The 72,089-nt window shown below is 29.7% G+C and overlaps 4 protein-coding genes and 1 long non-coding RNA gene across 5 annotated transcripts; 1 reads left to right on the plus strand and 4 right to left on the minus strand.

The window, feature by feature from the left end:
- Positions 1 to 23,951: 23,951 nt before the first annotated feature.
- On the minus strand, positions 23,952 to 27,062 carry LOC124839831 (wall-associated receptor kinase 3-like). Its single transcript, XM_047315760.2, has 3 exons — positions 25,837 to 27,062; positions 25,377 to 25,559; positions 23,952 to 25,141 (listed from the first exon to the last, which is right to left on the minus strand). The coding sequence occupies exons 1-3, from the start codon at positions 26,708 to 26,710 to the stop codon at positions 23,952 to 23,954; spliced, it is 2,247 nt and encodes a 748-aa protein (XP_047171716.2). The 5' UTR covers positions 26,711 to 27,062.
- Positions 26,931 to 30,450, plus strand: LOC148203966 (uncharacterized). The gene is made up of 3 exons (XR_015784314.1): positions 26,931 to 27,067; positions 27,490 to 27,584; positions 30,310 to 30,450. It is a non-coding gene; the product is annotated as an uncharacterized LOC148203966 (long non-coding RNA).
- On the minus strand, positions 27,345 to 30,395 carry LOC124839833 (putative wall-associated receptor kinase-like 16). Its single transcript, XM_088106758.1, has 3 exons — positions 29,534 to 30,395; positions 29,262 to 29,435; positions 27,345 to 28,803 (listed from the first exon to the last, which is right to left on the minus strand). Exons 1-3 carry the CDS (start codon positions 30,393 to 30,395, stop codon positions 27,596 to 27,598), a joined length of 2,244 nt encoding a protein of 747 aa, XP_087962884.1. The 3' UTR covers positions 27,345 to 27,595.
- Positions 30,451 to 48,041: 17,591 nt separating the features above from the next.
- LOC124839832 (gibberellin 20 oxidase 2-like) lies at positions 48,042 to 49,757 on the minus strand. Its single transcript, XM_047315761.2, has 3 exons — positions 49,282 to 49,757; positions 48,872 to 49,193; positions 48,042 to 48,311 (listed from the first exon to the last, which is right to left on the minus strand). The coding sequence occupies exons 1-3, from the start codon at positions 49,755 to 49,757 to the stop codon at positions 48,042 to 48,044; spliced, it is 1,068 nt and encodes a 355-aa protein (XP_047171717.1).
- Positions 49,758 to 60,579: 10,822 nt separating this feature from the next.
- LOC124842233 (uncharacterized) lies at positions 60,580 to 61,899 on the minus strand. Its single transcript, XM_047318676.2, has one exon. It carries the CDS (start codon positions 61,877 to 61,879, stop codon positions 60,929 to 60,931), a length of 951 nt encoding a protein of 316 aa, XP_047174632.2. The 5' UTR covers positions 61,880 to 61,899; the 3' UTR covers positions 60,580 to 60,928.
- Positions 61,900 to 72,089: the final 10,190 nt, after the last annotated feature.

Genomic DNA, 72,089 nt, shown 5'->3' on the forward strand with positions numbered 1-72,089 from the left:
TGTGCAGAAACTTTTCCTGAACTCTCCATTTATTTGGCCATTGCTCCCAGTGTTGCTTCTGCACAATGAGTTTTACAAAGAATGTTTCCTTGGCCATGGAGTTGGATAGAAATGTGATATTTAATGCCTGAAGATCACTTGTATGTCCAATAAGAATGGTCTATCATGAACAAAACATATACCCTAAGTCACAAAATGATGTTGAAAAACAAGAAGTATAACTTCAATACACATAAGGGAGCATAATTCAAATAAGTGGGGAGTTACGTTATGGGTTCTGCACACCAGGGTAGATTGTCCTATACATAAAACTTTCGAACTTCAAACATTGAGTATCATGTCCTAACACCTTTAATTTGAACGCCGATGTTCTATCATGAACAAAACATACACCCTAAGTCACAAAATGATGTTGAAAAACAAGAACTATAACTTCAATACACGTAAGGGAGCATAGTTCAAAAGTGGGGAGTTACGTTATGGGTTTTGCACACCAGGGTAGACTGCCCTGTTCATAAAGCTTTCCAACTTCACTTTGTGACTTAGGGTGTATGTTTTATTGATCATATATCATCCTTGTTAAAATTAAAGTTGTCTGGACATGAAACTTAAGTTTTTAAGTTTGCACTCTGAATTTAATAAATTTTATATTTAAAATAAAAAATGTATATTTTAATAAATTGAAAATATTGTTTAATTATTAAGTAAAATAATGGTATAAATACTTTTTTTAGTTGAATTAAATTTCTATTATGATTTACATAAAAAAAAGGACAAACTTGTGAATTTTTAACAACTTATTTATGAGAGTTTTAATTAAACACTTTTTATTTATCTTTTAAGAATCAATTTAAATATTTATTCATATTTATGTTAAAATATTTAAGATCCACGTTATTATGTAATCAATAAAAGTTTTAAGAATTAAAGGTATGAATTAATAAATATAATTTCGAATTTAAAATTGTAAGAGGAATTCAATGTTTTGTTTTAGTCAAAATTAAAGCACTTGAAGGACATCGCCCTGAAAGGAAAGGAACACCACTAGAGCATACAAGAAGTAAAAAGTTAATTAAAGATACATTACATAAACTTTTGTAGTGCTATCTCCACGTGGTACTAGCCAACCAAAGAGGATAATTCAAAATGTAGCAGCTAAGTATAATGTGCCAAATCTCCCAAACCAGATTCATACTCTCTCACTCAACTTTTCTACAACTTCACATTCATTTTTTCTTTTACTTAAAGAAAAGACTATGTCACTTAACCTTTGTTATTAATCTTCTGATAATAATAGTGTGACATATTTTTCCATGATAATAAATACCGATAATAACTAAATTTCAGAGAGAAATATGTGAAAGAATGAATGAACAAATAAAGTTTCTCTTGTATTAATATGAAAAAAAAAAATACTGAACTTAACTAACCCAATTCAACTATACTAAAAATAAATAAACCGAATCAAGAACCACTTATGCTTTCAGAAAATACAAGTCTTAGGATGGAGGGAAGAAACGGTTGAGATTGAAAGGGAGGGTGTAAAACTCTTCATTTCGATTGTCTCCTTTAAACGTTTTGAACTTAGTTCACCATGGCATTCCCCTATCTTTGACATTATCCTTATAATAGTCAAAAGTGTTGTCCAAAAACACAACAACAATCAATGCAACCGTTGGAGAAGAAAAGAATATAGTATTAAGGAAATCATTGAACTGCAAAACCATGAAAAAAATGACCTGTTAGTTTTATACTTAACTAATATAATGAGGGAGATAAAACAATAACTCACCCATCCGACATTGGTATGACTAGGGACAAGAAGGGACAAACCTAAGAACAAGAAAACACCATAGATAAAAAGTTTAAGTTTATGTTTGAATATTATGTTAACTATTAATAAAAAGTTAAATAATAAACATTTCTTTTAAATGTAAGAAATATATTATTTTATCAGTTTAATAATATAATATTTTTACAACAGGTTTTTTCTTTTACTTACTGATGATGGTGAATATAATATGTATACATGTCTACACAAATTATATGAAAACAAAAGGACAGTTTTTGGTAGAGCTATATGACATAAGTTAAATTTATCAACGAGATTTAATACAATTTTTTATTTAAAACTTTAAAAAAACGAATTTGTATGTTTTTTTCTTATATATTATTTTTTTTATTCAATGTGAAATTGAAACCTAAATTTTAAATTTTTAAACATTTTGCTTCATTAATTCTCATATCTATGCATAAACTGGAATGAGATGATAAATATAGATTATTGATTTGAAATAACTTAAACATATGAATAGAAAATATATGTGGGAAAAAGATGCGACTCTTGTGGTTTGGTTGGGAAATCACATTTTGAATTGAATTAGCTGACATTGAGGAGACTATTACTTTATTAGAAGTCAATGTAGATTACGCGAGTTGACTTTTATCTCAAATTCAACGGGAGTTAATCAATAAATGTCAAAAATATTATTCCTAAATTTTGGACCTCAAATAATATAAGGTCAATCCTTTTCAGATCCATAAATTATATATATATATATATATATATATATATATATATATATATATATATATATATATATATATTTGTTTCTTTGTAGTGTTATTTTTATGGAAAATATTTAAACATTTTGGAAACCATATAAACTTTGTACAGTTAAATAAAGTAATACTTGAGAAGGCGCAATAGGGTGCTAAAATATCTTTTTTATGCATAACAAATTTCCGAACTCAAATCTAGTTTGCGTAAATCATGTCTTATTTTATGGTTTTTCATAGTTTTTTTGAAATAAATTATGTTAGTGACTCTAAAGCTCTTATTTAAACATGTCTTTTTTTCGATTTGTCATTCTGTCACGATCTTGATTGTGACAAAAATAAGGAAAGAACATGCGAATGTACGTATAAAAAGAAATTTATGCTGGACTTTTGACTGGACTTAAACAAGATAATTCACATTGTACGTTAAATAGCTCGATGTAAATCATGTACCTAAGTCTATAAGGGGTCCAACATAAGACCATAGGTGCAGCATGGATATGCCTTGCCTGCGTGTAGTGATGAGGTACATGTCATGTTATTATTTGGTTTGACAGTAGTGATTTAAGAACCTGATGGGTGTTGCATAGATGGTTTGAAGGCTGGAAAGAATGCTATACCAGAAAAGTTTAGACAATTCTTGGGTTGCACTGTTTTTCTTTTCTAGTGATTAAATTAGTTGAGAGAACGTGGACGTAACTGATTAATATATATGAAAGAACATACAATCATGGGTCTGTAAGTAAATCTTGGAAGCTATAATATTTATCAATTTTTAGAACATAAAGTGAGGCTATAACGAAATTCTTGGAAGACAGTGCATAATAGATTTTGGGTGCAGTAGCATTCTTTTTTAAGTGAGTTATTTGGGAGCCAACATTGAATTAATGCATTTGAAAGTGAGTCTTTGAAATGATGTTACATTGATGGATTTATAGATAATGTTTCATTAAGTTAATCTATGAATGATGACTTATTATATTAGTTTATGATTTGACGTTATGTGATTGACGTTATATAATATTAGGTTAATTTATAACATCACACGTTACGTAGGTTAGTTTTATAATTTACGTGTTATATAGGTTATATGAATAATATTATATTAGCTCTGGGTAGGAATAATATTAGATATTATATTATAAGGATATATAAATGGTATTTTGTTAAGTGGTGCAGGGTATGTTAACGTAATAGTCTCCTCTTCACCCATTATTTTAATTCTTTGATACTAATGGTCAAATAAAGTGTGGGTTAGGTGCCTTAAAATTTGAAAGGTTGTACGCAGAGAGAATAAAAATGTGGCCAATTCGGGAACATCTGATGGTTGGCGTGTGTATACATTGAAATATTATGTCTACTATCGATTCCTTGAGTATCGGTTTTTAGTTTAAACGGTAACGCGAATACTGTTTATTTTTTTTTATATGATTTTGGCTATGATAAAATATTATGGGTTTGACACAAATGTATGTTAGGGTGATTAAAAATGTGTGATAATAATATTAGAGTTGTATTACTAGCAGTGATATATTTGAAATATGTACTCTCACCGTATTAGTGTAAAAAAAACTGAGATAGTATTTTTCCTCTTGCAAGAGGATAAAAAGATAGGTATCTTTGTTTATTAAAGGCAGTCGAAAAGACAATGTTCGAGTGTCACTCTTTCGAGGGATAAAAAGGATAAGATGTTTCGTACATAGGTTTTCAATCGAGTTAAGTATAGTGCTATTGTGAAAGAAGCGAATTTCTTTTTACTCATAAGTCTTAAGAAACAGGGAAGATAGATCTGAAACTGTAGTATTTCCCATTTTGGTGAATAATGTCCTGTTTTGGTGAACATGTTTCATATGGTAGAGTACAAAGGGATGTGTTGATGTTTTATTAGACGTTGAATGTGATAGCTTATTCTTATTGTTTATGTGTGTGAATCCGAAGATTGTATAACTCGTATTGTTATACAGGAGCATACGTTAATATAGATATTCTAGTTGATTATTAGAGCGACAAGAAATTGGGAAGAAACTGGAAAAGAGTTTTTTTGTTTTACTTTCAACATTTTCAATTAATTCAGTTTATTTGTTTTTAGAAGTTGAATTAAAAGTTACAAGTTTGTAATAAAAGTTTTTTATTTGGATTTTAATGGATTATTATTTAATTCTCAATCTAAGATTTATATAAATGTTCTTTTAAATTATCTGCTTAAAAAAAATTTATTCACACGTGAAATTCTAAAATGGGATGTTACCATAAGTTTTTTTACTTTTTTATTTTTAATTTTTGTTTCATTGAAAAACTATTGTGTTTTACTAAAATAATTTTCATTATTTCTATATTTTCATTATCTCTAACTGTTCGCCTAATTTGATATTGTTTCAAATTGTTTTTAAAACAAAATATATAACACTTAATTAGATAGAACATATTTAATAAATATGGATAACTCTTAGATAAAGTATGGATAAACTATTGATTCTAAGTCAGCAAATGAATCATTAATTCAAAATATTTTTATTGCTTCTTCTAGATGAACCAATATTTATATATAGATATAACAAGATTTGTTTGGAAAGGAAGAAAGTTACCTTTGCATTTCTTCGTTTGTAAAGAATTGTTAATATGAAAACATAGAGATAAAAGGTTGATATTTTTATTTTTTTAAATATTTTTATTTATTTTTATTTTTATCATGTAAAATAGTATTTTAATATTTTTATATAATTAGTTTTATTTTCTAATTCATTATTATTATAAAGTAACTTTATCACAGTAATTCTATAAAGAAAATTAATTTATTATAATGTAATAATTGAATGTGATTTCAATCTTGTTGATCAATCTTATTTATCATATTAATTAATGTATAAAAAAAGAGATTTCCTTATAATTTAAAGAATAAAAATAGAAAAACATTTAAAATATCTCATTTTGTTGATAATATTAAGTTCATTTTCTTGATAATTTAACTAAGGAAAAACAAAACAACATATATAATAGTCATAATTATTGGAAATATTAATATTTTACCCTTTTTTGAATAGTAGAACGGGTTAAAAACACGTAATTTTTGAAGTAAACATGTGTCTTTTAGCGTGGGTTCAAATTTTGATTAGTGGTGCTACGGAATTTCAACCTCTAAAGCGAGTTCTATTGATAAATATGTGATAGAATCATGTAACATAAATAGAATTATAATTTATTTTCATCAGAAATATTTTATCATATTGAATAGTCATAAAAATCATATAAGAAATTGAAACATATTTATGCTTCCACAGGTAAGTTGTATTATTGATCACTTATGCAGCAACATGCGTTTATGCTTACATTTAAACAGCCACCACCATACTCTTTAAACCCTAAATCTACACAATGATTGTAACAAGCTTTTTCATCCGGACAATGCCCTTCCTCATTGCAACTTAGTTTCGCCGATCCTCCTGAAATCAATGAAATTTCATTACAAAATGCATGCAAAATCACAACTTTACTTTTAACAAACTCAAATATCACAACTTAATGCTTTCGGTTCATCATATCTTTACCTGAAGTCAAAAGCAAAGCAATACACAGAATTCCAAAGATACAGCTCACACTCATTCTTCTCGACATCATTTTGCTGATATGAGATTCTCTTCTCTTGCTTTTTATGCTTATATATATAGAATAAGAGCAGGGAAGAATTCCTAATTATTATTTTATTTAATGAAATTTGCGTAAAATATTTCAGTCTATCAGAAAAGAAGCTTACTGTAAATAGTATCATGATAATCAATGCAATATATATTCCTTCTGTATCAAATTTAACTTCCATTGGAGTTACTGTCATTTTTGGTATATAGAAGTTTTATAGAGAAGAAAAAACTAAGAAATAGACAGAAAATATTATAAAACATAATAAATAAATGAATAAGTATCTCTTACTTCTAAAAATAATTACATTATTTATTATTATGATGGAAGGAAAATTATCATTTTCAAAAATAATAAATTAATAAATAAGTGAATAAGTATCTCTTACTTCTAGAAATAATTACATTATTTATTATTATGATGGAAGGAAAATTATCCTTTTCAAAAATAATAAATTAATAAATAAATGAATAAGTATCTCTTACTTCTAGAAATAAAATTACATTATTTATTATTATGATGGAAGGAAAATTATCATTTTCAAAAGTAATTAATTAATAAATATATATATTTCTTGAGGAAAGAGATTAGAGTGAGGTAGTTTTAAAAAAAAATTAATTTTATTTAAGTTTTTGTAAAATATAAAAAATGTGTAAGTCCATGTTAGTAAAAAATAAAAAATTAATTTTATCATGACAGACGGCATGCAAAAGGGAATCTTAATATTGATACTTATTTAATAAGAGGTAAGAAAACGTTTTTCTTATATAATAATAATGACAACTTTCATTTCCCAATCAGTCCACATGTTAGTAATTTGCATAGTTATTAAAAGGAATTATTTGACTTGGTTTAGCCCAACCACCACTGTATCAATTTTGTTCGGGTAATTTATAATGTTAAAAAATGAAAAAATTTAAAAAACTTAAATATTTCTTTCCTTTTTTATCATGTTTATTTTATTTTATTTCATTCGGTTTTATTTTGTTTTTAGTCGATGATTATGTTTGAGTTGATTTTACTTGATGTGATTTTATTTCATTTGATTTTATTTTGTTTTGTTTGATCTTTTATGATTTTACTTTATTTAATTTGATTTTATGTGATTTTTATTTCATTTAGATTTAATTTGATTTGATTTTACTTTATGTGATGTTGTTTAATTCGGTCTAATTTTATTTGATTTTATTTGTTTTCATTTTATGTGATCTTATTTTATTAGATTTCATTTTATTGAGTTGATGGTAATATTTAAGTGGATTTTATTTTATTTTATTTTATTTTTTGTGATTTTGTTGTATGTAAATTTATCTATTGTGATTTTATTATTTGTTTCTATTTTATTTGATTTGCTTAAGTTGGTTGATTTGATTTTATATTATTCTATTTTATTTTGTTTGATCTTATTTTTATATGATTTTGTTTAATTTGATTTGATTTTATGTTATTTGATTTTATTTTTATGGAATTTTATTTCGTTAGTTTTTTTTCAAATTAATTTTAATTTGATTTGGTTTTATTTTATTTTATTTAGTTTTATTTTAGTTTATTTCATTTCATCTCCTGTAACTTTTTGTTTTGCCGACACTTACTCCATTCACTAGAAATTAAATAAAAATTTGCTCCATTGTCATCAACCCACTTGCTCAATTATGTTAGCAATTTTTAGACTGGTTCTCATAGTGGCGCTGTTTGGGGAAGACCAAAAGATCCATGGCGAAGATGGAGACCTAAGGAAGCTGTGATAGGTCGCGGTGGCTGCATAAGGAGGTTGAGAAATAGATTTTGTTTTTTTATGATATGCGTTTTTGGTTTGGTTGTTTTCGCAGGTGAAGTTCAAAGGGCATGTGGCTCTGAAGATGGTGGTGGCCATGGCAGCGGCCTGGTGCTGGTCGAGGGAAGAAATTTTGAAGGAGCAGATATGAAAGAAACCCTTGCGGGTTCTGATTGAAGTAGAAAAGAAAACGAGCTCTAAATTCAATGAAGAATGGGCTCACCATTACACTTTGCTCCTTACACCACCCGTTTTTATCTCTTACAACTCTATTCTCATTTTTATTATTTTAGGACCCGTTAAATATTTGATGTGTGCAACCCATGATTGCTATTTTATTATTTCTTATTTTTACTTGCGACGCTATAACATCAAATTTACTTTCTTAATAAAAAATTTCAATAAAAATTGTAAAACAAAAAGATAAAAATAAAAATTATAAAATAAAAAAAACAATAAAAAGATTAAAATATACATTATAAACCGGTTTGTAATGTTTCTTGTATTTAAAATTTTCTTTAGTTAATAACTAAATAAGATTTATATATTTTCTATTTTTCATTTATGTAAATATTTTTGTTTTTTCCATTTTAATAGAAAAATTATAAAACAAAAAACAAAAATCAAATTTATGAAATAAAAATAAAAAAAATGATAATTAAATAAACTGCGGTATGAGTACTTGTGCGACGCATCAGCCTAGTGTTCATTATGCAAAATTTAAGTATTATATCAAAATACCAAAAAATTACAAAACACAAAACAAATTTTAAAAATTTAATTCTCGTACATACAATCTGAGTCAGAACTACATGATCCTTGATTCTCCATAAAAAAATGGGGATACATAGGAGCAAGGCAATGCCTTGTCAGGTTGATCTCTCCAAAAATTCAAAATTATCCTTAATCATTTTCCAAACAATTTCTCAATTTTCCAAAAATACTTTTCTTCCATTTTTAGGTAGACGCCTAACACATTCCTTATGCATAACCGACTCCCAAACTCAAAACTCTGATTTTGTAGACCATGTCTTTATTCTATGATTTTTTTTTCAGTAGTTGTCGCGATTTCAAACGCACTACAATAGTAGGGGGTTATTTTCTGGGTTTTCAAAAATCTCAAATTTTTTGGTGATTTATACAAAAAATCGTAGTTATATTTTTTTTTTATTTTTTAAAACTTTTGGACGGTTTATATAGGAACCGTCCATAATATTTAATTTATTTTTTTTATGAATATTTTCTCTCCTTTTATAAATAATCGTGTTCTTTTTTTATTTTTATTCTTGTGATTTGGGGATTAAGGTTTCGAAAGCGGTTTTAAAAATTCATGTTTTCTATAATTTATGAAAACTGGTGAACCTTATCATTCTTCAAACCTAACTTGTGGAGTGGTAAATCTTGACAGTAGGCACTCTATCAGTGGCAAGCTTAGCTTGTTGTACAGTTGGCTGTTGATTTTGATGAATGTTCTTCTATTCGTATTGCAGTTAAGAGGATGAATGTTCTTCGACTGTGTGCTTTACATAACTTTCTGCTCTCTTACAATTTTAGGTAGACAGTACAAGAAGACAAGGCTTTGATTTACGAGGATTGGAAAGAGAATATTCTCCCCTTATTGGATTTAGCACCTTTAAAGCTAAACCTGAAATTCTTTGACATAGAAAAATACTTTGCTCCGAAAAGTCTTATATCTTCACGATCCTTTGAGATTAATGATTACCATGGTTTTGGCATGGTTCCCTTGGTAGATCTGTAAGTAAAGCCTATGGCCATTAACATGGTTTTCTTTTCTAGTCTTAATGTACGCCTTTATTTTGTATTTGTTAGATTTTAACTCCGCTGCAACTCGAATTTGTAACTGGTTTTAAGAGCGATAATTTCTAGGTCTATCTTTAAGGCTTTCCAACTCCAAGTTCAGCAAATGTTGTTCTGTCAAGAAAATATTGAGTTCTTGTATTTGTATACTATTTCAAGAACTGCAGTAGTGCTTGAGAATATGGTGATGATTTACTTTTTAATATGTAAATGGTTGTAGTAAATTTTCCAAAGAGATTGACAATATGTGTAATATGTACAAATTGTCTTTTGAGCTAGAAAACACAAATACAACATATGATATGAAGCAAGAAAATAGCTGAATAGACAAGACTATGATACAATACAGGCTTTTAGCACAGAGTAAAAATTTAATTCAAAATATGGAATTGTTGTATTTGTAAACGAAGCATTGTATGCACACAAGACTTTTATTATTGTTATTGTTCCCATCCAATTATTATGATATTCCCATCGGCACTGCTTTTAAAGTTTAAAAATAAAAGTAAAATATAAAAATATAACTCTGAAATATTCAAAACCTACGTGACACAACTGTAATTCTGAAGAGTCTGTGCATTCCTGTTTATCTATAAGATCTAGATATGAAGATTTTCCCATTCTAATAATGTGTATACTGTCTTCTGCACTAGATTCAATCATAAAACAGGTGTAGAGGATGCTTTTGTTGCATCTGATATAAGTAGCACTACTTCCCAAGGTGGTCCAGCACTTCTAGGTTATATAGTTTAGAAATATAGGTTACCTTATTAAGCAATAATGAAGATGCTAATCCAGCTAAAAGATTAATGTGAACATCTACTTTGAGTTCAGTTGTGTACTGCGTAAGCTTCTTTTTAACACACCGTTGTATATGGTAAACCAACTTGTCAATTTGTTTGTTCATCTACAAAGATGAAGGGTGCATATACTATCTCCAAGGATTATAGAAGTTTTGAATGAGTGTTAGCAAGAACTCATCTATGATGAGCTTACTGCCGAAGCAGAATCGCTGAAGAAAGAGAACTAGGAGCAGAAGGCGACTATTGTGTCGTTAAAAATTGACAAGAACAACCTGATGAAATTCAATAAAAACCTTGGTACAGCTGAACGAGAAGCAAGAGAAGAAAGAAACGCTCTCCGTAAGAAGGTTGAAGAGGACAAAGTGTTAATGAAAGAGATGGGAAAGGAGATTGTTGATGAACACACCCTGGGCTTTGAAAAAGCGTTGAGGCAAGTTCCCTACCTTCTGAATGTATCTATTGACAGGGTTGGTTTTGAGATGATGAAAGATCTTTATCAAGGGAAGCTCGTGCCCCTGAAAGATATTCCAGAGGAGTTTGTGGAAACGGGGCCATCAACAACAACTGAAGAAAAAGCTGAAGAAGAGTCACACGTAGCGACACCTGTTAATGAGGGTAATGAGAAGGAAGATCCAATGGAAATGCCAAAGGGTGATGCTGCCCATGTAATTATAAACTGATTTAGTTTTTTCCTTTATGGATAATTGTAAGATTTTAAGCGTACCCCAAACACTTTGACTATTGTGTTACTAGGTTTTCATGCTTTTCTGCTTTTGCCAAAATAGATGCTTTTATTGATTGCAATTAAACACTCCTTTGTTTTGTATTATTTAATTTAATTGGTAGCGTTGCTTGCTTTGTTTCTTTGAGCTGGGTGATCGAGGCACTATTTGTATGGGCTTATTTGATAAACACGAACCGGACGGTGTTTATTGTATTGCAAGCACGTGCTTGAAACTTATGCGTGTAATACTTCTCTCTATGGAGTTGACATTTAAGAGTTCCTTACTACCTGAAAGTGGTGATCTATTTTATTGATTTTCACTACAAGAAAATTGTGTTTTATATATCGATTATTATATACGGATTTGAATCCATATATAATAAAAATGTTACATACGAATATTTTATACGGATTCGTTATATACGAATTTTATATACGGATTTATAATTAATTAATAAATAAATAAAATTAAGTTATTTTAGAATGCATATAGAAAAAGTCGCCAACCCTTTCCTTTTTTCCTCACTCGCGGGAATTTCCTGATGGCCGAGGGTGATGGGGCTTACTCACTCGCACTTAAACATAGGAGTTCGCGGGGAACTTCCTCATGGCCGAGGGTGATGGGGCTCACTCACTCGGACTTAAGCATAGGAGTTCGCGGGAGAACTTCGTGATGGTCGAGGGTGATGGGGCTCACTCACTCAGACTTAAACATAGGATTTTGCGGGGGAACTTCCCAGTGAAATCATGTCCTTCGACTGAAAAAAATTGCTTGACTTTATTTGTTAAAAAAGATGTGCTTCATTTCTCACACCAAGAGGGGGTGAATTGGTGATGAATAAAAATGATTGCTTTTACAATCTTTTTAGCAAAACTAAAAGTCTTTAAACTTTTCTTGAATCGCAAGTAAAAATGTGTGAAATGAAACAATATGCATATTCGAATACAGATAATATGCAATCGATTAAATGCAGAGAGATAGGGAGAAGAAGATTCAAACTCTGAGTTTTTATACTGGTTCGGCAAAGCCTACATCTAGTGTCCTCTCGGTCAACCTTAGATCAAAAGCCAATTGCACTATAAGATCTGAGTTTTTACAACAAGGTTTTTACAACGACCTCACTTGTCAAAATGTAAACAACCTCTCTAACTCACTAATCTAAAATAGCCAATATACAATAAACTAGTAGCAAGAACAATCCTCTACTACAGTCAACCCTTTGAGATCCCCCTCAAAGTCAAGAACCACGTTCTTCTTCCTGTATACACCACAGGGAAACAACAACACTAAGTGTTTGCAAGAGCTCCTAATCCAACAGTATGCACCTCTATTGTGCAGAATGATCAACCTTTACAAATCAATCAATCTTGCTCCTCAAGAAATCTTCAAGACTTGAACACCACGGTAATTCTTGTTATATATATATATATATGTATGTATATATATATATATATGTATGTATATATATATATATATGTATGTATATATATATATATATGTATGTATATATATATATATGTATGTATATATATATATATATGTATGTATATATATTTTTATAATTTTTAGAAAAGTTTTATAAAGACTTTTATTTTCTAGGTATTTCTAGTAAAGCATCTAAATGACCTTTCTACTCAACAATTCAATGGTGTGCACTAAACACCACTCATGACCATTAAACTCACTCATCCATTTAAGATAAGAAACATGAAACAATAACTTGAAAGTAAACTCATTTGGAAGCTTACAAAAATGTTTTTTTGGAAAATTAACTCCATCTTGTACAGTGGTCTAAAAGTTGTGGGTTGGTAGTCATTTGAAAGTTCTTTAAGTCTAGATTCCAATAAAATAAGAATCAACTCATTTGGAGTGTGGAGAAAGTTAAGAGCAAAACAACCAACAAAGGTCAGAGTTGGCAGGAATATATACAATGTTAAATTTAACGAATAAACTGTACCTACTCAGATGTCCAAAAATTACAAATTAGTAGTCATTGGAAAGCTTTTTGAGTCTAGTTTCTAATAAAAAAGAATCACATCATTTGGAGGTGTGTGGAAAAAGTTATCATTAAAATAGCCAGCAAAGGTTAAAGTTGATAACATTATCTCACTCAAATTGTCTTTGACTACTTATGTGCCCACAGCTGGTTCCTGCAATACAAATTTTTGTACAAAACCAAATTTTTGTTCGTGTAATCAATTACAACTTAAACAAGTGTAGGCCATTTTGTCTCTTGTAATCGATTACAAGGACCTTGTAAACGATTACACGAACAAAAATCTAGTTTTGCACAAAAACTTGTGCTGTAGGATCCAGTTGTGGACACACAAGTAGTCAAAGATAATTTGAGTGAGATAACATGTTGTCAACTTTGACTTTTGCTGGCTATTTTAATGATAACTTTTTCCACACACCTCCAAATTATGTGATTCTTTTTTATTAGAAACTAGACTCAAAAATCTTTCCAATGTATTAATTTGTAATTTTTGGACGTCTGAGTAGGTGCAGTTTATTAGTTAAAGTTAATGTTTTATATATTCCTGCCAACTCTGACCCTTGCTGGTTGTTTTGCTCTTAACTTTCTTCACCGAACTCCAAATGAAATGATTTTTGTTTTGTTGGAATGTAGACTTAAAGAGCTTTCAAATGATTATCAACACATAATTTTTAGACCACTATACAATATGAAGTTAATTTCCAAAAATAAATGTTTTTCTAAGCTTCCTAGATGAGTTTACTTTCAAGTTATTGTTTCATATTTCTTATTTTAGATGGATGAGTGAGTTTAATGGTCATGGGTGGTGTTTAGTGACCAATGAACACATTAGGCCATTGAATTATTGAGTAAAAAAATGCTTTACTATAAATGCTTAAAAAATAAAAGTCTTTATAAAAAAAAATTTAAAATATAAAATTCTAACCTAAGATTAAAATATATATACATATATGTATATATAACTTAGAATTCGGTTTCTCAAACCGAATTCTGACCTTAAAAAAAAATGTGTGATACTTATGTAAATATAAGACAGTGTTATATCTGCGTAATATTAAATGCGTTCTGTGTTATGTCAGAAAAAAATCGTATTTTTTTTGTAGTGATTATTTCAAGCAGATTTTGTTTTTAAAAGAACTACATTCAGCAAAAGAAATTGCAAGCTAGCAGAAAAAAAGCCGTTTGTGGGACACTAGACACTACCAACTAACCCTTTTACCAGTAAAAAAAGAAAAGAAAAAAAACTAGAAAGTAACGTGCCAAACATAACTTCAAATAATCTAATTGTTTACTCGGTCAAAGTCTTCATCATGATAACATTCTATGTGTCATTACATTTTGGTTATTCCCTGTAAAAATTTCGTTTTATTATGAGTGCTGTGGTTGAGGCAGTGGAAGCAAAAAGAAAGAGCCTAATTAAGAGCTATGAAGCTAGCTAGTAGCCACTAATTAAACTTGAACAAACCTAATATATTACCTTCATTCTTTTATGCATATGCAGAAGATTTTAAATGTATGACCCTTCAATAAGTAGATGTGACCTAGAAGGCTATAACTATTAACTAATCAAAGGGAAGCAATAACGCTGACATAATGATCTTAAAAGGTATGCACGTTTCACTCATTCCACCAATGCCATTATCTTTCTATATTAGTATTTCATACACCATGCTGTCGGGAAATCAGCATAAAAAGTGCTAGCCACTTTTCTTTCTGTGGACACTTATTCATAGATACCAACTTTTCCTTAGTTAAAACAGTTTATCTTTTAATCTATTCAGAATTACTAAAGTGTTTGTCCCTAAAAGAGAGGAACAAAAAGAAAAAAAATCAAATTACTATAATGGAGCACTCCTGATGCTGCATGACAAAAGTTTAAGGATAACAAAACTAAAAGTAGCTAGGTTATAGGTCTTATCTTAGTTAAGCTAGTATCTAAGGACTTCAAAATGTGAAAAAGAAATATCATGTTTTCATTCTAATATAATGTTGGCTCTTGATCAATGCTTCATTTGAATCCGCACTAAGAACAAAGGTCTGTCAGCAAATACATTATTATAAAAACATAGAATTTAGGTGTAAAAGAGATTTGGTTACTTTGAAGTTAATTTTCTGTGTTTTGAAAGATAATCATAGGTTTCTTATATGTACCCAGTACAGAATGTTTAAATTAGAGAAAGAGAGAAATAATAACAAAGACGGTGAGTTAACTATTATAGCATCCAACTAATGTGAGGGTCAAAAAGTGATTATTTATTATTTATTCATAAAATTTCTGACACATGCACACTCAGATTCAACTAGTTTATTACATAATTAGAGGAACGACATGGATTGCTTAACAGCATAGAATTATCAATAATGTCTGCCATTTACGCATCCTTCCCCAACCAAACAAGTTGGCAGCTTCCGTACATTACTGAACATGTCTGCTGCCAGAAGCCCTCTAAAGCTTCTCTCTATTTAAAGCCAAATGAAGGTTCTGTGCAGTTCCTGAGTAGTTATATCAGTAGCACTCATCGTCGTCATGCCAGGTTTCTGGAGGCACCAGTTATTGTTCTTGACCCTTCTTGCTTTTGTTGTTCTAGAATCACAAGGGTCAAGATTTCCCAATTATTTTTGGGAACAGATGCTTCCGAAGAAGCTAAATTCTCCTTCTTCTTCTCCCTCCGGAGGCACAAACTCTGTGTTTGCCACTTCTTCCACAGCCTCCCAATCTGATATTCATTCCTCCATAGATGGAAAGGTCTAATGTTAGTTATGGTCATTTAGATCCGTCGAACTGTGAAAGAGTGCAGTCTTGAGAGAATCAGAGTTTATCTGGGTCTGAAGATAATCTCCTGTAAAGACATTTAATTATAGTTCGCAGGATAAGTTTATCAATGACAATAATTATTTACATGTAAAATCTTTGAAGAAGCATTTCAATTCTCAATTCAAGGTTGCTGGGTTTTCGTTTCATGTAACATCGTCGTTATTGGTTATATTTTCCATAATATATAATATCTTTTCGATCTGGTTGGTAAGTAGGTATTTTCTAAGTGATTCGTTTCCAGCAGCGGGCTTCCTATATATTGAGGAATGGAACAACTTTTTTGTTTTACTGACTTCTCATACGTTAATTCTTAGTACCAATCATATCGAAACTAAAATTTCTGTTCATTTCTAATGAGACATATTAAGCATGCCAATGATTTGAACATAAATGTAGGCAGCGGGATTCATTATCCTCTTCATTTCCAACTTTCTATATTTTTATTTAAGGTGTGACATTCAATTTATAATTTAATTTTCAACAGTATTTATTTTCAAATGTAAGTCTCTCTCATATTATGTCTTTCTTTTTTAGCAGAAACGTATTTTAACCATAGATATCTTTTAGTTAAACCTTACTTGTATATAATTCTTTTACTACAACAAACTATATCTATTATTATCTGTTGCGACAACCACAAGATTATACCATTTTTTAGAATTCATTACATGATAAAAAAACAATATATTATTATTTAGTAAATTTATGAGAAAAAAAACAAATAAGCAAATTTAACTCAAATATACTGTACATATCAAGAAATTAAATTGCAAATATATTTCCAGAAAAATGACCACGAATCAAATTGAAAGACTACAATTGTTAAAATTTGTATTAAAATAGTGCTAAATTATTCCATAAATTTCATTAATAATTTTTCTTTTCATATGATAACAAATATAATAAAATTTAAAATATCAACATAATTCAAATGTCAAAATTTATTATAATGTTTGTGCTAAAATTATTTCTCCAAGTCATCTCCCTCTTATGTCTCCTAAACGATAAATTATATTGCATAATTCCCTATCTTAAGATTAGTTTCTACATTACGATCGATCTCATAGTGTCATGTGCACTGCACTACCAATTGCCAATCTACTAGTTGCGTTGTTTGTGCTTGTACAAAAGGTTGAATATATTAATATTATAACACTTTGAGGGTATTTTAATGACTTTGTTATTTTCTATACTTACAGAAGATTTTATGTCTGAATCTGAAGGGGCAACACCAACTAATGTGGCAAAATATTCTTGGAAACTTGAGTGTTCCAGCTTACAAAGTTTTGGCTAAAAGTGATACAAGACAAAGAGTCTTCGACAAATGTACAACAAGGAATACCCTGTAAACGCACTTTCTATATGCCGACTGTTTCTAGTGTACCTGATAAAGCTTCTTCTCTTTCGTTGTTGGTTCATTAATTACCCGTGAATTGATATGTATAACAAATATTGATAAGTTTAGGTACATTTTACTTTTAGTTCATTTTTAGATCCAGTTTACTCTTTCTTTTTCATTTAAAATTGTAAAGTTCCTTTTATTTTTAAAATAAATAAAAAGATTCTTTCACATTTTTATTTGGCATTAAAATTAAATATACAAACACTATTAAGCTCACTAAGTAGAAGTGTATTAATTTACTATAAATATTTAATAAGTTACCAAGTAACTGATATGGTAGTATTTGGAGGTTGTAAAAAGAATAGTTGAGGAAGTAGTTTAAATAGTAGAATTGATAGAAGTGTGGTGAAATGTGTTACATCTTGGATGTTGTCTTCTCTAAAATGGTAGTATACAAAATTTCACCCATATAATTATTCTAGAAAATTCTAATTACAACCATTTATGTAGAATGTTTTAGATTTTATCTCCTATCTTAGGATTTTTTATATTTTTTTAGAATTTTTATTACACTTTAGTATTTCTCCTTGATGCAAATTTAATAACTCGAAGCATAACGTGTAGTAGTTCAAACCTTGACTTGGTAACATCTTTGTGAAAATATTTGCAATTTGATCTTCTATTGGGCAGTACTCAAGTCAAATGTTCATATTTGTCTTTACTTCTCTTATGAAATGATATTTAATTGCTATATATGTTTCGCTCTACTATGATGCATTGGAATTTTCGTCATTACAATAGTTGATTTATTGTTTTAGTTGATTGTAGTAGGTTCACTTGTTTTTCTCCTATATCTTTGAGTATCTTTTGAAGCCATATAGCTTGACTTGTTGCTTCAACAACAACCACGTATTCTACTTTAGGTGTTGATTGGCAACTATGACTTGCTTCTTTGACACCCAAAAGAATATTTCCTAATCCAAGTGAGAAAGCATAACCTGAGGTGCTCTTCATGTCATCTATCGACCATGTCCAATCATTATCTGTATAATAAAAAAACATTGGATTGTATGTGGACTTATACCATATGTCATACTCTTTTGTTCCTTGTAGATATCTTAAAATTCTTTTATCTGTGCCAAGATATATTTGACTTGGTTTTGTATGAATCTTGATGAAAGACTTGTAGCGACCATGATGTCTAGTGTGTAACTTTAAAATAAAGTAGACTTCCAACTAGGCTTTTGTATCAAGATGCATCAACTTCTAGTGTTCCATCCATCTTTGTAGTTTCACATTTTTCACTAGCGACACATGCTTACACATTTGCACTCATTCATCCTGAATTTCTTCAATAAATATTTTGTATATTTCTTTTATGAGATGAATGTTCCATCACTTCTCTTACTTTCCCTTATATCGAGGAAATAAATCATGAAGCCCAGATTAGTCATCTCAAAGGTTTTCATCATATCTTCTTTAAATTCCATAAACATTGGTTCTAGTGTAAATAAGATCATCCAGATATAGAGAGAGTAAGAGAGTATATTGACCTTAGGTCTTGATGTGTAGTGTAGACTCACCCTTACTCCTCTTAAATCCTTGATTAGTGAAATATTGGTCGATTCTACTATACCATGCACAGGGAGCTTGTTTCATAAAGCTTTCTTTAAACTCAAATTTGCCTTTTTGGCCTTTAATCATAAATTCTGGTGGTTGTGTTATATAAATCACTTATTAAAGGACACTTTTGAGGAATGTAAACTTGACGCCTAATTGGTACATGTTCCATCATTTTTGTATTGCAAGTGTTATTAGAGAGCTTTTATTATGTCTAGTCATGTGATAATTACTGATTTTATGTGTTTTATGTGCATACTTTCACAAATAAATCAACTCCTTCGTAACTTTCACCTTATTTTGTTTCCAAGTTTAATGTGTTTTTATGTTTTATTGTGTTTTAGTTAGTATATATTTGTTTTACCTCTAATCTCTCTTTGAGTGTGTGAAATAAGGAAAAAGAAAGCAATTATGCTTGAGGAAAACAAGTTGGAACTTAAGGAAGCATGATTGGACAAAAGAATTATTTTTAGACAAATACCCACTTCAAGGACTCTAGAATCGCACCCAGGGTTGCAAACATGACGAAAAGACTCACTTGTAGGGTATATTGCCATGGACCGACCCTAGACGACCAGAAAATCACCAGTGATCGCCAGGCTAGCTCACTCGGTGAGTTGGCTACTCGTTGGGCGAAAACGACAACCAAACTTGTAATATTCGAGTCGGTGGATGAAAATTTAGCATGTCCAACAAGTTATAAGCCAAGAAGCATCGATTTTTAGGCCTTGTTGGGTGAGAATGAAGTCATTGAACGAGTTTGTCAGCCCTGATACACAAAGTGGTATTTTTATCATGTTTTCACGAGGGTTTAGAGATTCCTCATTTTTACGGTAATAGAATCACCTAGGGTGCTTGGAAGAGACTCTTGGAGGCTGTTTGGAGTGTTGGGAAGCTCTCTCTCTCCTCCTTGGGTTTCCTCCTTTATCCATGGTGGTTTTCCCCTTTTTGGGGTTGAAGGTATTGATGTGAATGAGAGGCGCAATTGAAACATGGAGCAATTGTCAAGAACCATGGAAGAAGGCTTGCATCTTCTCTTTGGTTTTCATTTCTTCCCTATCTCTTCAATTTGTAGAATCCTAAGTTTTACACCATGGAGGGCTATTCTTATTTGTTGAGATTAGATGTAATAAACTAAATCTTGTGTATTTTGTGATATTAATATATATATATATATATATATATATATATATATATATATATATATATATATATATATATATATATATATATATATATATAGGTTAAACCCCTCCGGAGGTCCCTAATTATGTAGGGTTTTTCCAGTTTGATTTTCGTCTTTTAAGTTTTGCCAATTTGGTCATTTATATTGAAAATTTGACTCAATTAGACCCCTGTCGTTAAATCAACTTAACGGGATTAATTTTTTGATGAGATGTGAGGGTGACGTGGACAGCTTTTGGGACGTGGCACTCACAAACCCTTATACGTGTTTTTTTTTTTAATGAAACATTTGCACGTGACATTTTCTTAAACAAACATTTTTAAAATTAGGGTTCATTGAATTCAATTGGGATTAAAATTGGATGATATAAACGTTCAGGATGCTTCATCTAAAACGGCTCGTGCATCATCGTTCAAATTCACGCCGATGGCCCATGTCCTACTGTATCGTCGGAGCACAACTCTGATTTTTCCATCGACCTCGACGTTAACTTGCCTTCATCGCCATCGTCGGAGCGGCACTCAGACTTCCCTCCATCGCCACAACCTCTGTTTCCTTTGTTTTGTGCACTTGCCCAATTATTCTAATAATTCAATTGCACTGAAAATTCCTTCTCTCACTGTATTTTTCCCAATTCCTTTCTTCACTTAACCTTGCTCCTATTTTATTTCCCACTTTAAAAAAGTCATTGTTGTTCTTCAACTAATCTATGAAGAAAGCCACGCAGGTTGGGGTGGGTCTGTTTGAAACATATCAGAGTTGAATTTGTTTGTGGAATTTAATGTTTGGAGGTAAAACCCATCGTTTTGCGGCTATTTTGGGGGCTGTGTTTTCTTGGAGAGTGAGGTCATCCATCTCAGAGGTGACACCCCCAGTTTCCTCTATTTTAAATTGATTATTTCTTAAAATATCTGCTAGAATCAAGAAGTGGGTCATTGGAAGATATGCATTTTCCACCATCCATTTGATCACATTGTTCATCCTCTGTAATTAATAAAGGGACCGTTTTTAGGTGGGGTTCGTACCGTGGCATTGTTCGGGAGTGAACTAACTGTCGATGGATCAAAACAAAAGCGAAGAAAGAGGTGGGATACTGGGTCCGGTTCATGAAGTGGTAGATGGGAATTTGAGTCATTTGGTTGAAGGGGTAGTTATTGATGCAGTAGATGGGAACAACTTGGGTGGCAAAGTTGGTATTAAACCCCTCACACCTGACGCCGGTGCCTTCGTCGTCACCTTCATCGTTACCTTCGTCATCAAACCACATAGACCTGCCGTCAGTACCATCGCAATCACCTTCGCCGTCATCCTCAACCCGTATAGAATCAGACCAAAAGGACACAGTTAAAATGTTTCAGAAAATGTCACGTTTTCATTAAAGAAAAAACCACGTATAAGGGTTTGTGAGTGCCACGTCCCAAAAACTATCCACGTCACCCTCATAGCTCATCAAAAAGTTAACCCCGTTAAGTTGATTTAATAGTAGAGGTCTAATTTAGTCAATTTTTCAATATAAAGGACCAAATTGGCAAAACTTAAAAGACGAGGATCAAACTGAGAAAACCCCACATAAATAGGGACCTCCGAAGGGGTTTAACTATATATATATATACACACATACATACATACTTTTCCATTTCAAAGTTAGTATTTGATTTATGCTTAATACTTGTTGTAGCTTGATTACTCATGGCTTGATTTGTTGTTCTTGATGCATTGGAAAATATGACTTGAAACTATACTTGAAATTGAATGCCTCATGTATACTTGTATCTAGGAATAGAACTTGATTCATTAGTAATCTTAGATCTTGAACTTAATGCATGATTGTTTGTTGAGGATTCAAGAGATTGAAACTTGATAAGATATCATAGGCTCAAAGTCACTCGAGATAGGATTTGAGTATGTTTGTGAGTTGATGTCGACATGAATATTGAATTGAGATGTTGGTCAATACATGAGAATGAAGTGGTTTAACTCTAGTCTCAACAAATTGTAAATACTATATCAATGTACATTTCCTTGCACATCAATTGTTTGATAAAAATACAAAAAGAGTTTCTTGTATTTTTGTCATCTGTGTGTGTAAGTTGTGAATTGTGAAAGTTGTCAAGTGTTGCATAAGTTTCTTGGAAGAGAATGATACTTATCACTTGTTACGTTGTGACCGATGCACTTGTCGTTGGTTTTGCAACCAACATCATGCCACTTGAGCAAATGTCTCATTATAGTTTATTCTTGGTTGTTATGAATAACCCTTAGTTACTAACTCTTCCTTGTGTTTTTGTATGGTACCAACAGGGTTTAACTTTGTCTTGAAGAGCCATTTAACTCCAATGATAACCCTTATTTACTCTATTGTCTTTATCTCTTCTTTCATTGCCTTGACCCATTTTTCTATTTTTGCGGCCTCTTCAAATATTACAAGCTCTAGTATGCAAATTCTAGTCCCTTACCAAAATATAAACATAAAACTCACCAAATTCATAAATTGAAAGTACTAAAGAATAAAACCGAACAAAATAAATACATTTTTAATCCTAATAAAAATTCAAGAAATAGAATAAAAAAAACACAAATACAAAGAAAAATATTATCCATAAATGAAGATAAAAAAAATTGATACACACAATTAACATAAGATTCAAGAAATGAAATTAGTCAAAACCCTGTAAAGAAGAATTCTAGAATAGAAGAAAGCAAGAAAGACAAGGAATGAAATCACTATATGAGAAGCCACAAAAAGAAAAAGAAAAAGAAAAATAAATAGAAATCAAAATTAATTATAAGATAATAAATATAACTAATTATTCTCTTTTTCTTAAACAAAATTATAATTTATTGAAAACAAAGTTTTATTAAATATCATTTTTAATACCAATAACAATTAACTGACACTAGTAATATTTTAATTAAATTTTACTCTCAAACATAAATTTATAATTAATTTATGGGTTAAATTTTTTTAATTCTTGAATTTTGACACAAAATTGGAATTTGTCTATTTCTAAAACTTTGTACATTTTAGTCTCCAAACTTTCAAAATGAATTGATATAGTCTTTTTAACTTAATTATATTAAACTTTTTTACATGTCAAATTCTCCATGCTAGTGTGAGTTGTTTACCCAATTTGATACATTCCCGTTTCAGTGTCAACTAGAAAAACGTTTCACAAGTCAAAAAAAGTTAACTTAATTGAACTAAAAGGACTATAATCATTCATTTTTAATTTTTGGAGGTCAAAATGTATAAAAGTTTAAAGCATAGACAAACTTAAATTTTACGTCAAAGGTCATACACTAAAAACATAAATAACATTAATTTAATAGAGATATATTAGTATTAAAAAAATATTTGTTTTAAACTTTTTTTTAAATATAATTTTAAAATTAATTTAATAAAAAAAAATACGTGGTTTACCATAGGTCATACATCCATAGTTTTGAATTTTCTGTTGATTCAACTCTTGATTAGTTTGGTGTGATATTATAAATGGTTTAACCTATTGGAATCCCAATATTCTTTTGATCAGGAAAAATCGTCTGAATTGATTAAAGTGGTGAACCTTACATGATCTTATGGCCTAGGACTTAAACCATTTATTATGTCTCAATTTAGAAATATATTATTACCCAATCCTAAGCTCAGAATAACTTTATCCTTTAATGCCATTCAATAATCATCTTCCACTCCCCAAAGACGTGGAAATCTGGTTTAAGCAATCAAAAGCTAAATTGATGCCACTTTCAACACAAAGAACGGATGGTGCTGAGTTTATGAAGTTTTCAGTCTCTTCTGAAGACGAACTAACACTTTCCCATCCGTGTTTTCCCACAATTTGAAGTCCCTCAAGTTCTATTGCCACTTCTTTCATGGTGGGTCTTTCCTCTCCTTTCACCTTTAAACATCGATTTGCAATATTGGCAACTTCTTTCAGTTGCTCAACATCTGCCTCATGCAATATTTGGTTGTCCACAATGTTAAGTAATTGACCTGTTTTCATTGAAGAAACAAAGTACAGTGCAAGGTTTCTACTAGCCTCTGGCCTATCAAATGAAAGTGCCTTCATTCCTGTTACTAGCTCTGCCAGGACAACCCCAAAACTATACACATCACTCTTCTCTGTCAATTGGCTTGTGTGAAAGTATTCTGGATCAAGATACCCTAATGTTCCCTGCACCAGAGTGGTTAGTTGAGACTGATCAAGGGGGAAAATCCTTGATGCTCCAAAATCAGAAACCTTTGCAATGAGATTATGATCAAGAAGAATATTTGTAGTTTTCACATCTCTGTGTATGATAGGTGTACAAGTAGCTGAGTGCAAATAAGCCAAGGCCCCAGCTGTTTCTGTTGCTATTCTCAACCTTGTTTTCCATAAAAGTTTTAGAAAACAATTATGATCATGAAGGTGCTCATAAATAGTACCATTGGGAATGAATTCATAAACCAGCATGGGAACTTCTGTCTCTAAACAACAACCCAAGAGTTTTACCACATTTTTATGATTGATTTGAGAAAGCACAATTACCTCGTTAATGAATTGTTCAATCTGATTCGGATCACTAATTTTAGACTTCTTAATTGCCACTGTTCTATTGTCTAGCAATACTCCTTTGTAAACTGTTCCTTGGCCACCTTGGCCAAGAATCTTGCCTTCATCAAAGTTGTCGGTGGCCTCTTCTAGCTCCTCTATAGTGAAGACTTTAGCCGTTTCAATAGACCCTTTATGCTTGATTATGTGTTGTTGTAAGAAAAGACCACCATTTTGGTGAAAAAATTGTTCTTTAAGTTTGATTATCTTTCTTTTCTTTGATGCCCAATACACATAAAAGCTTCCCACAAGCAGTGCTACTAGGCCTACACTCACACCTATGCATAAACAAAGAGAAACGTAATTAGCGTTTTCGTTATGTTGGCTCATCTTCGAAGTTACCAATGACATACTGTAATGATAATTAACTTGAATTTATTATTGTTGATTAGGATGAGAAATCTCTCAACAATATTGCTTGTATAAGTACAGCAGATGCAATATTATATACGTTGTTACATAATTAAGGATGAAATTTGTTGTGATTTACCGGACAAGAGTGTATATACTCACTCAGAGCAATTATGAGTATGATTTCTTTCCTTGAATTGATGGTAGATTTGTAAGTGCATCTTGTTCCATAATTTTTTCCATCTCCTTCAAATCCTTTTGGGCATAAACAGTTATAACCACCAGGAGAGTTACTGCATTTGGCCCCATCAACGCAATCGTTGGATCCCATGCATTCGTTAACATCTACATTATAGTAACGAGTCAATCATGCATTCATTCATTATTCTTTCACTATCACCTTGCATTTTTTTTTGTCTAGTTTTAAGAAAAAACTTATTTCTATTTATTGTACATTTAAAAGTTTAAGTGGTTATAAGTAAAACAGAAAAAGTAATGAACAACATATTAATTATATATATATATATATATATATATATATATATATATATATATATATATATATATATATATATATATATATATATATATATATATAGAAAATGCATTCAGCTACTAATACCTTCGCAACCATGAAGAAGATAGGGATTTCCCACGAAACCGTTTGAGCAGCTGCAAAGGTAACCAGATGCCTCTACTGAATGAAAACATTCACTGTTCTCTGCCTTACACGCGTAACTGAAAGCCTCTTTCTTACCATCTTCGCACGTTTGGTTCTTAACCACCCAATCCACCGCAACGGGAAACGTGGTTTTGTCGAACTTGACGAGGTCCGTGGAGGAGAAATTGTAGGCCCCATCTTCCACAAGAAACACATACCCGCACGGGTTGAAGTCTATTACATGCGTGTGCTTGAACAAACTCCCTGAACCGTAGGAGAAACTCGACAACCCGCGTGGAATCGAAGTCTCGCAACAACCGGTGCCGGAACAAGTGCCGTTTGTTTCGATGTCTTGGAGCCTGTTGCACAAGGAAATGCATCCCGTGGTGTAGTTCTTTCCCTCCAAATCGCTTCCCACCATTAATCCAAGCGTGTCACACCCAACTACAGTCAACCTGTTTCTGTTGGAAGAGACTTGAAAAGTTGTGAGGTTTAGGTCTTGAAATGATTGTCTCACGAGTTTTCCTCCGTCGGCGTAGCAGTCGCTGGCTACAGGCCATGAAATTTGCATTTGGCCGTTGAGTGAGATGTTAAGCACGGTTATATTGGTTTGTGGCAGGAAGAGGGTGTGTGATGAGGGAGAGGTTTGGTTGCAAGTAAGAACAAATGAGGGGTCTAAGGAACAAGTGTCAGAGATGCCGAAGGGGAAGGGAATGGTAACATCGCCACAGTTTGAAGAACAGTTTGGCTTTGATATGGCTTGAGTTTTAGATTTTGCAATAAGGAGGGCAACAAGAAGCAGCTGCACCAGCAGCTGCTTATAGTGCACAGACATGACTTTGTTTTTCAAGTTCTTCTAATGGACATTATCTCTTCTGCTATTGTAATGATGGTGGTTAGAGAGAATCTAAAGGGATCAAGAGGATTAACTCTGTTACTGCACTGGATATTGGATTCAAACAAGGCTGCATGCTCTACAATTTTAATATATCAATAATGATATTTATGTACTTATAGAATATTTTTATTTTTCATTTTGTGTTCTTTCTCATTTCAACTGTTTTACTTTGTTTTTTTCATCATATTTTTCTTTCTTTGCTGTATTTTCAACCTTCCTAAGACCTTGATTGTGTCGATTTGCTAGCTAGGAGCAGGACAGCCGGCTGTGGAAGGCAAAAACTGATTAATGAAGGTATCTGTTAAAAAATAATTAATAAAATTATCCATTAATTTGTATATACTTTTAGTTCTTAATTTACTATATTTTTTACCTTTCACACATTTGTTCTGTATGATTAAATTTATCGAGTAAATTCTATTAATAACTATAAAAATTCTTGCAAAAGTGAGTTCATTTGTAAGCAACATTGACAGATTTTAAATCAACAATTTTTTAAACCGAGTTCATGAATTAATTTAATTCTATGAAGTTACTGATAATGATATATCCATTCGTTCATTTGTGTAAATACAAAAAGGGAAAGCATTTTCATTAGTAATAATCTGAACAATGGTGACAGAACATTCAATTGTACATCATAGCATTTATCGAACCACTTGCTAACGTTTCTGAAAATAATACTCATCAACAATACCTTATTACTTTTGATGCAGAACTGAGGGACGATGAAATTAAAAAGCTTTATCGTGGCCATCATAATATGTATATATCGAATCTTCGAATTGGTCCATAGACAAAGCACCTCCAAGTAAGCACACTTCATCTACCATCCCATAACGGTGACATCACATCGTTGCAAATGGTATCATCCTCAGGTCCAGCACGTATAGCATAAGTATAATGACAATTATCAGTGTCTCTTTCTGCTGAACCTGATCTTTCACCGATAACGTATTCTGCTGCATTCGATGTGGCATTAATCAGTGAAGTTGTGACTGTCATGGTTTTGAGACTTTCCAATTCCATAGCAACTTCCTTCATGGTAGGTCTTTCCTCACCTCTAAGCCTCAAGCACCATTGAGCAATGTTAGAAACTTCCTTCACCTGCTCACTATTTCCCTCATTGACAAAATCCTCAACAATTTGGAACAAGTAATCATCCTTCACAGCCGAAAGAAAATACAACGCCAAATTCCTCTCCTCCTCTGGCATGTCAAACGAAAGTGCTCTTCTTCCAGTTAGCAACTCAGCAAGTACAACACCAAAACTATACACATCACTTTTCTCAGTTAGTTGACTGGTCTGAAAGTATTCAGGGTCAAGGTACCCAAGAGTTCCCTGAACCAATGTTGTCAACTGACACTTGTCACGTGGAACCAATCTAGAGGTTCCAAAGTCAGAAACCTTAGCCGTGTATTTGTCATCTAAGAGTATGTTAGTTGACTTGAAGTCCCTATGGATGATCGGTATGGAAGCTGAAGAATGCAAGTAAGCAAGCACACCAGCTGTTTCTGCTGCTATTCTTAGACGTGTTTCCCAGGGAAGTGTGGTGTTTTCGTTGTGAATGTGATCAAAGAGTGTTCCGTTGTTCACAAATTCATAAACTAGCAGTGGCATTTCTGTCTCCAGACAGCAGCCTAGGAGTTTGACCACATTTCTGTGGTTAATTTGGGAAAGTACAACCACTTCATTGACAAATTGTTCAATTTGGCTGTGATCTACTAGTTTTGATTTCTTTATGGCAACAACTTGGTCATTTGGAAGAATTCCCTTATAAACTGTGCCGTAGCCTCCTCTGCCAATGATTCTGCTCTCGTGAAAGTTTTCAGTGGCTTTCTTCAGCTCTCTTGCAGTAAATATTTTAGCTCTCTCAGATGATCCCTCCATCTTTGAAATTTGCTGCTCTAACATTAAGCCACCATTTCTCTTAAAATATCGTGCTGAGAGACTCGCCCGTTTTCTTTTACGAAATATATGGTATAGCCAACCACTACCAGTTAACAACAGCACAAGGCCTATGCCAGTTCCTACATTGAAAAAGTTGCTTATTGGATCAGTCTTTAATTTTGTTATGGTTTCGGAATCATGTCATTCACGTACATCCTCGAATTACTTTAATTTAAAGGTCACTTTCCCTATAACTTTATTTTCGGTAGCGGATACTATTCATGACACTCCATACCATCTACTTGCAAACAAATGTCACTTCTATTTCTAAGATTTGGAGAGCTGTGAATTAAGATTTCCCCTATGGAATATGTACTGACATAAAGTTGCAAAACGTCAAAACTTTTAGCGTAAAAGCAATCAAAAAGACAAATCAGTAGACTACAAGTGAAAGAAAATAAAATCAAACAGATCAAATATCTCAAAAATAATGGAGCAAAATGCACGTTTTTACATATGCCTTGCTTTACTTTTGTATTTGTCTTGTTATCTTCTTTTCACTGATTACTACTATGTAAACCAAACAAATAACACGTACCTATCACAATCTCGTTAACCACATGTTGTAGATTCGAGACACAGCCACTTCCTCCTTTTCTGCCATCTCCCTGGTGCTTCCTGGTCTTGGGACAAGAACAATTATAGCTCCCGGGTAGGTTAATGCAAATGTCTGAACAATCATTTAGACTCGGATTGGCACACTCATCAATATCTAGTGAAGAAATAGGCAAAAGAAGTTAATATTTCTTTCATTTATCAAGAAAACAAATTACATTTAGACTAATCACATGGAGGGAACATAATCCATACCTTGGCATCCACCCTGGAGGTATGCATTTCCCACATAACCTTCTAAGCATCCGCAGAGATACCCGGGTCCATTTTTAGAATCAATACATACGCTATTTTCTTGGCAAACATAACTAGTCAAATTATTCTTAGCTTCTTCACATGTTAGATTCCCAACAGCCCAGTCAAGCACTGTGGAAACTGTTCTTCTCTTCTGCAGTTTGATGAAGTCATCCGTGGAAAACTCGAAAGAGTCTTCTTCCACCAAAAGAGAGTAGCTACAAGGAATATTCATATCCCTATGAAGCATATTTGATCTCAGGACACGAGCTTCATATGCCAAAATGTTTTTTGGGATGGAGGTTTGGCAGAAACCAATGCCAAACCGGGATCCATTGGTTGAACTTTCTACACTACTACAAAGAGAGAAACACCCTCCAGCAGAGTAGTTTTTCCCAATTGTTGCATTGATGGTTGAAAGGGTGTCGCATCCAATTCCTACGAACTTGTTTTGAGTGTAGGAGAAGGGGAATGCTTTCAAAGTCATAGATGAATTCCCTGAATCCACTAGCACACCCTTTTCATCATAGCAGACATACGCTACTGGGGATTTTACCCGTAAATGGCCATTCAATGACAACTCTAATACCTCAATATTTTTTGTCACATTCCACAGAAATAGTTTGGGAGGCCTGTGACTTGTGTTACAAGCAACATAAAAGTTGCTGTTCATGTAACAGTCCTCAGTTGTACCAAATGGATACGGAATGCTAACGCTTCCACATTTTTTTTGGCAGCTCGGACGAATTGTTTGTGACGCGGCTGAGATCATTACTAAGCAAGCAACTAGCACAACTTTTGTACTGTCTCGTGCTGAAGCCATTGCTGTATGCAATTCATCATCAAAAACTGAGATTAAGCAACAGCTAACTCGGCCAAAAGATTTGAATTGCTCAAACCTTAGGCCGTAGAAGTCAAGCTTCCATTGTTACTTCGTTTTTAACTATAGTTGGATTTGTCTTTTGGTTTAGGAGAATAAATATGTCTTTGATACCTTCTTAACAAGGATTCTATTGGACCTACAATTCTATTTTTCTTTTAGAGAACTAGAAGAATCATTGTCGTGGATAGTTAACATTACAGATAAGAACTGGATTAGTGATTGCGCAAAGTTTTTATATTGATAAACGACTAGAGTGGGGGACCGGGGCTGAAACTTTTCTCTAGTGTATTTTGGAGTCAGCAAAGGTCATCTGAGAAGTTTAATATCCTTTGGTAATATGGTAAAGGCAACGTTGAATTCTTGTATTGTTCCGTAGTCCTATAAAATTTAAGAGGCGGTTGCTATTTCAAACATTGGCCTTTCGGGGGAAAAAGAAAAATGAATTCTAGGATTCCAAGTTTTCAAGGTAATTCACCAGTTCAGTTGCTTTCCTGTCTAAGGTGAGTCTGTCTAAGGTGAGTTCGTCTTACGGTCCAATACAAAAGAGAAAAATGTTTGGGCTCGACATAGAAAAAGATATGTGTTGGTATATGATTAATACACAGGTAAATAATAGTAGCTCAAAAGGAGACAGGACACATAGTCATGCTGTAAAATTGATTCTTCGTATTTACATTACTTTCTCTCTTAGCGCTCAAGTAGACCTAATTTTCTATAAAGTTCCTTTAACAACATGCTTGATTGTGAGTATGCCAACCATGTTGAGGAACTTCATTGTATTCTAAAAGGAATGTTCCAAGACACCGTCATATATAGCATTAAAATGTTTTCGAGACGTGGATACAAATTGACTCTAAAAATTGGTGTTACACACGTTTTACAAGATTGTGTATTTTAATTGTTATTGAATTCTTAATTATTTTCTCTGATATTTTTTTATTATTGTGGAGTTATTACATAAATTTGAAGCAACAAACCATTTAGGTTCACACTCTAACAGTAACACGTGTGACTCTAAAGAGATGGCTTCTAATATGATCAAACTTAAAAGGTTTGATGATAGACATATTGGTTGTTGGCAAAACAATATGCGTTTACATCTTACAATTTTCACTATTATAGAAAGATGAAAGCATGATGTCTTATAATACTTGTTATTTAAGGATTGGTCTTAGAAGTGAAGTAGTACTAAACTAAATATTCACCATCGGTTATATAAGATCTGATGTTAAATAGTACTTTTAATATCGAGTGCTTGCATACGCGATATTAACCTTTTATTTTTATGAGTCTTCAACGTCCATTACACGATGAATTAATGTTAAATGATACTTTCAGCTTGACTTTTGACATGAGCTACCCGTCTCGCCTTTCAGTCCATGTCCTCAACTTATGGTCAATGTCGACCCATCTTGACCTTTGGTCCGACCAATTTGGCTTGACCTTCTACTTTGGTTGACATATCTTAACCTAAAGTCTGGTTCAGTTTGTCTTAATCTTTAGTTTACGTTGGCTCATTTAAACCTTTGGTCTAAACTAGCCCGCCTCGACATTCGGTCTAAGTCACTTTGTCTCAACCTTCAATTAAGGCCATTATGTCTCGACATTTGGTCTAGATCAACTTGCCAAGACCTTCTATCTAGGCCAGCCGATTTTGACCTTCGTCCCAAACTGACTCATCTCGACCTTTGTCTTAGGTCAGTCTCTCTCACCATTTAGCTTGACTCGACCCGTCTCTACTTTTGGCATGACCTAACCCATTTCACCATTTAGCCCATATATGCCCTTCTTTACCTTCGGTCCGGCCTCGCTCTTCTTGACCTTCTACTCCGATCTCTTGACCTTCAGTCTCGACCAGCCTATCTAGACCTTTGGTCAAACCAGTCTGTCTCGACCTTTGATTTGGGTTTGTCATTCTTGATGTTGGGCCCATGTTGGCCCGTTTTGGCGTTGGGTCTGGTCTAATCTATCTCAGTCTTTGGCCTAAGTTGGTTTGTCACGACTTTTAGTCCAAGTCGATCTATTTTGACCTTTGGTCTAGGCTGATCCTTCTTGACCTCGAATCCAAGTTAATTTGTCTTTACATTTAGTTTAGGTCAGTCCATTTCAAATTTTAGTCCAGTCCAATTGAAAATTTAAATTTTTCATGATTAAAAATCTAGATTAAAATAATGGATATTCAAGTGAATAAAATATAAATCAGATTAAAGTCCATATTTAATAAAATAAATTTTAAATAGATTAAATATTTTATAAAATAGATCATAAATAGATTAGATTAGATCAAATGTAGTTCAGTTTGGCATAAATGGATTTTTCTTTCCACCCTTTACGGCACCTATATACCACCTTTAACCCTTTAAGGCTCTTATATACCACCTTTAACCCTTTAAGGCTCTTATACAATCTATTGGGTTTATATACAAATCCTATATCAAAAAGTTGTCATTAGATATTTGTATTTAACCAAAGTCGAAGCTTTCATTTGTGTCATACAAATCATTTCCTCTACATCAACTCTCTCATATTTTGTTACTTTGATTCCACATTCCAAACTACCGCTACCCAAACATCTTTCCAAACCGTATTCCCTTTGCAATTTAGTTCATTAGGGTTGAATTGTTGCCAAAGATTCAAAAGTTGGTCATGATGTTTTGTGCCAACCCCTACCCACACGCAAGTTCCACAACCTAGATGCTAAAATAAGGTGGCAAGCATTTTCCTCCCTCTCTACATAATACACATAAGGTGTGTCCAGTTAGTGCTCCCCTTCTTCTTATATTAACCTTAGTTGCTACCTTATCTTAGATTAATCTCCATGTGAAGTGTTGTGTTGCCCGGATGATAACGCCTTCACACTCCAAAAGAGATTGAATTCTTCCCCTCTAAGAAATAATTTGTATCTTTATGCAGGCTGACTTCACCATATCCGTGTATTATTCTCATCCCAACTTCCAAAATCATGGATTGTTGCTTCCCGTGTTATATATCTACTTATTGTTCTCCTTGTTATTCCAAACATCCCATTTATGTTTAATCCTCCTTCAAATCAAAATCAATATTCCAAATCAATTTCATAATGCTTTCGAAACATAAAACACAATAATAATACATTGTTTTGGAGAGGTGATGAAACACAAACATACACTCTCAAGTCATCTTACAAAAGAAACCTACAAAATTTTGCCAGAGCTTATTGACTTTTTTATAAGGACATCATTGTTCTCTATAGTTCTAAAAGTAAGACTCTTGAATCCATAAAAGTTTTATATAGTAATTTTCTTTTTTTTTTTTGAAATGAGAAAACTAAATGAACAGAAACATAAGATGTAGACATTTTTACTAGGCTTCACCACCTTATTTTCTTGTTTCATTAAGCTCAAAAATAACTTTTGATATCTTTTTTAATTATTTTAACAATTTTTACTTTCAAAACATTTTCTTGTTACATATTCAAAATAAACTATTATTTAACATTTAAGTAATTAAATATTTAAAAAATATACATTTGCTAATAGAATTATGTTAAACTTTAAACCTAAAACTTAATTTAATTTGTTCGAGTCAAATTTCATGATCCAATAAAAATCTTTACATAATGCTTTACATGTCAATTTAATCATTCTAACAAAAACAAATGAGATCAATCTGTACAAAAACTAAATCGATTTATAGTTTACAAATTAAAATGTAATGTTATTATCTTAATTTCACTATTAAGTCTAATAGACCAAATTGATTGTTACCTATGTGCTATTTATTATTATAAGATAAGGGATTTTACTTGTTATACATTAACTTATTCGCGAGTTTCAAGAAAATGAATTTTAATTTCGCGAGTTGTGGGTTAAATAAAGTAACTCATTAAATTTAAATCAAAATAAATCTTAACTTTTTAACTCAATTTTGTTTCAATCTACTTTATTTTTAATATGAAAACAAGAATTAAATTATAAATTATGTAAATAATCATGAAAAAAAGAATCATCATACTAATATATATATATATATATATATATATATATATATATATATATATATATATATATATATATATATATATATATATATATATATATATAATACCTGTAAATGGTAATTCCAAATATCTAAAGAATTCATAAAATGAAAGATTTAGAAAAGAAGTAACAGAGAAGGACTGGACATAATCCATTGATCATATATACTTTTTCCACCCAATTCTTTTAATTGTGTTTGGTTGTTGTAACACTAAATTTGGGTGTATATTTTTATTTATCTTTTTTTTTTCACGCTGGAGATTTAAATGTGTTTAGGTTTTAGTGAATCACAGTTAAATTTTTACCTGTACCGAAATTTATAACTTTTTTAATTCAACTCAAATCAAACCTTGGGTTAAAATGTCTCATATATATTTCATTACAAAGAAAATCAATAAAAAGTAATAATAATTAGTCATAGGAACCGTTTTATAAACTTAACATTATTATTATTAAAAATAATATATATAATAAATAAAAAATTATGATTATTTATGAATTAAATTTTAAATTACTTTTTAACATTATATACTAAAATTTTAACTATTTATTATTATTAATTATAAACTAGTCTTTATTTTAAACTAAATATTAATTTAGAATTAATTCTAATAACTAGCTAAAATTTTGATGGCTAGAAATCAATTTAAACTCTAACTCACAAACTAATTATAAATTTGTATTAATAATAAAAACTATTTTAATAATTTTTATAAAATAGTTTTTTAATTTAATTAATATAATAAAAAAATTATTTAAATTTGATTAATATTTAATGATTTGATCTACTTAAACAACACTAAAAATTATTCAATAATATATATATATATATATATATATATAACTTTTACTAATAATAAAAATTATTTTATATATCAATAACTTTAATAAAATAGCTTTTAACTTATCAATGATTACTTAAATTTGGTTAATATTTAATAATTTGATCTATTTAGACAACTCTAACAATCTTATTCTTGATAAATAACAAAACTAAAAATAAATCAATAATATATATATATATATATATATATATATATATATATATATATTTATTTATTTTGTGTAGGAAAAGTGGTCCGTACGTTGACACGTGAAAGATATCAAATTTACCCACATAATTCTTGACTTTTTACCTTGTTCTCTACCAATCCTACTCAAGGTTTCTGTTGGATTTTAATGTAGGTTCAGAGTCCTAAAAATTAACTATTATACAAGGCATCTGGCTCAGTTTTAAATATTAAATTAATTATAGATTAGTATTAATTAATAATTAATATATTATGTTTGTTATTATTTGATAATTTGAGATATAATAATTACTATTCTATTATTAAGTATATGAATATTTAAATGAAATTATGATAAGATTGAACAGATGATTTCCATTAAGGATCTTTGCTTGTTAAAAGGAAGTATAAATTGTCATCTATTAAACAATTTATGAACTCATAATCTTATGATCTCTTAAGTTGAAAGTTCACATGAGATAATTTAGAATATATAAATAAATATAACTTTATATTACAAACTTACTTTATACTTTATAAGATTGAGTTAGATTTAAAATACATTTTTTTACATAATATCAAAATTATCAATTAGAGTCTATTTTAATAAAATTTATTGTTTATTAAGATCATGTATGAAACCACTTATTAATGTTTAGTCTTATTTACAGGATAAATATAATCAGCATGATAAAAATGGGTTGAAAATTTTACATTTACAAAAAAAAAGACAAATTTAAGTATATAAATAAATGTAAATCTCATTTTACAAAATTATATAAAATTAAGTTAGATTTAAAGTTTACTTTTGATTCTAACTAAATAATTGATAGAAGAAAAGTTTAATGGATAATAATTGAATTACTTTAAATATTGTTCAAAATTCTATCATTGTATTTTGTATATTCAAACACAACGAATCTGATTTTGGATTGGGCATAAAATGTGTCATTTTCCTGAATTTCATGAACGATTAGCAGCATTCTATCCATGAAAAATATGTGGTTGATTTGGTGGAACAAAATTACAACTAAACAAAACTTACCCCATAATCATTTTGATTCCACACACAAATCAAATACAACAAAACAAAAAATCACACCTCCTCACATTTGCATATGACCCACCTTGCATGTGAACATATATCTCCTTCCCAAGCCATCCTATCCTATCTACATTATTCCAACCTTCAATGCTAAGATGTTATTATTTTTTTTCTTCAAATTTGTTAATGGTGGCAAGAGTTTTGCGGGTTCTGAATAAGGTTTGGAAATTTTGTCACTTTCTTAAAATTAAGCAAACATAAAAGATATTATAGCACACTACTAGAGAATTATGTTTCAGAACGAAATATAAAGACCACAATATTTGCGTCCTAATCAGAGACAGAAACTGAGATAAATTTTAATAGCCAAGGCAAAATTTTTAAAAAAAAAAAATTGTATTTCAGAGACGTAATAAAAATACGGAAACGTGTGTTTCTATTATATTCTCTCTTTGAATTGTCTAAACACTCTTATAGAAGGAATTCGGATTTTAAAATAGTCTCTTTCGTGTTTTTAGAAAAAAAAAAATTCAATTCTAATTAGAGGAGAAAATGATATTTGTCTCTATGTCTGTTTATTTCTTATAACACGTTTTTAAAATCATTTTAACCATTTGATTAAATTCAAAGTATTTAATGATTGACGTGTGCTCTGAGAAAGTAAAATCTCTTTGGAGAAAAAAAAATTAGAAACTGATAAAAAGATATTACAAGCAAGATTAGTGATTAGAGTTTTTACCTCTAGAGAAACAATTGATTAATGATTCACCCTCTTCATTGGCGAAGTACATATGCATTCGAAAGATACTAACTATTGATGCTAAGCTTAAGTATAGTTGGAATAGATAAAAAGATTAATTAAAATTTTTTAACCAATTTGATCATTCCGAAAATAAACCATTTTCCATTCTCATAATAGTTTCAATCTTCACTATTTAATGACAAATAATGCATAATGTAATTAGTATTAAGGTATAAAATTAAAAGTATATATATAAAAAAATAATTCTCTCTTTTTCATCTCTAATAATTTTCATGTTTAGCCTTCTTTTTATCACCCTTGTCTTTCACACATTGGATTTACCCTGGCCTTCACTTTCCGAAAGATTTCTGGTACCTTCGTCTCAGGCTTCGTGAAGCTCCCGTAGATCTTCGCCTTTCTGACGGCCCAGCCTACGGTGTCGTCTTCCTTTATCCTCCTACAGTGTAGAATTTTGAAATTGTGGATATTCACCACCTCGGGTTTTCTCTTGTTTAGTTCTTTGTCTTAAAGTTTTAACCATTATCCTCGTGTTTTGGACCTTTGTCATGTCAGAGTTAGAATGGAAGAACTCGAAGGTAAATAGGCGTTGAGGGTGAATTGGTTCTTTTTCTTCAGCAAGTTTCCTAATAGAATGATGGAACATGAGAGTATGAAACCCTAATTGAGAGTTTTTATAAATATTATGATTCTGTTTGAGCCTTCTACTCTATTTTACTGATAAAAAAATTCTTCTCTACTCGAAGGTAAAATATGATTGCAGTGGTTTTTTATTCCATTGAGTTTCGTGCTGGTTTTAGATTTTTATGTTGCTTTGTTTTTTACTTTTGATTCGTTTTTTTGGTGTTTTTACTTGCTTGGTGGTTTCATTAGCCTAGATTCCATGTCAGGCCTTTGTTATCAAGATGGTTTTAGCTAGGGTTGTGCTTAAAAAATAGGTTCAAACAGAACTGTTTTAAGGTTCTAACTGAACTGGTTTAAAGCTAAACTAAATCCAGTACGGAGTGGACTGTTTACTTTAAAAATCTAGTCCACAGTATCCAAATCTATTATACTTTTATTGTCTCCTGCCATATGACACCAGCACACAACATTGTACGACGTGTGATGAATATTTACAAATTTTATGGTTTTCTTTTTCTTCTGTAAATGGATTCATTGAAATAAATCCACATTAATTGTTCCTAATTGCAAAATATATCATAAAAATCAAAGAATAAAAGCATGTCATTCAAAAAACCTCTTTACTTCTTTGCATTATTACATTTAACTTATACAAGAAAAATATACTGTCTACTATGTATACAAGAAAAAACACCATTTCTAATATCTACTATCTTATATATATAAAAGAAAAAACACAAATAATTAAAATACATTATTAACTCCATTTCTTATGTTGACACATGTTTCTTTTAATGATTTTTTTTCCTTTTACTTTTACATACTAACTAATTTATCAAAATATTCAGTTACTTTTCTTAATCTAAAAAAGTCACTCAATAAATACTCATGCTACCTTTATATAGATTTACAAAATTGTCACTCATCAAATACTTCTACAGTTTTTCTTCATTTACGAAAATGTCACTTATTAAATACCTCTAGTTTTAATATATTATTATTATTTGTATTATTATTATTATTCTCATTATTACTAATTTTATTGTTATTATCATCATTATTATTTATTATTATTATTCTTCTTATTAATTTTATTGTTGTTATTATTATCACTATTAATTGTATTATTATTATTATTTGTATTATTAGTATTAAAATTATTATTGTTATTATTAGTATTATTATTAATATTAGTATTTGTCTTAGTATTAGGATTTGAATTAACACTAATATTAGAATCAGTGATATTAGTCTTAGTATTGGTATTAACATTATTTTTATTTTTGTATTATTATTATTATCATCATTATCTATCATTATCATTATCATTATTATTATTATTATTATTATTATTATTATTATTATTATTACTATTATTATTATTATTATTGTTACTATGGGTTTATAGTTGACCGATAGGGTACGGTGACGAACTGGATAGAAAGGATCGAGCAGCGGTTGATGTGTCAGAAAGCATCTCATGACCCCTCGGTTCCGACAACCGTTAAGTAGAGTTAAGGCGCAATTAATGTCATAACGACTTTATTAAGTGGTTAAGGTTTGCATTAATGATTATTAAGAGGTAAATTAATTGATCAGATTTCTATAAACTCTATAAAGAGCGGTTTAATTTTGAGGTAAACACTTGCTATTAAATTACAAAAGGCCTACACTTCTGACTTGAGCGAAGGAGTGTATTCTGCATGTCACCCCCTATACTTATCGGTCGAGCAGAGCAAGAGGCTAGGAAAACGCTCGGCACGCAGGAACTTGCACAGGCGTCATCCTCGTCCCATTTAGCAGAAACAATTATTGTTATTATTATTAGTAGTAGTAGAATTATTATTATTGGTATTAATATATTATAATTAGTATAAGTATTATTATTAGCATTAGTATTAGTAATATTATTAGTATTATTTTTATACCATTATAGTATATTTATTAGAATTTTTTATTATTATTATTATTATTTGTATTATTTATTACTATTATTATTTCTATTATCAAGTATTATTAGTATTAGTATTCGAATTAGTGTTAGTCTTACTATTGCTTTTAGTGTTAGTATTGTCATTTTTATTATTATTACTATTATTAGTGTTACTATTAGTGATTTTTTATAGACATCCATGTATGAAAATTTGACACCTGCCTCATGTTTGTTTGTTTTTTCCTTTCCATTGTCATTGATTATTATTTATTTGTCATTGCATTCCTGCTGCCACTCCTTTATTTGTCAACTTATGAACTTAGCCCTGCTTTATAATTGGAGTATTGTAACTACAAATGACACTTAAATTAGTATTGCACATTATGCTTTTTAAAATCTTGAATGAAAGGAGATTGAAAGATTTATTACAATAGTTGTCATTTTATTTTATTTTATTTTATTTTGTACAATTTTTTTATAAATTGAAAGGTTCATTACTATGGTTATCACCTTAATTGTATGAGGTCAATTCGGAGAGCGAATGAAACTTTTCAATGAATAATTAAATAAGTTATTAAGCAACTCACTTAATTCCTACACAAATGTGATTTTCCATATCGCAATTATTATTGTTATAATCATTCAACAAACTAAAAATATTTTTAACCGTTAACCCTAGCGTGTTCATTTGATAGTAACTTAGCGTTATTGTTGGTGGAATTGCTTTAGCCATTCAACACCATCGAAAGGTGGAAGTAAATACTAATTTCTTTCATTATCATTGCTTAATGTATTTTATATATTTTAAGAGTTTGTGATTGAAAAATTGTACCGTTTCTACAAATCCTCATGTAATTCATTATTCTAACATGTTTTCATAGTGGAGAACATAGTTCTTTGTTTAAGAAGGATGTTGGGTACAAACAAAGTCTCACATCGATAAAATAAGATATGGACATGACTTTATATACACATAATATACCTCCATTGGTAAGAGGTCTTTAAGGCCTTGTTCACTTGAATGGATTTGGGGGAGAGTGATTGAGGGGATTTGAGAGGATTTGAAAGTAATTTTTTTTGTTATTTATTTGAGTGGATTTTGAGGTAAATGAGAATGAATTTTGAAGTAAAATTTGTGCGAATTAGGTGTAGGATTTTATTGACGTGACAGATTAAAAAATTAAAGTGGTACAAAAAACAAATCTGTAAGGGTTTGACCGAAAGCAAACAATATTTTACGAGTGTGGAGATCTATGTATATGTGTGTGTGGAACCTCTCTACAGTTTTCATAGCAAATTCCAATAAGTATTATCTTTTTTAGGGTAAATGATGTTAAATCAATTGGAGCCTGCATGATGTTTGTAACAGTTGAAGTTTTGTACTGCAGAGTGTTAAATATGTTAGGACTAAAACATTGACTACCAAAGTAATAATGATATAAGTAATTCTTAAACTTATCATGATTAAGAATGAAAGTACAAACACATTTTTAACTTCTTTTATGCACATTTGTTTTCAAATATTGGCGAAGTTAAGGAGCTTTAGTTATTTTTTCCTTACAGTACTTGATGCAGGAAAAAGTTGGTCATCATGCACCAATTCTTGAGAGGTATCAACAGGAGACAGGTTTATCACAATTTTTTAGAGGGCTATTTTAGGTTTTAGTCGTTATAGTAAATCACAAGTTTTGTTAGAATGGTTAATCATACTTAAAGTTTGATTTGAATGCATTCTACACCAATTTTTTATTTTGTCGACAGAGATACAATTTTCTTTGTTTCAAATTTTCTCTTGATGTTTTTCATGTTTCTGCAATTGGACTTCGAAATTTTATTACTTAAATTGTGATATATCTTAATATAGACTGCAACTCTTTTGTATTCAATTTTTAAAATGCTTAATTTTTTTAACAATATTTCTATGATATTGGTAATTAGTGAAGGTTTATTGTTAGATAAGCAACGTTAATTGTTATAATTTATTTAGAAATAGTTACCTTAAGGTTTATTGGAAAGATAGAAAAGAAAAACATTATTTAAAAGTAGTTTTTATTGGATTTTGTTAAACCTAAACATGTGTCAAGAATAATGTTTATTAGTCACTATCTTTGACTTAAGTTTTTTCATTTAGACCATCACATAGTATTTGTCTAGGTTTTGCTACTACCAGTTCAAAATACATATTTGTCTAAGTTTTGCTACTACCAGCTCAAAATATATATGATTTCAATAAATGCAAGTTCATTGCCTGACATACATTAAAATGAAATAATAAAAAAAAGACAATCATAATGTCTGAATATCATAGTGTCTGAATATGTTATCGACTAAATAACAAGAAAAAAAAATATATAGTCACTTACACCAGATACTTTACTAATAATAATGAGTTATTGGAACATTTTTTTTCCCAATATTTTATGAAGTAAAACGTATGACAATCTCCTAAATTAAAAAAGAAAAAAAAACTGATCACTTGCTAAGACAAATTCCTATACCTTTTATTACGAAAACTAACATATACTTGTCTTTCTTCTACATTTTAAGAAATAATTATATTTTATTTCACTTAAAAATAACTTTAAAAAAAACACCCACAGCTATAAACACTAGTTTATATAATATAAATTAACGGATAGACGAAAAATATTGATTGGAGAACATATGTTAGTCGGTGTTCTAGAAAACAGTGAACCATAAACAATGAAGATATTGATTAAATAATCAAAAGTAAAGCAAAAAAAAAGTAATAAGGAAATGTGCCAATATACACTTTCATGATCTCCAAACATGTTGAAAAGACTTGTAAGGATTTGAGCAAAAGCCATTGATTAGCAAGTTGTTGTTAAGAATTATACGAGTTTGCAAGTTACAACCAAATCTGTACTTTAACGAGGTGGTTCAACTCACAAAACACAATGACTAACACTGTTGACGACAACATTGGAAACCTTGATTAATCACACTGGTGACTTATATTGATTCTTAGCCTATTGAATCCGTGATCAATCATAGTATTGAATATATCGAATAGGAGAAATACAAATATGATTCTAATTATATAAGAATAAACATTATTTTTTATCTAAAACTTTAAAGCTATAAATTAATGAATTTTTTATTTTTATATAATATTTTACTTACTATTTTTATTCAATATGATTTAGACTTACAGTTATATTCTCAACAAATAATCATGCATATGAAATTTTCTTCAAAGGGTAAGAAAGATCTTTGACCCTCCACTAATTTGTACAACCTGTGGGTGATGTTGGAAAAGGCATCATGTCCCTCAATCAGTGATGTCACTTTTTGTCTTTTGCTTACAATAATTGTACACGAAATTTCATCTACAAAGTGGTCCATGGAAGTATGATGTTTTATGTATTGTTGTTAAAAAGGGGTGGCCTCCAGGAGAGGGAGTCCCCTACCTACCAAGCCCCATTGAAATCCTTTCAAACCACAATTTATGAATCCCCCTAAGAAAAAAAAGACAGTGATTTGTCTTTCGTTATCATCCATCCGATAAACTACCAAAAATTTGCTGGTGTTTGTCCGTAGTCGTGTTCTCATCCTTTCCTCTATAGGGTCCTTCCTATGGGTATATATGTCCTCTGTTTTCATATATTTTGTCTTTTTGATTCTCCAATTTCCATGTACGGAATCAAAATGAGGTCAAAATTCATCCAAAAAGATAGTTACTATATATGTATGCACCATCCCTTGAATTTAGAATGAAATATCATTGTCGACAAACTGAAATTAAGAAACAAAAAATTATCTTGCAAAGCAATTAAGAAATGTTAGCAATGTTTAATTAAATTTTTGAAGTCTCTAGCAAATTTGACTTCCGCTTAAAAGAATTTTGCTCAGGATTCAAATATTTTATATTTTCTAATTAAGTATTCATTATTTTTATATTTTCTAATTAAGTATCTCTTGTTTAATATTACAATTAATTAAGGTGATGTCATTATTATTTTACATCATTATATTATCTATGTGTCTAATGAAAATAAATAGTTAAGTTTTAATTTCCTAAAAATTTGAATATCTTTAATTGAAATCTTATTAAAAATATGTTTTTATTAAGTATTTAAATATTTTTCAATTAGGTTTTAGTCATTAAGAAATTATATGGTCGTTCGATTATGTAGTCAAAAATAAAACACCACAAACTTAAACCATAAGAAAAATGAAGGTTTTAAATCTTTATTATCTTTTTTTAAAAAGGAAGGACATTATTTTGTTTTATAAATTAAATATTAAAACAAAAATCAAATAAACCGTATAAAGACACAAAATAATAATACTTAATAAAGATAATTAGGATTTTTTAACATTATTTATTGAGTTAGATATGTTTTTAATCCATGAATTTTTATGTGAATTTGAAAGTCTTTTTTTAAATTTTAATACATTTTTATCTTTAAATTTTAAAAATGAATCAACATAGTCTTTTTAATCTAATCATGTTAAAAAAATTATATCTCAAATGTATATTTCATATTAACATTTGAGTTATTTATAACGTTTACACATTATCATTTCAATGTTTATCGAAGAACGTGTTGGACACATAAAAATTAATGTAATTATATTAAAATGACTTTATTTATTCATTTTTAAAGTTTAAGCATCAAAATATATTAAAATTTCAAAAGATAAATAAATTTTAATTTTGTGTCAAAATTCAGATACTAAAAATATATTTAACTTTTATTTATTTTATTGTTTAATTTTTTGACCTTCTTCTTGATTTCTATAAAATGGTATGATAATTTCACTTCACGGTGACTCAATTCAATTGAAAATACTCAAATTTATGATGAATATAAAACTTAACTAAGTTACAAATTTATTTATTTTTCACATGGAGAAATGTAAGTATTAAACATGCAAAATAATAATCATTTCATCATAGTAACTATTTATAAAAATTGAGTAGTCAATAAATCGAAAAATTTTAATAAGGACAATGAAAAATATTTAAATTTTTCAGAAAGTTTAAACTAAATTAAGTTTATATTTAAATATTTATTTTTATCTTCTTATCATATAATCATAAATAAGATAATGAAATTTATAAAATAAGTTAATATACCTTATAAAATTCTTCAATTATTTCCTGAGGATTTTTTTTACGTGAATGTGAGATGTATATCGTTACCGACAAACTTGCTGTTCATGTACACAATTGCTTAGATTTATTGTTTGCCTTGTAAAAAAGTTAAAGCTTTTGGGGAGACGGAAGAAAGACATAAGAAGAAGAAAATTATTCCAACATAAATCAACTTATATTTCTCACTTTTAAAGACAAACTTAAAGTAGGTAACAAAATATTTAATAAAAATAAATAACTAAGGCGTTGTTCACTTGAGTAGATTTGAGGGAGAGTAATTGAGGGGATTTGAAAGGATTTGAAAATAAATTTTTTTGTTGTTTATTTGAGTCAATTTGAAGGTAAGTGAGAATGAATTTGAAAGTAAAGTTTGTGAGAATTAGTGTAGGATTTGATTGACGTGACATATTAAAAAAATTTACTTCCAAATTCAATCTCATTTATCTCCAAATTCACTCAAATAATCAACAAAAAAATTTATTTTCAAATCCTCTCAAATTCCCTCAATTACTCTCCCTCAAATCCACTCAAGTGAACAAGGCCTAAATGTATCAATTAAAGTATAAAATGCATATAAAATAGATAGAACTTTTATGCGTGAAGTAATAATATAAGAAATGAGATGTGATAAAAAAAAGAAAGACAGGACGTAAAAATTGGCAAAGAATAAGCATATTTTACGATATTTCATGATCTTTACTTTCGATATAGATAAAGCTGGAAAATATGGGTTGTGATTTAGGTTAAAAAAAGCAACCAAAATATAAATAGATTTTTCTAGTCTAACTCTTTTTTACTAAAATGTCTATATAGGTTAAGGTTGAAACTCGCAAGCTAATGGGTTAGATCATTTAGCTTAAGACATATCAGATGTAATTGCTAAATGTATTATTACTAATGATCTACCATTTAGTTATATCAAATACAGGGAAGTTTGAAAGGTAAATGAAGTGTTGAATTTAACTAATAAAACATTCAACCAATGAGATAATAATATTTAGATCAACAAGCATAATGTTGTTATATATATATTGTTAAAAATTAAAGACTCAAAGTGACCTTAGAATTTTTACTTGATACATATTTGACCCTCTAATAAAAAAAGAAAGTTACTATCTTTACGAATTTGAATATATGATAAAAGAAAACACTTTATCAAGGCAAAACGATCTTTGATTTTATTTTTTTGGAGAAGCAGTCCTTGATTTTATGTAAGAGGTGTATTTTTTATTTTGAAGCAATTAAAGTTAGACACATGTTTTTCATAGTGTATCGTTGCATTGGAAAAAAATGTTTGATGATATTGTATCACTTATAAGGGTTCCTATTTTGCTATAGTTGCTGGGTAGATAGAGAGAAAATGTGGAATAGAGTAGCAAGGTGTTTAGAAGAATCTGTCATCTCTGTACGTAATCCATTGATGTTTCAATCAATCACCCCGTCCCGTTATTCTTTCAGTTCATAAATAAAAAGGTAAAAAGTACGGAAAAAGGTTTGAGAATGGCAGCAAAGTGTCTGCTTGCAGTTTGTGTTTCAGATTGGTGACAAACTCTTTTTGGCGTATAATGGAATACAGTTCTCACGCCAAAATAGGCTCGAAATCACTTCTATACGTACACTGATATGATATATCTGCTTCAAAGTAACTTTTTTATCTCCACTTTAAACTCTTACTGCTTCTTACCCAATGGATTTGGAACTGCTTCACTGGGATTGTGCTATATAGTTTCCTTTCAAAGACATCATGGGCCAAACATTTATCACTTACAGGGCAGCGATTGAAATAAACAACTTTGTAAAAGATGACAATGAACAGCCCTGTCGTGTAGAGAGTATTCCACATTTGCTTTTCTGCTTTGGGTCATGTTTTGGCCGACAGCATTCCTACATTCACCATAACTTTTTATAAGAAGTACCACTTATAATTTATAAATTTTATTTTATAAATTAATTCGGTAAAGTTAACTTAAATTTAAAATCATTTTTTTAATATCACATCAAAGTTAAGTATTAAACTTTATTTTAACAAACTTTATTCTTTATCAAATTAATTGTTTCATCTACTGTTACTTTTAAATCATTTATTAATATTTAATCTTCTTATAAGATGTTTAATATGCGAATTTTGTGTAAAAATTCAACACATAATCATTATCAAGCATTCAACCTTATAATAAAATAATATAAAACTATAATAATAGTAAATATTATTATTATTTCATGAATTTATATTAATTATATCACTATTTTTTTAGTATTAATATTTTCAATTTATTACTATATAAATTTACTACATATATATATTATGTCTTAACAGTTATTATATATTATACTATAATAACTTTTATACATAATTGATTGTGTTATATATAATCGATTATGCTAGTTTATATATAAAGTAGATTGAATTAAATAAGGGTTATACTGTAATTTCCTTCTTTTATATAGTTTTGCATAGTTTTTATCTCATATTTTTTACATTTTGTAACATGGATTGAAAGATTCTTTTCAAACAACTTCTCTTTTTTACAAATCATGGGATAAGAATAGAGAAAATATTCGCTTTTCTTTCCACGAGAAAATTACTCTCAACAAAGCCTAACAATGAACATGGGAGTGTATATATATATATATATATATATATATATATATATATATATATATATATATATATATATATATATATATGAGGGAGACATTTGATTAATTCACCAAATATAAGAGTGACGAGATTGTTGAGTAATAAAATGAAATGACAGAAAGCAGTAATGGGTTACTGGTAAAAGAAAGCTTAAATATAACAATATTAAAAAAAGATTGATGATAAAAATAATAATGTAAACAATATTAATATCCATATATTACAGATTTATTTAAGATGGAGCGAATAGGTAGGTGCAGAAAAAGGTAGTAGACGAAAGATTAAGGCGAGTGGATAAGCAAAGTGGAAGAGAGATGGATGGTAGAAAAGTTTTGGAGAGTAGGTGGGAAAAGTAGAGGGAGATTGTGTTGAAGAAGGTGGTTGAAAAAGAAAAAGTAGTAGAACAGAATGGATTTGTAGGTTAGCGAAAAGCTAGTCTGTGGTTTTGGAAGATAGGAACCAGTTGAAGAAATTTGGCAGAGTAGCTTGGTCTGCTCTGTAGTGGTTTTGCGTGAAATGAAGTAAATCTGACCATGTAAAATCGGGATATTGCTTCGTCCCATCCATCTCAATAACTTCATCTGGGGCTCTCAACACCTTGTCTTCTTTAGGGCACAGAAAGAACGCCAACGACTTCCTCTCCTTGTACTTGTTAACCACTGCCCTATGCACACAACTTTTGTATCTCCCATTTGATAACGCCTGCACAACCAACAACATATCATTCCTCACTCTACACCATGCATGCTTCCTTTCCAATCATAAATATATCATCACCTCTTTTCATTATCATACCCACAAATCATCTCGGTAAACCTTATCAATATACATACTTATGCTAACAAAAATTCTAAATGCACAGGCCTTTCATATTCAATTCTCATAAATATACTCCATTTACTCTCGGACCGATCCATATGTCGAAGCAGTAGTTCTCCAAAGTTTTTTTCTTTTAACCTTTTTAATATAATGAAGAGCCAAAAGTAAAATATCTTACATAATAATATAAAATTTGATTAAAAAAATTATATATGATTATGTCCAGCCTATATATATTTCCCTGCAACTTAAATTATTTGGATACTTACAACTCCACATAACTCCAAGTAAATGAGTCGTTGCAGGGTGATGACAGGAAATAGGATTAAAGGAAAAGGTAAGAGATAAACAGAAATATTATAGGGTTAATGAATGGTGTTGAAAAGAACAAACTCGAAGGTAGTAATAATATAATGGAATGTGGTAGTGTTTATATGGCCTACCATGAAGGTGTCTCCAATGTTGATTACAAGGGCATCGAGACGAGGTGGAACCGTCTTCCACTGGTTGTCCATAAAAACATCAAGTCCCCCAACAAGATCTTGGTGAAGTATGGTTATTGATGTTGGATCACAATGTGGTCCTGTCCCCAACGTAAGGTTCGGTTGTTGGCAAGATGGGTAGTTGTTGCATCTCATGATGGAGCATCCATCGGAGAACAACTCCCTGAAATGCAACCTATCCACGCCTAAGCTTATGGCCAATAGCTCCGTCAGCTTCAACCCCAACTGCTTCATACCATCGCAGTACTTCTGGAATATCACTCTGGGAACGTGACACCACATTTTATAATGTCTCCAAAGAAAGAGATATATATAGAAAAGAAGAAAAAAACATGATGTTTATATCTTACCCAGCTTGTTCAAAGTCTTCTCCAATGGTGGATTTAAAGTAGTTGGTTACAACATGTTCGGAGGTGTTGTCATGGTAGGGAAAAGAGAGGGTTTCCTTCCATGGCAATTTGGAGGAGAAGCGATGAGCATGTGCACCAGAGTAGCCCCACATGGAAGCTGGTGTCTTGTGAACACTCAACTTCCTGTGAATTGGGAGCTTAAAGAAAGTGTCCATTTGATGATGTGCTTCACGAATGAGGCATGAATCAACCCCATGGTTGATCACTTGGAAAAAGCCATGGTTCAAGCACGCTTCCATTATGAGCTTTGCAGCACATTGTGTGGCCTCTTCGTCCCCTCTCAGAAACCCATCAAGATCCACCACTGGTGCTTGGAGCTCGCCTTGGGCATCCACCAAATACTCCTTTGGCCAAACGAAATTCGTGGGCATTTGGGACACGACTCCACCTTCTGATCGCAGCAAACCTGAATCCATCTCACGTTAACAAAAATCTACGATGATGTTCAAATTAAGGAAGGATTCAGGGAACTCCAACACAGACACTGGTGATTATCTAGTAGTGAGCTCAGACTAGGGAAAACAGGGAACGTGTATTGAACTATGCACATGGCGTGTACTTATAGAGCTGAGAGGTGGAATAATCAGGAAGGAACAGGAAAACATTTTGGAATCAATGACACAGAATCTTTGAACAACATATTCTGTGCTGTGAGATTGATTTCACGGTCATGGCGGCTGCATTAACAACTAAACAAGTCGATTAAACAGGACAAAAACAAGATTAAGGGAATGTTTAGACTGGGGTATCCTAGGAAATAGAAGAACACGTTTAGTCGTTTTCTATCACGTAAATAAAATTATTATAGATTTACAATATTTAAGTAACAGGCAATTATAACGTTTAAAAATTAAAACCACACATATTAAACTGATATAGTTAAAAACTGATATTAAATCGTATCATTAGAATATCTAAAAGATAAAAATATAATTAATTATTTTTTGTTATGAAACATAAATATATATAAAATAATTTTGACAAAATAATAATTTATTTTATAAGAAAGTCAATTGATTTAGTTCTTAGAATTAAATTAGTTTTTAAATGTAAGACATGCTACTTTTACTATTTTTTAAACATTTTTATTGGCTTTATGTCTTTTAATTTCTGTCACCATTAAATATTTATTAATTTAACTTTTATTGAGTATAAATAGGTTTCCCAAAATTTGACTCAAGATCAAATATTTAAATGTATTATATTTACTATTACTATTTACTATTTATTAACTTTAGTGAATTGACTATAGTTAAAATAAATTTTAACCTGTGAATTGTTCAATCATTTTAAGTCGAGTTAAAAAAATAAATTTTATTAAATATCAATAAATTTGAACTTGAAACACTGCAGGTTATATGAATTCGAACCAAATTGAAGATAAATTGTTTTGTAATCCATCAACCATAATTATTTATTTTTATTTTTTTATAAGTTTTTTATTATAATTATTACTTTTAATTGTTTAGATTGACAATTTGATTTTTTAAATATTAAAATATTGTGTAATAATGTTTAAATGGTTTAGATATTTAATTTTCTTTTTTCAAATTATGTAAATTTAGTTTGAATTCGTATTGTTATAATAATGCTTTGTGAAATATGTAATCACTTTGATTGTCACTGTGATTGTAGTGTTATAAAATAATAGATTAAGTTAACCCATTATTGTATTATAATAAATATATAAAATGATTTTGAAAGAAAAAAACATTCTTTAAGTGAATCAATTCACTAACTTATCAAGTCATTTTCGTAAATTAAATTCTTAAGCATAAAAAATCATGATTTGAAATAAATATCATCTTAGCTAAACATATTCAATTACATCTTAAAAAAAATTCTAGGAAAAGTTTTAATTTAGCTCATATAATTTTGTATACGGGTTTAGCATGAATGACTAAGATCCAATCTAAGTTTAATTAAAGGTTCACGAAAAAGATACAATATTAACATAACCTGAGTCAAATCCACAAGAAATTAAAATTATTTTCAACCCATAACCTTAAGGTAATAGATTTATGAATCTTCATCCTTGTATTTTGTTCAACTTTCTCCTATTTACTTAATGTGAGACTTAAACTTGTTTGAATTCCAAGACATCTTATAAACAAATTTGTTTTTTTTTTTTTTTACTTCTTGAATTAATTTGGACAAATATATTATTTTACTTTAAATTAACAAAAAAAAACTTTTCAAAAAATGTGATGTAATTGACCTAACACAAAACAATCTCATTCAAAATGATTGGGTTGGATTGAATTTGACATTAAAAAAAATACAAGAATAACAATTTCTTTCTGCACCTCTATAATTTTAACCTATACTCATTGTGATTTTTTATATTTTGAAATTTTGTATTGTACACCCTGAAACCCATATTTTATTTTGTGTTTAGAAATATATAATCTAGAATATAAAAGTTGTATTTTGGAATTATATAATCTCAAATATATTTATATTTTAGATTATATTATTTGAAATATATTCTTTATTTTATATATTTTAAAATATAAAAACCTTTTTCTAAATTATACATTCCAGAATATAAAAATTGATAAAAATACAAGTTGAAATTATGGAGATACAATAACTCAACATAATATCGTTTTAGTGGATTCATTAATGTTTTTGGTTAAATTTGAGTGATACTAATCATATGGTCTCACTTTAAATATTTAATTTTACTACGAAATAAATGTTCAATTGTCATTACTGTTAAAAATATGGTTTAATCCATCCATGTCATTTATAGCATATATACAATTATATTAAAAAAATTAGTTTAAAAAAAACTATAAAAATTAATTTATTTAAAACTAATTTTCCTATTCTTATTAATATCACTTAGCTATTCACATTTCTACTAGTTATAGGTAATCATTATCATAGTACATATACATATATATATATATATATATATATATATATATATATATATATATATATATATATATTATGTAAATACTTATTATAAAATTTAATTATATGTGACCATTTTGTGATTAAATAATACTGTAGAAAACATTTACATTATGCAAATATGCTATTAATTCTTTTTTTTTAAATTGAAAATATAAGAAATGACTGATTAAAAGTCTCAAGTGTTTTTTTTTCTTTATTGTCTGCACGTTCTTGCAAATAAAATCAATAAGGGAAGAAAATTTAGTATTTTATATAGAATAGAATCTAAGCACGCACGCCTACCATATCCAATAACCCCATGCCTACGTAATATTTCAGAATCTAAGGTTCTACCAAATTGCAGGTATGACCCAAAAGTTTCGACAACTTTCAAGGACCACACAACAAGATGTCATTTTTCATCTAAATTTCGAATTAAAACGACACTAAACAATAACTATAAAATAATACAAGGCCTTTTATCCGCGAAGCATAGAACTGGTCACAGAAAAACGGAAAAACACACAATAAGCACAAACAAATCATTATTCATAATAGCAAGATGCGAAATGAAAAAATAAATTACAAAAAGTAAACAAAGTATAAAAAGACTTTATTTAAAGAAAAAATTCTTAATATTTAACTATTTTTTCTTCATGAAATTTATTAAAATTTTAAATTTTAGTTGAAAGTCTCACATGTAAATGTATTAAAGTTTAAATATAAATTAAAAATCTCACATTAAATAAAAATAAAAAGTTGAATAATATGTTAAAAAACTATAAACATGATTTAAAAAAATAATTTCATAATCACTTATGATCGACTTATTTTTATTAATCATCCTAATATGTCACTAGTGCAGAAAGGACTTTAGACGTCCGTTCTTTTGGTCTTTTGACGTCCGACCTTTCCCCGACGTCTTTGTGGGTGACGTTACTCAGACATCGGGGGTCCACATCGGACGTGTATATAGACGTCCGATGTGTCAGGCCCGACGCCTATTCAGACGTCCGGTGTACACCTCGGACGTCCACGTCGACGTCCCACGTGCCCGTCAGACGTCCCGCGACGACCACCTCCTGAATTGTTTTGTGGTAGGGCTGGGGTTAGACGTTCGTTTGTGCACTGCAAGACGTCCGCTTGTGCACTCTGTTGACTGCTTCTATAGATAAGACGGAGCGTCATTGGCTCAGCATTTTAGCACATAGGGCTTCGGCCGGCGCTACTACAGCGCTTCGCTAACTCGAAGCCTCTCGGTAAATTTAGCTTCGTTAACGCTCGGCTAAGTCTTGAACCATTGCGCGTTCGCTTTCTCAGTAGCAAAAGCGGTTATCTTGCTCCCGCTTCCTCGCATCTGCGCTCGTCAAGCCAACTTTGCTTTTTGGGAGGTGAAACTGCGGTTGAAGCGGACATTTCGAAATGACAGCATCGAAGATCCCCCCTACTTGCAGAAATGAATGGATCAGAAGGGGGGGATGGGTGCTGTCATCTAAATAAGTGAAACTCTCGACGTCCATTGTGGGGGAGGGGACAGACGTCTAAAAGGCTGGACAATCACCTCTTCAACTCCCCTCTGTCAGCCCCTTAAGCATCCGTTGTGGAGGGGGCCGGACGTCTATAATATTATAGATTATAGACGTCCGGCCCCCTCCACAACGGACGTTTAAGGGGCTGAAGACAATTAATTCTTCAACCACCCTGTCAGCACCCGAAACGTCCGATATGGGGGGACGGACGTCTATATAATTGTAGACGTTCGTCCCCCTCCACAATGGACGTTTAAGGGGCTGAAGACAATTAATTCTTCAACCACCCTATCAGCACCCGAAACGTCCGATATGGGGGGACAGACGTCTATATAATTGTAGAAGTATGTCCCCCTCCACAACGGACGTTTCGGGTGCTGACAGGGTGATTGAAGAATTAATTGTCTTCAGCCCCTTAAACGTCCGTTGTGGGGGGACGGACGTCTATAATATTATAGACGTCCGTCCCCCTCCACAATGGACGTTTAAGGGGCTGAAGACAATTAACTCTTCAACCCCCTTGTCAGCACCAGAAATGTCCGATATGGGGGGACGGACGTCTATATAATTATAGACGTCCGTCCCCCTCCACAACGGACGTTTAAGGGGCTGATAGAGGGGAGTTGAAGAGGTGATTGTCCAGCCCCTTAGACGTTCGTGGGTGGGGCTCGGAAGTCTATAATTATATAGACGTCCGTCCCCCCACAACGGACATCGATAATTTCACTTATTTACGGATATGCCACCGGTCAATTATTTACGTTGGGACTGTTGAGGATGAACGTCTATGAGGTGACGTTAAAGGCCATTTCTGCACTAGTGTGTCTTTCAAAAAAAATCTTAAAAGTAATATCACGGCATATAACTTAAATTTGTGCAGAAGATACTGTCTTAACTATTGTGTAATTGACTTTTGACACTTTTTATTATTAAATCACTCCAATGTTACATAACTTGAAACAATATATATATATTACAATATCCACACAGTTAAAAATAAAATATCCAAGATATTACAAATTTATTGAAAAAGAAAAAGAAAAAGTCAACTAATCTTACCTAAAAGATCACACGCATACTAAAAAAAGAAAAAGAAGTCGTAACTTGTCTTTTTAGTACATCGACGTGGTAGTATATGACATTTTATTTTTTGCAGTCACAATCATATATAGGTATCTTAACTAAAATTTGAATGTTCACTATTTTATATATGAATTGTCCTTTTAAACCCACCAACGTATTGTTAAAATCTGATACTTATTGGAACTTTCAAAGCATGCGTATATTCGTATCATGCTGTAATTTTTATCTTGGAGACAGCAACTTTGGAAGAGACAACATAAAAAGCAAGCGAAGTTTTTCCACTTTGTTTTGCATTTAATTTTCAACTCTCCTCTCTTTTTATTTCACTTTTTTGCACCATGTCATTTACTACATTTATATACTTTCAATTTCTTTTTTTCTTTCCCTTCTCATTTGATTCCTCTGTTTTTCCGTCATCTTGCATGAGGTGTGGAAAAGAAAACAACGTTGAAGATCAGCATAAACAACTTGTTAAGAGGCAATTATTGTTGGCCCTAATTCTCTGATGTTGGGCCTTGATAGACTGGGCCGCAATGTTAGACCTACAGTTTTTAATAATATTACAACTCGATTGAATTAAACTCTACAGAACTGAATTTTTCTTTCTATATAAAATATGTGTTTTGTTCATGAACTAATATTTGAACTCAGTTTTAGTGGACCACTTCGTAGCCCAGTACTTTTGTAGAGCCAGTCTCTGTCTATTATTCGATATCTTACTTCTCCCTTTATTTAGCTATTCATATTCTTGTTAATTAAAATTAGTACTTCACAAATCCACTCCTAAATGACTAAGTCACTCTAACAAATTGAAATATGTTTCGCGTGTTCATTGAACGAGTTGTGTCATATATCCGGATGAGTTGTACCACAGATAGATTGTTTGTCCTGTTCTGCTCCTCTTTTTTATCCTTTACGTCTCAAAGTCTCGCATTTTTTTCATAACAATTCAAATAATACCTATAGAAGGTATTTTAATATTAAAGTTAATAGATAATCAATACCTATAATATTAATGTAGCTATAATATTAATGTAGGGGTGTTGCTCCCTCCACCACCACAGCCTTCTCCCTCCACCTCCCCTTTACTATTTTGCCCCTCAGTAAAATTTTATTTTTAGAATTATTGTTTTTTAATTTTACTCATTTATAACATATTTCACTGATAACCTACGTAGTTCCTTGTATGAGTAAAATATTTTTCTGCAAAGCTCAGTGATCGTGAAAAGAATTATCAAGCAATCTTCCTCTTGCTTTCGGTGCAGTACGTGGTGCAGTGCGTTTGTGGTGTAATGTGCTTGTCGTGGTTCCTCTCCAGGTACGTAGTCATAATCCTTCCAATAATCCTAAACCCTAAACCCTTCCAATAATCCTTCCAATAATCTTTCCAATAATCCTTTAACCCTAAAACGTAAAATGAAAACGAAACCTAAACGGATGACATCCTTCAATGGATGTCAACATCCGTTTAAGGCAAAACGGATGTCGACATCCGTTTCGCCTTAAACGGATGTTGACATCCGTTGAAGGATGTCATCCGTTTAAGCTTTGTTTTAATTTTATGTTTCTGTTATTATTTTATTAGATATTTTAATATTTTGATTTATTATTTTTGAATATCTTTTTAATGTATTTTAATAATGTATATTTATATTAGTTTATATTTAAATATTAAAATAATAAAATAATAAAAATAAAAAATTTTAACTTTAAGGATATAATTGGAATTAAAGATAATTGGGGAGGTGGAGGGAGAAGGCTGTGGAGGTGGAGGGAGCAACACCCTTAATGTAGTGATGGATGTATATGAAAGTTATTCTTTCAAGATTTATTTATAGTGTTTGTTATGAATTTTTTTTACCTTTTTGTCGGTCTAATCATGGTTCAATCATACTATAATCGACATTAAAAGATTGATTCGTCATTATCATTATTAATCTGACTATTTTGTAACTGATCGATCATATAGTTCGGTCAGGATGATTAACCACGAATGATAAGTCCAAGAAGTTGACCCAGAATGATCGACGAAAGGAGCTCTGCTTAGAAGAGTTCAATTTATAGTGATCAATCCAAAAGAACTTGACCCTAAGTGATTGGTCCAAAGGAGTTTAACCTAAAGTGGCCACAAAAAAGAATTTAGTATAATGTCTTCTTATCAACTATGTAGAGAAACTATTGTTCAATTTAATTTGGAAATTACTAATGCAAATGGGAAAAAAGATATAAATGGATAAATTGTGTTTGAAAGAATTTGTTCTAAAAATATGTGTTACTTAGGAAGATAACTTTATAAAAGAAGTTGCTACACCAAATCAAAACTCATGCAAAGACAAATTAACAGTTATTTGTATTTAAGAGTTTATTGTCATCTCGAAACATACCAAAAACTTTATAGGTGTTTAAGAGTTTCTCATAGTAAATAGTTAAAACATTTGTAATTAATATTAAATAGTTAAATAAATTGTGCCTAATTAAATACTGATTTAACATCTAATTCATAAATCAATTATAATTTTTTATTAATAATAGAAATTATTTTAGATATTAGTAATTTTAGTTCATAAAATAATATTTAATTTAGTTAATAAAATGATTAATTATTTTTTATGAATTTATTGTAGTACATTTATTGAGGAATAATTAACTAAATTATGATGGGGTAAGTACAATTTTTTTAGTATGAAAGTTAGTGGTAGTTGTTCTTTTATTGTTATAGTTGCATGTTAGATTTGAAAATGAAATGTGGACGTGTATATGTATACACCAATTATCTTAATTACGAATTAAATGAAATTAAACTTCATAAATTTTATAAATATTTCTCATCATATATACAAGAATGAAGATCATCCATAATTTTTCATAATAATGAGAGAAACAAATATTAATAATATGATATGTAGCAAATAATTTTTCATAATAATACCAACAAGAATGAAGATCATCCATAAATTTTCATAATAATGACTTTAGAATTTGTTGTTCATTGATGAACATCATCCATAAAAGTCGTGCTATTAACATTTGCCTTTCAATATTTTTCTCTTCTACATTTTATATTTTTTTATGTTTTTTCAAGTTTTTATGTAAACTTATCTTCTAATTATCAACTATTTCTTAATAATATGATTAATAGATTTTGAAAAAATTATGTTTTTCTAAATTTTTATACAATCATATATTTTTAATATATTTCTTATTTTGAGATATTTGTTGGTAATTTAATTTTAATATATTAATCAAATTATTAAAAAATATCTCAAAATATATAATATTATTACATTTTTTTAAAATTAATATTTATATTTATAGTTTTAATAAGTAAATTATATATAGTTTTAGATAATAATAAAACTATTTAAAAATTTCAAAATATTTTTATATATGAAATAAGAAGACATAACCGTTTTTTAAAAAAGTAAAAGAAATTAAAAAATTATTTTTAATTAATTAATTAAATTATTAACAGATATCTCAAAATAAAAAGTATTTAAAAATATATGGTTGTATAAAAATTCAAGAAAACATAAAAACATTAAAAAAATAATAACCATATTATTAAGAAATAATTTAAAATAAAAAGATAAAATGTATATGAAAATTTGAAAGAAAAAACATAAAAAGGATTAAACTTAAAAATAAAAAATAAGTAAAGAATAAAAAAAGGAAATCGTATGTTAAAAAGTACTACTTCCATTGTTAAAATAAAAAGAGTATAAAATTATAAATATATAACAGTAAAAAGTGAAATGGTTAATAAGAATACGACTTTTATATGAAGTTAAAAATCTTTTAAAACACAACTTCGTCATTTTTAATAGTTTGAAGTAGAAACTACGACTTTATCCATTTATATTATGTTTTTTAAAAAAATTCTATAAAAGTAATTTTGATAAATATTTACACTACTTTTATAAAAGAACACTTAAACCACTACAAGAAAAACCTACCCAACAAGAATCCAAACAAATAACTAAACAATTAACAAAAAGACATACATACAAGAGAAATTTTAATAAATACTTTTACCTATTTTAGCAACCTGTTATTTTTACTTGTATTTAATAATATCTTAAAGTTTTAAGCTCAGCAAATTTATTTTAAATCCATGCTCACTTTTACTTTACATAAAAAAAATACTTAGTATTTAACCTAAATTAGAGAAAAATTCAAATTATATAATTTAAATGAAAAAAATTTGAAGGCATTCTTTTAATTGCAACTTTAACTTAATTTTTAAAACACTGAAGTAATACTTAGAACTATACTTTAACTTAAAATTTAAAAAATAAAATAAAATCGTATTTTTAAATATTACTTCTAAATGAATTTGAAAATAAAATTTAAATACTAATCACAACTTTGGTATAAAATGAAAAGAAAAATAGAATCCTGTTTGGAAGCCACTATATGAAATCGTCTCTAATACACACTCTTGCTCATTTACTTAATTTATTCAAAATATAGGGATAAATAAAAATTCTCATGATTGTTTAACAATCGTTTCATCCCATCTAACTACTTACGTCTCTAAGATTATTCTATTCAAAGTTATACATTATATTTGTAGTTTAAGACTTTATTAAGTAATTGTGATATGTAGAATAATGGTTGTGAAAAATATAGATAATTTTCAAATCAACAAAAGGGAGATTTAGACTCTCAACTGCTATCTTTCTTGTAGATGTGTTTGGTAGTGCCAATTCCACTTTACCAACGGCTGCGTACTTCTTAACCCACTTCTAAATTTTTTTAACTTATTCAATTTTATTCATTAAACGGATTAATTTCATTCTTTACACACTTCGAATATGACTTTTCATCGGTTTTTGCACCAAACTAGGCATATTTGCCTATAATATTACCAAAATGGGCAAATTCAACCAAATTTACGAAAATGGGGAAGTCGTGAGGGGCCCAAACGACTTCAAATGAAGAAGTCGTGCCCCTCCTGCACGACTTCACACTGTTCATAGCAACAGTGTTGAAGTCGTGCACCCCAAAAACGACTTCTGGGTCCTGTAATCGATTACCATTTTTTGGTAATCGATTACACAATGTTGAAATCCTGACCCCTGCAAGACTGAAAATGGACGAGCGTTCACTGAAAATGGACGAGAGAACGCTCGTCTAGAAAGCTAAGAGGACGTTCGTCCATCTAGCTAAGTGGACGCTCGGCAGGAGAAGTGGACGCTCGTCCATTTTCAGTGAACGCTCGTCCATTTTCAGTCTTGCAGGGGTCAGGATTTCAACATTGTGTAATCGATTACCAAAAAATGGTAATCGATTACAGGACCCAGAAGTCGTTTTTGGAGTGCACGACTTCAACACTGTTGCTATGAACAGTGTGAAGTCGTGCAGGGGGGTCACGACTTCTTCATTTGAAGTTGTTTGGACCCCCCACGACTTCACTTTTAGTCAATTTTTGCCTACTTTGGTAATAAATACCACATTTTTGCCTACTTTGGTAACAAAGCCCTTTTCATCAATATAAATTTACATCAACGTTACCATTTTCTTCCAAATAACAATATATGTTTTACAGTTAAAAGGTAAGAAATTAACACATATTTGCAAGGGTTAAAGGAAATAATAAGATTAATTCGATTTTAGAGATTAGAAGAATAAACCAATTTTAACAATAAATCAATAAATTGAACTAATTAAACAAAAACATAAACAAAACAATAATCAAATATAATTTGAACAGTCATTGTATTGATATATTATATTAAAAACATTAAATAATGAAATGTAAATCACATCTCAAACGTACAGTCTTACATGATACAGGACTCTCTGTGGTTTATGTTCAAACATAACAAATTCAAACCAGGAAGAAAACACACACCAGTGTTTTTCATCTCATATCTAAAAGATTAAAACTAGAATTTCATCAACCTTTGAACTTCTAGGGCAGTTATGAATATTTTGTCACATTCAACAAACAAACAATCAAAAGACTAAAAATATGAAACAAACAAACAAACAAACAAAAAGAAGCAGAAAATTGGTTGGGAACATTATATGGACACAAAAATATATGAATATGTAGGACACAGTGTTTTCTACAAAAAGATGAAACAATCCAAGGAGATAAGAGGGTTGTTAATATCCTCCATCAGAGTTAAGTCCATGTCATGGTCAGAAACCACATCCTTAGCCAGAGTTTCATCAACTTTCGAGCCAGCTCCGAAAGTACATGTCTCATTCTGCCTTAAACCACCACAATTAACTACTCTTCCTGGACTCTCTGCTTTAACACTCTCTTTCCTCGTTGAAGGCAAACCAGAATGATGAGAATGAACACCAGGAAAACTAACTTTCGAACTGTTCACCATTCTCCTCGAAACAACGTTGTCCGTTGCAAAATTAGCACTCCCACATTTGTCTCCGATATATCTTCTGCTCGGAGAGGGTGACCTTAGAGTCCTACTGTGCATGTCGGAAGCATAGTTAATAGTAATAGACCTCTCCGTGTCCTTCCGGAAACTCTTCTGCCTGGCCAGATTCGTTGGCGAGTTTGAGCGAACCCTCTTCTGGGGCATAGAAAACGATTGCGGCGGTGGAGACTGCCTGCGTGAAACCGAGTTGGGTTTGGGAGGTGGTGATGGGTTTACGTTAGTGAGCTTTCTATGAGGAGGTCTGGGTTTAGTTGGTGGCATCAAGGAGAGAGAGGCTTCCCTGAGTGAGTTGATGCGAGTGATGTGAGGGTTGTCCTTGTAGCAGGACCATAGGAATTCGTTGGAGAAGGACCTGTCCTTGGAGCTCAAGGAGGAGGAAGCGGTGGAGAGGGAGGAGGCTGAGGAGATGGTGTTGGAAGTGGTGCATGTGAAGGAGGAAATGGAGGAAGTGGAAGAGGTCGGAGAAGGAGGGGAGGGTGAGATTTTGGTGGAGGAGTAAAGGGTGGAAGGTGGTGGAGGAAGTTTGTCTTGAAGGAGGTTGAAGTTGAACTGGTTTTGATGTTGTTCTGGGGAGGGTTTGGTGTCGGGTCTGCATTTGCTAACGCAGCAACCCATTTTGAGAAAGGAGAGATAGTAGAATTGGTAGAATGAGGAAGAAGAAGAAGAAGAAAGGAGGGAGTGGTTGATGTTTGATATGGTAGCATTTGAAAAGGAAGGGAAAGTGAGGGAACGAATGTCTTTTGCTTTTGCTTTTGAGAGTGTTTATTTGAATTTGGGTACCGGGGAGAGGTTCCGTTGGGTAACGGTTGGATACCAACATGGTGGTAGTGGATATATCATATTCTTATTACTCCTTGCTTTTGACCTTTGAGACATATATGGAATAAATGGTAGGGTCTAAAACTCCATTTCTGTGTAATGCTCGTTTTTTCCCAACTCAATAACTATTCCAGGTTAGAGATCCCACCCAACCAGGAATCATTTCATTTTTTTTTTTGTTTGAAAAGATCTAACTTCAAGATGCCCAACCCCAACCCCTTTCTGTTAATTATTTTCAGAAATATATATTGTATTTAATTATTATTTTGATCAAACTGTCGATTTATTCATAGACAATATTATTGACTTGTTATGGTTATTTTTCCGTTTGTTTCGTTATTTTATTGCATTAAAATTTTAATTCTTGGTCCAATTATGCTAATAATTTTCAATTTTTTCTCGTAAATAAATAATATTTTCAAGACTGGTAAATTTATGATGGAGAACACACTGGTAAACGATGAATCGCGGTGGATTATAAAGTCATGTAACTTTTTCATACAATTGTAAATTTAATTCAGTTAATTTAAACAATAAATTAACATCGTATTCCATTTTATTTCGATAGCCAATTTTGTAATTGTAATTTGGTTATTACCTACTGAATGCAACTTATAATAATAAATAACAATAAAATTTATTCAAATTAAATAAGATAACATTATTAGTTTAGAATGTAAACGTATATTTATACTCTATTTATAATTATTTTTTATTGCATGTATTTAGAGAAAATAATCTTTAACCATGGAGATCACCAATGACATTAGTAATCGATGTGCTAACAATTAAACATGTAATAGTTTTAGATTTTTTATTACATGAAATATAGAATTAGGCAATTAAAATTGTTTTAAAGTGTGTACATTGTTATTTATTTTATTCATTTATGTTGTAACGTTTTCTTTATGATGGTTCTTTACCATATATACCGTCCAATTAACACATTTTCAAAGTGATCAATTTGTCACTAGTATTCTAGAATTTAGAATAACATGTGACTGGGATAGGAGCTGCTCGTTACTTTGCATATTAAAGTCATTTGTATAAACTCAATATGATTAACAAAGTAAACACTTATGAAAGATTGGGTCAGTTCTAACAAAAAATTCACTCCAAAATCTACAAATACAGAGAGGCAAGATAAGGAGGTATGTGGTTGCATTTATTGTACATTTAAGACTTAACTGTAATAACATATCGTAATAATTAACTGACTTGAATGTCAAGATACTTTTGACAGGTATCCACGCACTCAGCTTGTAAAGAAGAATAGAAAGACGTTGTAAGAGGAGTAAGAATAGAGCAAGACACTATAAAGTGTGAATAAATTACTCTCCACCCTACAATCCCAAACAGTTTTAAAATTTAAATTATATTTTAGGCATGAAAAAAATTATTTTGCAAGTTGGGACTACTCTGAAGATAGACCCAACGTTAAAAAATTATTATACATTCAATATTAGTATGATAAAATAGACAAAACGTGGATAGTTTAGCATCACTTATAGTCATAATCAATATATAAGTTGACATATTTTACATCAATCTATAATTCACATTCAATAAACTTTTTCTAAATTGATTTTGAAATCCATACATACAATTTACATTTAAAAACGATGTAGAATTATTTTCTTGCACTAAAACAATACAATGATAACATGATTATAATAATATAAAATAAGAATGGTTATTTTCACCATAGTAATAATAACAACCATGATGATATGAGAATACAACAGTGATCATGGATTATGGTTCGGAGTTTACATCATAGAGATGAAAATGTAGTCCAAGCAAAGGTCAGCAACAACTATCAATGATATTGGTAAAATTATGAAGAGAAAAGGATACAAAAGAGTAAATGTAACTATTAAATGAAAAAAATACTTTTTAAATATTTTGTACTTAAAATAAATATTTTATGTTATAATTTATGCTATAAAAAGGTTTGTATAGAGATTAAGTTAACGTCAATAGAATCAAGTCTTTATAGACATTGATCATCTAAGAAATGACGATATTGAGAATTTTATATTGAATTTTATGATTTTATGTAATACTTAAATCTTAATATATTTTACCTAATGAACGAGTTTTTTTGGATTTAATGTCTTATGTTTAAATCTTTATATATTTAGTTTTTATTAAGAGTTAACTATTAAAAAAAAATATTTATAAACTAAACATCGATAAATAAGTAAAATAGTCTTAAAGCGAGAAAGACTACCATCGAGTCAACGTCAATTGTGCGGAATTGTTATAAACATCAACCATTAAAAGGAGGTAATAATGTTTTGAAGTCCTACATTTAATAAGATAAACTATTTACTTAGTATGATTTAATATGATTATGGTAAGAATTTTTGTAATTATTAGTAATTTTTTTATATAAACTTAAATTTGTTGATGAATTTTACAAACAAATTTTAAAAATTAAATTAGTAACAGATATTTTTTTGTTACTAAAGAATTCATTTGTAAGATCCAATTTTGTAATAATTTCATTAGTAATTTGTAATTTCTATTCTCACAGTATTTTTGTCTATAAAATAATCGATAATTTTTTATCAAGTCTGATGTGATTTTTTTTTTATATTAAGAAAATATGGGTGGGAAGAAGAAAAGAAGAAAGAGGGGAGAAGAGGGTAGGACAACACAATAGCAATAACAATGGCATGGGGTGACGGCTTGGCCATGTAGCGGTCAGAGATACATTTACGATTTTGAGCTGTCATAATCTATTACAAAAATATGCCCCGGATACTTGAACAATTTGCTTTATGGATAACAAAAGATAGTTGAGGAAACTTATACTTTAAAATAATATCTAAAATACTATTTTATCTAAGAAGGTAAAGGTTCTAGAAATTTGCGTCATTAACACGTTTTTAAAATGACATAAAAGTTGTAGTAAATTATTAATTATCATTTAAAGATGAAGAAAAACGCCTGTTTCTTACACAATCATGCAAGTCTATGACAGCACAAAAGACTTCTTCCGTTCCTCATTATGGATTTTAGGTTTAGACATTATTAGCTTCGGCATCAAAACATAATAGAATCAAATCAAAACTTTGATCTTTCTTGTCATAACATCTATGAGCCACTCAAAAATGGAGTTTATGGCATCAAAACCATGTCAGGAATCCCACCACAAACCAGATTCCCAAGAAAAAAAGAGGTAAAAAAAAAGCAGCGTTTTTAATATTATATTTCACCATCTATCACAAGTTAATTATGCTTCTTTTACGAAAATACATATACTAGGTAATTTAATTTGGATATCTTATGTGAGATTTTAAGACAAGTTTCGTCAATGAAAAAGAAAAAGAGAAGAGATTTCAGAATGATCAATCAAGATTTATAAAATAAAAATAAAAATATTAACAAAATTAATCAAACTTTGTATCTATCATATTATGAGAAAAAAAACTGCATATGTCCTTCAATCATATGCAGTTCAACTGAGTTGATTGTGGCTTTATATGGAATTTGGTTGGTCCCTTAGCTGCCCTACAATTTGTTTGGATTTTGTGGTGTTTAGTGCAGTCAAAAGATAACTTTTTTTTGCTTATATTGAGCGTTGGGTCCATTTCAGAGATACATTTTAAAATCATTTATCCAAATTTATCAAAATTCAAATCATATATTTTAATTTTATTAAAAGCATTTCATCTCAAATTCTAAGAGATACAGGCTCACTCGGTCGAGTTGGTTCACACACCCACCTAATTTAATTTAATTATTTATTATTTTTGTGTTTCATTATTATTAGTTAGTATTTTTTATTATTAGATTGTAGATGAGATAAAAAAAGATGTTTTAAGAGAGAAAAATATTACGTTTATCTATTCAAGACTCTAGTACTAAAAATAGACAAGTGATACACAAATTATCAATATTAAAAACTTATTTGTTTCCCTTATACTTGTTTTTTAATTATTCTTGAATTGTATGATATAATTTTTTTTTAATTTTGAATTATCTTTAAAGTTTAAGATCATTTTGGAGTGAAATTTATTTAGATTTGAATTAAAAGAATTATAATTTTTTTTATTTAAATAAAAAACTTATAATTAACTGAGTTATTGAACCAACCTGTTTAACCTACCAACATGTGATGAGTTGAGTCGGATTTAAATTTTTTCAGCTCACTAATAAATGAACTAAATTACCAACCTGTGATAGTCGGGTCGGATCGAACCGGGTTATCCGTTTTGACAACTCTACTGATAAATTATGGTAGAACAGTGTTAAAAATATTGTGATCAACATCTTTTAATGTTGAGTAGTTAACACTTAAAAGGGTAGAATTAATAGAGCTAAAGAACAGAGTCATCAAAGCAAATTTAAAACAAGAAGCTTACTTTTATTTCCTTAACTTTGGAATAACTAACAGAAAACGTTTGCAAATGCTAAAGTTCCAATGATGTCATACAAATTACATAATTACTCTTATTCCTTATTCAAGCACGAAGCATTAAACAACAATCTCCATTCCCCAGTACCATATCACTGTTCCTTTGTCCCTATTTTATTTTCCAGTTGCAGAGAGTAGGCTGGGCTCTGATTAGTTTCCACAATTGGCTGCAACAAATGAGACCAAAATGAAAACAAGCAAACATCGATTACGAGGATAACTGAATAAATCAAACTGAAATGGTTACCTGCAGCACAGTGAGGCTTGGTCTTGGTCTTGGTTTTGGAGCAGTTGTGACACATGCAACGGATAAAGCAACAGCACATCATTTTCTTGACACCGACTCTCTTTGCAGGGATGACAGTTGCTTCCCTGGGTTTCTGGAAGGACTCTGTTTTACTAGGAACAACGATTTTGTCCTTTGTCTCAGCTTCCACCTTGGTGTCATACTCAACACCTTCGCAGCACAACCTCAACCCTCTCATTCCCACCCACGCTAATGCCACCTCTTTCCACTTAATTAAATAGCACCCACTTTTATTAAATAATCATTTTCTTCAAAAGGAAATATCAATGTGAATGGGGTTCCCACTTAAGAGACATGCGCCCTCACACAACAATACTTTATTATATTAGACTACATTTTTTTAATCACTTACTTTCAAATAACTTCATCCTTAATATTATTTATTATTAAATGAAAATTTTATTAAAAATAATTTAAAAAAAAATATATGAATGACCACTCTAAATCTATTATAAAATTTCATCGTATTTATATATAAAAAAATCTATTATGTAAAAAGTACCCATTATTTCCTTTCCAAAAACACTTACTTCATCCATGCTGTTTCTAGAAATAAAGTTGTTCGTAAAATAAAATTTGTGTTTGAAACAATAGTTTCGATATGTAAAGGTGCTCTTTCTGAAAATAATGTTTTTCTATAGGAAAATTTGTAACTGACTACTTTCGAATAACCTTTTCCTCTTCGGCTTCAAACACAGTTTTCCATTCAAACGAAATTGATTAATCATGTGGAACCATTTTAATAAACTTATAAAAATTTGATTTTGATTACAATTAATAATACATATAATATGTTTTTAAAATGGTTTCATTTTCTGCATTGTCCCAAAAATATTCTTGAGTTATAAACAACTTTTATTTTAATCATTTTAATATAACTGTTATTTCGTCTTAATGTTTACTCACTTTCATCAAATATCAATATTTTTCGATTGGTCATTTTGTCTCATATTTATATAATGTACAGAATAAAACAGTAGTTTTAATACATTTTCATGACTAAATAAAATTTTCATTCCTTATTTATATTTTGAGAGTCATAAAATTAATTTCTTAGACTGAAAAAATACCATTCAGTAAAAGTATAATTAAAAGAAAAATAATATTTCAATATACATATATTTTTTACATTTATTTAACATCATTTTTTTATTTTTTGAAAAATCATATAGTTTATTTTTTTTATATCTATTTTACTTGTAAATATTCATAAACGTGTGCTGTTACTTTAAGTAAAACTGTGACGAACTAACCATGACATGTAGCAGCTTACGTACGTCGATTATTTAACATCTCGGAACGGGAAAATATAAAAAGAATATTAAAAAATAAAAACAAAACGCGGTGGCAGCTTCTTTTTGCCCTGTGCATGGGAGGAATCGACCCAAGTACACGCCATTGTTTAAGAACATGGAATTTTTTTTTATTCTGTCATTCTTTAAGAATTATAAAATAACTTATGTAACCACTTTTAAGAAAATGTACTATCATAATTTAAAGCATGATATTCCACGAGAGAGAGAACTATTAAATTGATATTTATATGCAATTATACAATGAGAAGGGTAGGTGTATTGAAATAGGTTTTCTTACATTAATTTGTTGGCGCAAGAAGACCGAGTTTACGTGAACTGCTCAAGCTTTTAGTTAATAACATAATATTACTAAAACCCTAGGCACAAAAAAAGCAAGTGAGAAGGGAATAAAACAGAGAACCGAGTTTCATTTTTATAAAAGAACATTCCACTAATGGAAAGTAATTTGTTTCTCTTTCGGTGTTTTAAGATGCATTGCATTTCATAATAACAGATTTTAACGTAGCTTAGTTCATAAGAATTCTTCTCTGACATTTTGTGTTCTTCTCCTAACCTTCCTTCTCCAACAGTGATTTTTTAAGCTAAAATAATGTATGAAAATTTCTTAAATTATCCTCCATTATTGATGTTTTTTTTTTTAATTCATTACTTTTAAGAACAGCAAGGGAAGTTTTTATATTCCATGTGTGAACTTCTTTTGTTGATGAACATGCCATTTTACTTTGTTTTTTCTTTTATTTTCTTTTTATATGTTTTTATAATGAGTTAACATGAACCAATTACCGAAAATAATATAATCAAGCAAAAACAATATCGGTAAAGACTGATGAAATAAAAGCTACTAACAATTTTTTATACAAATAATATATTTTATAATTCAATAAATATTAACAATAATACTTACTTTTAGACGCCAATCCAATTAGTTTTAAATTTTAAAATGTACTATGTGAAAAGTTATTATTTAAACATTTTCTTTGAAATTTATCCAATTTTAATCAGGTTTCATAACTTAAATTTAAAATATATATATATATATATATATATATATATATATATCTATATATATATATATATATATCTATATATATACATATATTTAATATAGAAAATTAGTTAATATTCCTTTAATTTAAAGATTTAAAGATACATATTATCAAATTTTGTCATTATTTCTTCATTACATGATAATAAAAATATTTGAATGAACAGAAATCACAAATAAACAGTATTTATGGATATTATCCTAATTCATTTATGTTTTTATAGAAATATCATATTGACTCGAATATATAAATATGAATAATATCTTATATTTTTCAATTAAATGTAGAGATAAAAATAATTATATACATGGCCATTCTCATTTTCCGTACCATGTCAAACATATTTCATTTTTTCATGTTTGTTAAATGACTAAAATATTTATATATAGCTAACTAGATAATTTTATATATATATATATATATATATATATATATATATATATTATTTTCTTTCTCTTTTTCTTTCAATTTTTTAACTGGTTCTGTGTTTACAAAACACACTCATATTTCAATATTTTTCCACTATCATAATATTGATTACACACTTTTCTTTTTGTGTAATTATATTCAAAGATGTATTATCAATTTAAGTGAATAAAATTAATTTGAATTATCATATTTGATTACTTTTACTCTTTAATATTTTTTTTATTTTGTTTATTTTTTTCTCATGAAAAAAGTTTGATTCTCAATTTCGGTGTTTCAATTACATAAGTGTTTCATTTAGCAGAAAATATAAAAAATTAAGTTTTTTATTTTCTTTAATCCTTAATTTTTTGTTTTATTTGAAAATTTATTGGTTTTCTAAAACAATTTGCATATCTCTCAACGGTTTTGATATTTGAAATTTTTTCTAAAATGTCTAAGATATTTTTTCATTATGCCATTTTATTCAATCAAAACTTTTCATAATTGTTAACTTTTTCAATATTTTTATTTGTTATTTATTTTTACCACGTAGAATATTGTTTTTTATTATTATTTTTAATTCATTCTCATTAGTATAATTACCAACATAATTACATAAAAATATTTCATTTATTTTAATATAATAATTTAATGTTATTTTCATAAATTTTGTTTATTCTATAACATTAAATAAATTTCAAAATATAAAATATCTATATCTAAATTTGAATTATTATTAGTTTGATATTATTTTATATGTAATTTAGTTTAATATAATTTTCATTAATGTATAAGAAAAGATATTACTATAGACATTTAAAACATTTTTAATTTTTAAAAAAAAAATTAAAAGTATTGTTTAAACTTTATCAACTTTATTTCATTAATTTTTGTAACAGATATTTTAGTAATGAGATTTCATTTATGTGTAATTGTAAAATATTTTATATAATTTTTTTGACTTTCATTTAATAATGATCTGATATTCTATTTTAAAATTTATACAAATATAATTTTTTTATAAATATTTAATACTGATGATATAAAATTATATTTTTTTTATATTGAATATTTGATAATATTATGTTTTATTTTATGCGATTTTTATTTTTTTATAAAAAATAATTAATTAATATTAAAATAGTAGAAAAACTAATATAGATATGGGTATGAAATATACTCGTTATCAGAGGACGTGGATGAAAAAAATAAAAGATATAAGTTGGATATGAAAATAAAGATGTGAATGAAATTTTATTTTAGGATAAGTATATGATAATGAAATAAGTATCCGTGTCATCCATTATCTCCTTATTAATGGCTCAGGTGTATGTATTTGTCAATTTTACGTTTTAAGATATTTAATTAAGATAGTTAAAAGTCTCAAGTTTAATAAAAATTAAAATTAAAATTAAATTGAAAATGATAAAAACAACTATTTGTCTAAAGGAAATTATTTAACTCTAATTATTCATTACACCTCAACATACATAAGAGCGGTAAACATTCATCTCGAGCTAAGTTATATAAAACTATAATATAATTTTTTCTCTAATACGAATAATAATATTTTTTATAATAGTATAATATTTATAGCAAATTTAGTATTGGTATATAAACACTTTAAAAATAATATATACATACACCTTATTCAAATTTCAATTTTAAGATTTGTTTTAAAGTTTATCAATATTTTTTTTAATTAATTAAAATTAATTGTTTAAATAATTATTATAACTTTTAAGCAACTTAACATGTTTGACAGACTGTGATTGAATAATACATGTATATGTTTGTTAGCATTTCAATTGCAATATTTAAACAATCATGAAATGAAAAAAAGAACACAATTAAACAATTATAAATACCATATTATACAAAAAGAAGTTATAAACATAAATATAATCAATACAGCATGCACGAATTATTGATTAACAAAAAGACATAAAAATTTTAAACATCGAAGAGTTAGAAAAGTATTATTTGTTAACTTAAAATATTAAATGTAAGGGATACATAATTCTTTATGAATTTAACTTGGCAAAATCAAGGTGGAGTGAAACTGAAAATCCTAATAAAAAGGTGGGTTTGAAAATTTCATATTTATGGAGGGGCAGGAAGAAATTATCTAAGAAAAATAAATGGGGTGCAGGAAGTATGAGCCTTGATTATTTCCTATTGGCAACTCAGGTCCATGTGACCCAATTAAAAGGTTCAAACAGTGGGAACGAAGTTGCTTCCTCCACTGTTTCTAAGTGCTCCTTGCACCTTTTCAAATTTTTTTAATTACAAAATTATCTTTTTTACTTTAACCTTTTATTTTTTTTTACTTTTTTACTTTTTGTTATAAAAATTTTAATCTCTACCTCTCATTTTCACTCTCACGGTTGTGCAGCCCCACACCCTCCCCCAAACTCTCATTTTCAATTTTTCTCTCCAGATATATTTTTCTCAATCCATTTTTCACATCCGTTTTCACTTCTTTAATTTTTTCTTCTCCATT

This window comes from Vigna umbellata, chromosome 2 (assembly GCF_029865625.1).
Source record: "Vigna umbellata cultivar VRB3 chromosome 2, Vumbellata_1.0, whole genome shotgun sequence".
In the NCBI taxonomy this organism is placed as follows: Eukaryota; Viridiplantae; Streptophyta; class Magnoliopsida; order Fabales; family Fabaceae; genus Vigna; species Vigna umbellata.

What these genes read in the sequence shown, in the direction of transcription:
- LOC124839833 (XM_088106758.1), bottom strand. Translation starts at nt 30,395, where the DNA reads ATGGCTTCAGCACGAGACAGTACAAAAGTTGTGCTAGTTGCTTGCTTA. An exon ending in CCTCCAGGGTGGATGCCAAG is followed by an intron (nt 29,436 to 29,533) that starts GTATGGATTATG and finishes TTTCTTCACTAG; the next exon opens with ATATTGATGAGTGTGCCAAT. An exon ending in GGTTAACGAGATTGTGATAG is followed by an intron (nt 28,804 to 29,261) that starts GTACGTGTTATT and finishes TTTTCAATGTAG; the next exon opens with GAACTGGCATAGGCCTTGTG.
- LOC124839831 (XM_047315760.2), bottom strand. Translation starts at nt 26,710, where the DNA reads ATGTCTGTGCACTATAAGCAGCTGCTGGTGCAGCTGCTTCTTGTTGCC. An exon ending in TCTTCTTCATGGTTGCGAAG is followed by an intron (nt 25,560 to 25,836) that starts GTATTAGTAGCT and finishes ACTATAATGTAG; the next exon opens with ATGTTAACGAATGCATGGGA. An exon ending in CATACTCATAATTGCTCTGA is followed by an intron (nt 25,142 to 25,376) that starts GTGAGTATATAC and finishes GTTTATGCATAG; the next exon opens with GTGTGAGTGTAGGCCTAGTA.
- LOC124839832 (XM_047315761.2), bottom strand. Translation starts at nt 49,757, where the DNA reads ATGGATTCAGGTTTGCTGCGATCAGAAGGTGGAGTCGTGTCCCAAATG. An exon ending in GAAGACTTTGAACAAGCTGG is followed by an intron (nt 49,194 to 49,281) that starts GTAAGATATAAA and finishes TCACGTTCCCAG; the next exon opens with AGTGATATTCCAGAAGTACT. An exon ending in ACATTGGAGACACCTTCATG is followed by an intron (nt 48,312 to 48,871) that starts GTAGGCCATATA and finishes TTGGTTGTGCAG; the next exon opens with GCGTTATCAAATGGGAGATA.
- LOC124842233 (XM_047318676.2), bottom strand. Translation starts at nt 61,879, where the DNA reads ATGGGTTGCTGCGTTAGCAAATGCAGACCCGACACCAAACCCTCCCCA.